The sequence below is a fragment of the Rhododendron vialii genome, chromosome 1a (genome assembly GCF_030253575.1).
Source record: "Rhododendron vialii isolate Sample 1 chromosome 1a, ASM3025357v1".
In the NCBI taxonomy this organism is placed as follows: domain Eukaryota; kingdom Viridiplantae; phylum Streptophyta; class Magnoliopsida; order Ericales; family Ericaceae; genus Rhododendron; species Rhododendron vialii.
This window is the reverse complement of record NC_080557.1, coordinates 7,484,248-7,556,336: the sequence shown is the minus strand read 5'-3', so window position 1 is coordinate 7,556,336 and position 72,089 is coordinate 7,484,248. Positions and strand designations below refer to the sequence as shown.

Sequence of the window (72,089 nt, the reverse complement as noted above, 5' to 3'; positions counted from 1 at the left end):
CCAAGTTTTGAAGCTAGAGGCCATTTCTGCAGTTAACAAGGCGGTATCCATACAACCGTTTTGGTTGTATCCATACAGCTCTTCTATGGAGCATTTCCAAAACGGTTGTATGGATACAGTTGGCTTTCCGACAGATTTTTCTGCTTTTTGAACTTTCCATTTATGGAATAGTTGCTACTTTTGGGAAGTGCTAGGATATTTGTTATGAGAGAAGGGTTGGATTGTATAAATATCACACACACTCTCTCTCATTTAGTAGCTAGATACATTTTACTTTAAGTCTTTTTTTTCCCATAATTTCCTCCATTGTTGTTCCAAGCTTTTCTTGTCATTTCCTTCAAGAACTCTTCAAGGTATTGGTTGTATGTTTAATTCTCAAGTATTAATGTTGTAGCTACGGACTAGATTCTTCTTTAAATCAAGTTTATTTCCATTTTTATCGGTTAAACATGTTTTCCAATTCTAGCATGCTTTCTAGTCTTTTTCTTATGTGTGAGTAGTCGATAAGGCTTGGCCATGGGGTGAATAACACCTTGTGACTTTGGTTAATCTTGCCTTTCTCAACTTAAGACTTGAGGTTTGGTTTGTAAATGTGCGTGGTTCGCCTTTTATGTAACAAAACTTGTCGATGTTAACCTCCGGTGATCATATGCTTGCACATATGGTTCCATGAGCTATGTCTCGACTCGTGTTTGCCAGAAGAACCAAAGAACTTGCTCGCTTTCCAAACCATGCTTCTAGTTCTTGACCTTGATATTTAGTTTGAATGCAAGTTTTGGAGTTGTTAATCTCCGGTGATCATGTGCTCGCTCACATGGTTTCGAGAGCGATGTCACGCCTTGTGTTAAGCTTGTTGTTCAAACTCTATATCAAGTCTAACCATTTTCATAGCTAAATCTTCCGGTTGATAACCTATGCCGTGCGATTCAACCGTGTTTTCGTTGAGAATTGTTAGATGGCTTAAGTTACGGGCGTTAGTAACTCCATTGCCTTGCCATTTTTAATTCTTAGTTCAAACTCTTTTTCTAGTCATTTTCATAAGGGCAATTCTCACCTTTCAAAGGAAAATTAAAAGTTGGCCGTCTAAACGCCGGAAACCCTTACATCTAATCCGAACAAGCTATATTCGAGCTCCCTGTGGATCGACTCAGACTTTCTCGCTATACTATGCAAATCTTTAGTTGTAGTCCGGTTAATAAATAATTGAATTTGACGGCCGTTTGGTAAACTTCAACGACTACCGAATAGGCGCGATCAAATTTTGCCGCCGTTGCCGGGGAATTCTTAATATAGCTTATTTGGAGGTTCGACAAACCACTGTAAGTACTCCGTTTATTTTTTCTTTGTGTAATTTGAACTCGACTTAGTGGATACCTCTAACCGAGCCACCAATTCGACTTGAGGTGTAACGAAGCTAGATTGAGCATCAATTGCCTTTTCTTTTATTGTCCATATAACGTGGCGGTGGCTTAACCCCACGGAACTGTTTTGAGAGAGGTGGCGGCATAGCCCCTCTAGCCTGTTTACTTTTTGTCTTATCTATCTAATAGAATGGCTGCGGGGGAGAAATGCCTCACCGCTAAGGTTGTCTCTTCCGACCTCCTGTATCTTGATCCTTCCTTGGAGGACTTACTCCTTGCTCATGAGATGCACATGCTTAACACATCTAGCGTCTACTATGAAGATCCGTTGGCAAAACCTCTCACCGCTAAGGAAATGGATGCCGAAGTGAGTTACTTGTATTCTTTGTTGGCTAAACATGATGCATATGAACTAATCTTTGAAGAGTTGGAGCCCATGAAAGTTGCAATTGTCCCTTCGAATTCTCCGTGCCATGATCTTCTCATCGCTAAGGAAATGGTTGGCGAGGTAGATTTCTTACACTCTTTGTTAGAAAAACAAGATGCATGTGAGCCTAATCGTGAGAAGTTACCAATCATAGAACTAATTGATTTTCTTGGTGTTGAGGATGTTGATTTGGTTTACAATCCTCTTATAGTGGAATTTCTCAACAATTTGAAAATTAATTTATTCTGGAATATGCACTTGGTGGAACTCAAGTTTATGAAACGAATTCGACAATTGCTCTACTCTAAGTATCTTATCTTGTGGCATGGTCGAATTCAATTCTTGACAAAGAGTTTAGAGTTAGGTGGTATGTTCATTGTGATAACTTTTGATGATGTGATAAATGTTCGAAGCCCACGTGTGGCTGAACACTCTTTCTTTCTCTCCCTCTCTCTATCTCTTTTCTTTTGCTCTTTTGATGGTCCGGTATAGCCACCCGTTTTGAACTTGAAGTTGTTGCATGACTTGCTCTACGATGCTTTGAGTGAGAAATGGGGAGAAAAGTAGTACCCGTTCAATCACGTGACGATTTGGTGGATTTCATTTTACTTGTCTATTTCTGTGTCGGGCTAACACAAGCCGGGCGGTACTAATGTCATTTGCTTCTTAGTAGGTAGTTCGAGCTTAAGTCTTTTGCAGGGTGTACGTGCTACCATACCAGCCTTGGTGGATTGGGTCTAAAATCAGAGTGAGTGAGGCATTCAGGAGCCCTAAGCAAGGGTGCGGCTACGTGTCGCGGTTGTTAGTCCAATAAAGCTTTGACCATGACCCTGTGTGACTAGTTGTGGTTCCGTTGGAGGAGCTGAAGGAGTCAACCTTGGAAGCCGTTTGAATGACGAAAGGAGACAGTGACATAAAAGCCTCCAACTTGGTCGAGGTATACGGGGGTTGACATTCCCCCGAAGGTACAATCTTTTGTTCTTTCCCTCTCAATACTTTTGTTCTCTATGCTATGAGGACATAGCATCGTTTAAGTTGGGGGGAGGGATATATATATGCTATATATATTTTGATGAGACTTGTCTCATTTTTCTGCTTTTGGTAAAATTTTCAAATTTTTTGTGCAATCCTCTCTTGTTAGTAGTGATTTTGCTTGTTAGATACTTTAAATGTGCTCAATTATGTCAATATGGCAAGAGTCTTGTATCCCGTCAAATTTGGTTATATGTTTGAATTCATGTCATATGCATATACATGAACATTGATGAACAAATTGAGCCTAAAAGTCAAGTCAAGCGTTGTGCATCGCTAGAGTAGAGATTCATTTTGAAGCATCCCTTGCTTTTTGCTTTCATTTTCCGCATTTGCGTAAATAACACATTTTGTGCATGCTTAAGTAGTGTTTATATCTTTCATGCATCTTATGGGAGTTGCTAGCGTACTTAGGAAATGATTTAAGGCATTTTTGTTTGATTAAACCACATAAGAGTCTCATTGTCCTTGTTTTGAACCACAGTCCGAGTCTCTTCCATTGTTCAAACCTAGGCAACCAAATGTTCGAAGGGTTGTGTGTCTATAATTTTCAATGTTTCAAGAAGGTTTGGGGGTGGTGTGAATGTGATAGAAGTGGTTGAGATGCAAAGGCAAAGAGTTGATATATGATTCCTTATCTCTCCTCTCCCACTACAAAAGGTAAAACCCCAAAGTTTCATCTCCCTCTCCAAAGCCCTCAAAATTGGCTCCTCAATCTCTCTCACTACAAATCTCACCTCAAATGACCCTATTCCTCAAAGAAAAATCAAAGAAATGCTATAAAAGAGTAAAATCATATTCGAAAGAGGGTTGAATACTGTGATGAGAGGATTGGCTACACCTTCGGGCTAGCATACATTCCGGATGAGAAAGAGTCCGATGGAAAGGGGGAGCTCGAGGCTCAATACCATGTGGAGCCGGATGAGGATGACGACTATGTGTGGCAGAGTCGGTGGTAGTAATTTTAGTAGGACTTATCTAGTAGTTTTTCTTTCTTGTTCGAATCTTTGTTTGGTGTTTGGTCGTTATGTGGCCATGCCTTGGGTAGTTTAGGGTTGGTAGTGGCCAAGGGTAGATGAACCATGCAAGTATATGGCCACTATATTTTTGTAGTCCCTTTCCCTTTGTATCCAAGGTCGTTATAAGCTAATAAAGTCCTCCATTGATCCTTTGTACGCTAATTAACTCCGTTTGATGCATGGTCGATATCTATTATTACTTAAGTTGTGATATTCCTAGTCTTTCCATACTTGTCAATAATTAGCTTTCCTTTCGTTCTTAGCGCTCTTTTGATAGCATGCATAGCTTTTTATCTCTGGCTATTGCATTTACTCGCTAGCGCTTGTCATGGATGTATCTTGTGTCTCACTGTGTGAAAAGTTTAATAAGAGCGTATCCTAGTGAGTTTTGGAGTTAAAACTCGTTGTGGTGCATGCATGCTTGACTATTCTAATATGGCAAAGTTTGTTCATCCTAGTTCATGGCATGTCTGTGCCTGAATTGCATATACTCGGATTTGAAGGGGTGTTTTTGGACTCTTGCCAAGTTGTAGTTATTGAGCATAGCTTTTGTATCTTTGTTTTGGGAGGATTGTTTAGCTTAGTTAAGTATGTTTTGGTTTAGTTTGCTAGGGACTAGCAAAGTTCAAGTTGGGGGGCGTGATGAGCACCCAATATTGAAGATTTTTGGTGCGACTAGTCCTATTTTATGTTGTTTTAACTTGTGTTTATTTAGCTATTATAATGATTTTGCACGTAAGGTTCGTTTGAGGGTGTTTCAGGTTTTACGCCCTAACAAGGGTGATTTTGATGCCTTGGACATGCCTCGAGGGAGTCCGAGCTTCCAAGACCGAGTGGCGAAGTGCCACCATTCTCTAATGAGTAAGATACGAAGCATCGGGTGAAGTTCGGAAGCGTCGGGTGCCAAGTTTTGAAGCTAGAGGCCATTTCTGCAGTTAACAAGGCGGTATCCATACAACCGTTTTGGTTGTATCCATACGGTGGCCTTATCTTTTGGACAGATTCCTGCGTATCCATACGCCGTTTTGGTTGTATCCATACAGCTCTTCTACGGAGCATTTCCAAAACGGTTGTATGGATACAAATGGCTTTCCGACAGATTTTTCTGCTTTTTGAACTTTCCATTTATGGAATAGTTGCTACTTTTGGGAAGTGCTAGGATATTTGTTATGAGAGAAGGGTTGGATTGTATAAATATCACACACTCTCTCTCTCATTTAGTAGCTAGATACATTTTACTTTAAGTCTTTTTTTTTCCATAATTTCCTCCATTGTTGTTCCAAGCTTTTCTTGTCATTTCCTTCAAGAACTCTTCAAGGTATTGGTTGTATGTTTAATTCTCAAGTATTAATGTTGTAGCTACGGACTAGATTCTTCTTTAAATCAAGTTTATTTCCATTTTTATCGGTTAAACATGTTTTCCAATTCTAGCATGCTTTCTAGTCTTTTTCTTATGTGTGAGTAGTCAATAAGGCTTGGCCATGGGGTGAATAACACCTTGTGACTTTGGTTAATCTTGCCTTTCTCAACTTAAGACTTGAGGTTTGGCTTGTAAATGTGCGTGGTTCGCCTTTTATGTAACAAAACTTGTCGATGTTAACCTCCGGTGATCATATGCTTGCACATATGGTTCCGTGAGCTATGTCTCGACTCGTGTTTGCCAGAAGAACCAAAGAACTTGCTCGCTTTCCAAACCATGCTTCTAGTTCTTGACCTTGATATTTAGTTTGAATGCAAGTTTTGGAGTTGTTAATCTCCGGTGATCATGTGCTCGCTCACATGGTTTCGAGAGCGATGTCACGCCTTGTGTTAAGCTTGTTGTTCAAACTCTATATCAAGTCTAACCATTTTCATAGCTAAATCTTCCGGTTGATAACCTATGCCGTGCGATTCAACCATGTTTTCATTGAGAATTGTTAGATGACTTAAGTTACGGGCGTTAGTAACTCCATTGCCTTGCCATTTTTAATTCTTAGTTCAAACTCTTTTTCTAGTCATTTTCATAAGGGCAATTCTCACCTTTCAAAGGAAAATTAAAAGTTGGCCGTCTAAACGCCGGAAACCCTTACATCTAATCCGAACAAGCTATATTCGAGCTCCCTGTGGATCGACTCAGACTTTCTCGCTATACTATGCAAATCTTTAGTTGTAGTCCGGTTAATAAATAATTGAATTTGACGGCCGTTTGGTAAACTTCAACGACTACTGAATTGGCTTCGATCAGGGATTACGAAGGCTGAATTGCAATTGTTCTAATTAATTTCTAACTTAATTCAAAAAGAGATTTGATTGTTGATTTCTAAAATATTTAAAGCTGAATAAAAATAAGCAATAAAAAGTGAGAATTTATGAGAGAAAAGATCTAGAATTTCGAATCCACTCGACCCGTTGTAACAATATCTATACGATGATAAAGGTCTATTATTTGAATCAATCCAGATATCGTTAGGGTTCGCGGGCCCTCACGGTATCGCCAAAAGATTTCTATGAATCACCGAATAGCATGGGGTATCGCCGCCTAGCACGAACCGTCTTACTAGTACGATCCGTCTCTATGGCACGGATCGTCTAATAGCACGACGCGTCTTACGGAGCATAACCCATCTTACCCAGCTATCACAGAACAATTAAAAACTGTTGCATGAACGTGCATAAAAATCTAGAAAATTATACACAAAATTTGATAGAGAAAATTAATACCGCAAATAAATCCTTATATCATACAACCACGATTCGAATAATAAAATACTAAATCAAAATATAAACATTATTACTCAGAGATCGAGTTTCATCTATACCCTAGAAGAGAGTTTAGCCGGACATCGATAGAGAAAGCATTGAGGTTCGGCTGGCAGTAGACATGATGCTCGAAGCGGCAGCCTTTCTTTTTTCTCCACTGACGATGCGTAGGTCTCCTTTTTCTCTGTAATGCCTCCTAAAGTCTGAAACCCCTGTTTTTCTCTTTTTCTGGCCGAAGTCTTCTTTTCTTTTCTTTTTGCCGAAGTCTGCAGTTTCACTTATATAGGGCATTAGTCCATTAATCACACCAAGGTCCTTTTGACTTGATGTAATGATAAACTAATGATTCAACTTTGAAGCATTCTGCACTTTGACCCCAAACATCATTAAACTCTTCTTTTTATTCAATATTTTGGACAACGAGTTCAAACAACCTATCAACAAACAAAAAGCAAAATAAATATCAAGTATCAAATATAAATGACTAACAAGTGTAGTTTTTGAGAGCCAAAATATTAATATTTCGGCTCTTATCACGCCCCCCAACTTACACTTTGCTAGTCCCTAGTAAACCAAAACAAATGCAACTAAAGAAAACAAATTAAGACAGGTAGTTCTTTTAAACCTCCAGGCGGCCCCGGTAGGACGAGTGAAGTCTCGTGAGGGTTTTCAGCAGTGATTACCCACAAAACACAGGAAACCCTTTCACATGGAATCCAAAATTTGTCATACAACTTATTGGTTCATCAAGCAAAGAATATGCAACTACCAGAATGATATAAGAAGGCGCAAATAGTTCCAAACGCTATTAAGTCAAGGAATAAACCATGGCACCTAGGCTTAGCGTGTGTGTGATATGGGCTTCAACCACAAGTATGTAATGACTAACCGCTCTCTCCGAACCGAGTCTCGACTTCAATTCTTACCAAATCATGCACTCACAAAGAAAAACACTCGAAACAAGGTGCATAGTATGAACTCTCAAGTGTGCGGATAGAAGTAATACAAATGAAAGCAAAGCACTTGCACACTATGACACGAAAAGAACGCTTTATATGGTGGACACAAGGTCTCATGAATGGAACACCAAGCATTGGAACTCTCTCTCTCATCCATCAATCCACTTTCCATCACCCCTAGGATCAAATAGGACTTTAATTTCGGTTGTAATGCAGGGAAAGGAAAAATAGTTCAAGGTTAGGGTAAAATATCACATGTCCGAGAATAGGCAAACAACTTAGGGCTAATTTAACAATGTGAGCCCAATTTTTTTTACTTTTTCAACTCTACCTTATCTTTCTTTCTAACCTTTCAACATTTTCCAACCATAAAGCATGATTCCTCCTTTTCAAACATATTGGTGCCCCTTTCATTCTTTTTTTTCTTTTTTTCGTTATGTTGTGTGTTTCTTTTTTTTTTTAAAGGGGTATCACCAATTCAAGCACAAAATTTCTCAATCTATCCAAAAATTATACCTTTTGCCTTTCTCCAAACACAATATGGAAAGTGGAGCTAACCAAGAAAATGCTAAGTATACAAGGCTCAAAGTGGCTCGCAAGGGATAAATGTGAACACAAAGGAACGAACTGGCTCAAGCATCAAGAAAATGCCTATAATCTTCTCCCAGGGGTGTAACATCCACATGACTAACCAAAATTGAGAGATAGTATTTTGCGTTCAAATTCCAACACTCAGCAATCAAGAATAATAAGACCTCAATAAGTTGACTCTTTCCATGACAAACTAAGAGTTTACTTGACACCACTCCAACAAAAAGATAAGGCACGAAAGCTCACTAGGGCATAAGTCTCCACTAATCTAGCCATCAAGAACAGTCAATTCACAACTCACTAGTGATCAAAGCCCACGTATACGTGAAGTGCAAAGAGTGCCAAACATAAGTGCCATAATCAACTTCTTAAGACAAGCTAGCAAGTAGAACTACCATGCCAAAAACAGATATCATTACAGTAGGCAACACACCTCAACTCAGTTTTCCAACAAATAATCACAACTGGTTCAAACCGCATGCAAATGGGTCCCACTATTTTTTAATTTTTTAAAATTTTTAATTTTTTGGATTTTTAAAATACGAAGTAGTCCCTCCCCCCAACTTGAACCATTCGATGCCCTCATTGAAAGTATAAAAATAAAAGAGAGGAAAGGTATCACCTCGAAAAGGAGAAACATAGCAGACTATTATAGCAAGAGGGAGACCCCCCAACTTGGATCGAACAACCTGCAAAATGTTAGCCTCCAAAACAAAATATATACAAGAAAAACAACTAAAGAACATAAATAAAGACAAGAAGTACAAATAAAATAAAAATCATCCACTTTCTTCACGCGAAAGACACGGGTACTACTTTTCTCCCTTGCCAATGACTGTGGTTCCTTACTTGTTGGAAGAGCAATATGCGTAGGACTCAACGATATCTTGAGAAGTGGTGCCATCATCTAATAGGCTGTCACTCCCTCTGGGATTGCCAGATTCCTTACCCACTTCTCGGCTTATGAAGCAACCTCCGCCAAGTTGGACACTAAAGTCGGATGGTTCAGACAGATTTCTCGCTGCTAACTACACGCTTGCCGCCAGACCCAACCTCTTAAGTACTACATACGTAGCTTTGACAAGGTGGCTATACCAGACCGTTGGAAACCGTTCGAGCACGGCAAACACTGGAGATATCACAAACTCCATGGATTTTAAGTCTCCTAGACTTCCAATGAAAGCACTAATCTATATAAATTGGGTCCATCAAAGTAATGGACTCCACCGTGGCACCATCCACCACGCCATCACCAATTCCTTCCACGTAAGGTTTAAGCAATTGGCCATTGATCTTGAAAACATTACCAACACGTGGATCCTTAATCTCTACAGCTCCGTGGGGGAAAACACGAATGACAACATATGGACCATCCCACCGTGACCTCAACTTACCCGGGAAAAGTTTAAGTCTAGAATTAAAGAGCCACACTTTTTGACCAACTTTAAAGGACTTTCTAACAATGTGTTTATCATGAAATGCCTTAGTCCTATCCTTATATATACGTGCACTCTCATACACTTCATTGCGCAACTCTTCCAATTCTGCAAGTTGGAGCTTACGATGTAACCCTGCAGTGGCCATATCGAAGTTAAACTTCTTAATAGCCCACATAGCTCTATGCTCCAACTCAACGGGCAAATGACATGCCTTACCAAAAACTAACCGGTAAGGAGACATGCCAATAGGGGTCTTATAAGCTGTACGGTAGGCCCATAAAGCATCATCGAGCCTTAAAGACCAATCTTTTCGATCGGGCCTAATCGTCTTTTCAAGTATGCGTTTAATCTCTCTATTTGACACTTCAACCTGCCCACTAGTCTGAGGGTGATAAGGTGTTGCCACCTTATGAGTGATAGAATACTTTCGCACTAGGGCGGCGAAATGTTTATTGAGAAAATGGGTGCCCTCATCACTAATAATCGCCCGCGGATAGCCAAAACGAGTAAAAATATTACTTTGAAGAAACTTGACCACAACTTTGTGGTCATTGGTCTTGGTGGCTACCGCTTCCACCCACTTGGACACGTAGTCCACTGCCACAAGAATATATGTGTTTCCATGTGAACACGGAAACGGGCAAATAAAGTCTATCCCCCAAACATCAAACATCTCCACAACAAGGATGGAGGACAATGGCATCATATCACGATGAGAAATATTGCCGGTTTTCTGGCACTTAAGGCATGCCTTGCAAAACACATATGCATCCTTAAAGAGAGTGGGCCAATAAAAACCGCTTTGTAAGACCTTCGCCGCCGTCTTTTTCCCACTAAAATGCCCTCTGCACTCCAGTGAATGACAGAAGGTGAGAATGCCATAGTACTCAGTCTCAGGAACGCACCTCCTAATCATTTGGTCCGAACATAACTTAAAGAGTTTTGGATCCTCCCAAAAATAGTGCCTAACCTGCGCAAAGAAACGGTCCTTGTCACTCTTGGACCAATGAGGGGGAAGCGCGCCTGTGGCTAGGTAGTTGACTATGTGTGCATACCATGGGGGTCGCACTTGTGACACCTCAAAGAGTTGCTCATCAGGGAATGAGTCCTTAAGGGGCAAGGTGTCACCAGAGGCATCCACTAGGATCCTCGACAAGTGGTCTGCTACAGAATTTTCAGATCCTTTCTTATCTCGAATCTCCACATCAAACTCTTGGAGGAGCAGAATCCACCTAATCAACCTAGGTTTGGTCTCCTTCTTTGAAAGTAAATGCCGCAAAGCGGCATGATCAATGTATACTATGACTTTCGAACCTAAGAGGTAGGATCAGAACTTGTCAAGGGAAAAGACCACAGCGAGTAATTCCTTCTCCGTAGTGGTATAGTTCAACTGCGCACCGGAGATGGTCTTACTCGCATAAGAAATGGCGTGAGGGACCTTGTCAACCCGCTGGCCCAAAACAGTACCGACTGCGTAGTCGGATGCATCACACATTATTTCAAAGGGCAGAGACCAGTTGGGAGACTGCATGATAGGTGCTGTGGACAACGCTTCACGGAGCTTCTCAAAAGCTCTCATACAAGCCTCATCAAAAACGAAAGGGGCATCCTTAGCCAAAAGATCACACAAAGGCTTGGCGATTTTAGAAAAATCCTTAATAAAACGCCTATAGAACCCAGCGTGTCCCAAGAAAGAGCGAATTTGCTTGACTGATGAGGGGGAAGGAAGTCGAGAAATTAAGTCAACTTTTGCCTTATCAACTTCAATCCCCATCTTGGACACTACGTGGCCCAAAACAATTCCCTCCTGAACCATAAAGTGGCTATTTTCCCAACTTAGGACCAGGTTAGTCTCCTCGCACCGTTTAAGCACCTTTGCAAGATTTTGGAGACATGAATCAAAAGAGGCCCCAAAGACCAAGAAGTCATCCATGAATACTTCTAGAAATTCCTCCACCATGTCATAGAAGATAGCCATCATACACCTTTGAAAGGTCGCAGGTGCATTGCACAAGCCAAAAGGCATGCGCCGATAAGCGTAACTACCATAGGGACAGGTGAAGGTAGTCTTCTCTTGATCCACTGGGTCAATGGCCACTTGGTTATATCCGGAATAGCCATCCAGAAAACAATAATGGCTCTGGCCCGCCAACCTCTCTAGGATTTGATCAATAAATGGAAGTGGAAAATGATCCTTCCTAGTCATGGAATTGAGCTTTCGATAATGAATACACACACGCCAACCAGTCGTCATGCGTGTGGGCACAAGCTCACCCTTATCATTCTCAACGACAGTAATGCCTGACTTCTTGGGCACTACTTGAGTGGGACTCACCCACTTGCTATCAGAGATGGGGTATATGATACCCGCATCCAGCAATTTGACCACCTCCTTCATAACGACCTCCTTCATGTTAGGGTTCAACCTCCTTTGCATCTCTCTTGATGGTTTTGCATTTTCCTCGCAATGAATGCGATGCATGCAAACGGAGGGATCAATACCCTTGAGGTCGGCCACTGACCACCCTATCGCACCCCTGTGCTTTTTAAGCACCTTAAGTAATTGACCATCTTGCTCGGAAGAAAGGTCAGAGGCAATGATCACGGGCAAGGTGTCATCGTGGCCAAGAAAAACATACTTCAGAGAAACCGGGAGAGGCTTCAACTCAAGCTTCGGTAGGGCTTCTATGGAGGGAAGAGCTGGAGTGCTAGACAAAACAGGTAAAGGCTCGAAAAGAGTTCGCCAGGTAGGTTTGGCCATACAAGGTGCGAGGTCTAACAAAGAATTGACCTCAGCAATAGATTGGTCAGTATCGAACTCCTCATAGCCAAAATGGGCAAGACATGCCTCAAGAGGATCCTCAACCAAAATGTACGGCAACGCCTCTTCTACTAACTCATGAATGACATCGACTGCAAAGCAATCTTCCTCCTCATGAGGCTGTCGAGTGGCCGAATACATATTTAGACTCAGTTTCATATTGCCGAATGATACCTCCATCACTCCACTCCTCACAGAAATTTATGCATTGGCCGTGGCTAGAAAAGGACGACCCAAGATGACAAGTGTTTGAGATTTAAGGGCTGTGGGGTGGACTGGCTCTGTGTCAAGGACAATGAAATCAACAGGAAAGTAGAAATTATTCACCTTGACGAGGACATCCTCTAACATGCCCCGTGGGGCTTTCACAGAACGATCGGCCAACTGTAGAGTAACCGATGTAGGCTTCAACTCACCAAGCCCCAACTCTTCGTACACAGAGTACGGTAAAAGATTGACACTTGCCCCTAAATCTAAGAGTGCCCTACTAATAAAGTGATTGCCTATGACACAAGAGATTGTGGGCACACTAGGATCAACAAGCTTGGGGGCAGTGTTAGATTGAAGAACAGAGCTAACTTGGTGAGGAATAGGAATGGGCTCTAAAAACCTGGCTCGAGCCTTCCGCTTGTGAGTGCACAAGTCCTTGAGGAACTTGGCATAAGATGGGATTTGCTCAATGGCATCGAGCAATGGGATGTTCATCTTAACTTGCTTGAACACCTCCATGATATTATCAGTGGATACTCCCTTCTTGCGAAAGGGTGAAGGTGCATTTAGGCAAATTGGGAAAGGTGCCTTAGGAATATACGATGGAGTCTCAGATGACCTTGGAACAACTGTGGACACTGGATCGGTCTCCTTCTCGTTAGACCTCTTATCAACCTTAGACCTCTCAGCGACAGGTGGAGACACTTTCTCCTTCGCTTTGACCTTCTCCGGTCGTGTCTCTACATCTCTCCCATTTCTGAGGGTGACAACTAATTTTGCTTGTTCGTGACCTTGCGAATTGTCAATATGGTGCATCCCTCGTGGGTTAGCCACTGGCTGACTCGGTAATTTACCCTCATCCCGATGGTTAAGAGCATTAGCTAGTTGACCCACTTGGGTTTCCATCTTGGCAATGGATTGAGAGTGAGAGTAAAGCAATTGGGAGTCAGCTTTCATTTGTTGGCAATCGGCTCTCATTTCAGCCATGGCTTTCAACATTTGCTCCTCAAAAGCTGGTGTCCTTTGGGAGGACGCTGGAGGAGCAGGAGGTTGTTGGTACTGGGGTAGTATAGGTGGTGGACCTCGAATACATCTCTCTCCCCTCGAGTCCAACGACACACCCTACTCACCTAGAATGATCATTTTGGGCCATGAAGATTGTCCAAACTAGGCTTCGAAACAAGATGGAAAGATGATTCTTTCTTGGACACTTCGCTTTTTTAGGTTAAAAGGGAAAGTGCTTTGAAATTTGGTTGATAATCAATCTTAGACGATTTTCTGGGACTCGAATGAATGTTTACATCCATTTTGATAGGTCGTTTTAAGGTTTTTTTTTTTTTTGGTTGTATTTTTATTAGATTTCTTGGAAGGTTCCAACTTAAAATCAAACCAAGAGCTCTAATCCCATGTTAAATTTCTTGGAGGGTTCCAACCTAAATCCAATTGACCATAGGTGAAGTAACTTTTAGAATAAATTAACTAAGTTTGGATGACTTAAATAAGCGATGTGAGACAAGTCTAACAATTTTAATGAAGGATTAACCTTAAAATATGTGCCTTTTTTTTTATGAGTTTCATGGATGATATTTAAACTTAGAATTTATGTACCTTTTCGAGAAGCAAGAAGGGATACATTAAGAATGGTCATGTCTTTTGGATACACTAGTTAAGATGGATATGTCTTTTAAAGACAACTAACTTAAAAGGATCATACCTCTTCCTAGGCATTCTTAATTTTATGAAAACAATTAATTAAGAAGGGTCATGCCTCTTGAAGGCAACCCCATGTTTCATATTCGTTCCTAACCCATACATACATCTCTTCCAAATAAACATATCCCAATTTATGGGTGTTATGACTATTCACATAAAGTCATAACTCATGTGAAAAGATGTTGTAACCTTTCACATAAACCTCTCTCAATATCTTTTAAGAAAATCTACAAACCAAAATCCATGCATTATTTTGAAAATCTCCAACAGCCATTGGGTGCAAAAATGAGACATCTCTCTCTCTCTCTCTCTCTCTCTCTCTCTCTCTCTCTCTCTCTCTCTCTCTCTCATTGTTTTTACCTTAACTACTTCAGGGATGAGTGTCCCAGTGTGACGACCCGAGTTTTTATATTGCTTCCAAATAAATACATCTCCAATAATTAAAAGTCCTCAAAAACAAATATATATGGTGGGCCTAAAACTTCCAAAACGATATAGATTTCTAAACAATCTCTAAAATTAACTCTTTCAATACTCCAACTCGGGTCCCCACTAACTTTCTATGCACCTGAAAAATATAAAATGCCCAGGTAGTATATGCGATACGAGGAGAAAAAACATGGCTAGCGTTAAGAATATGCTCAATAGATGAGGATAGCAATCAAGTAGGATCATTCTGACTGTTTGTCATTTGTAGCCTCCTACTCGGCTCATCTCGGTAACATGTCAAGCACCACCCAGGTCAACATTTGTATAGCCACTTGGGGCCCATAAGCAATCTCAACTCCCAGTAGGATAGTCAATCGTATATCTTTCATAACTTTGTGACCTAGTGAGCTTGTACATGTACCAATTTGTTCCATGACTTTCAGCCAAATACTTTTCGGGTCACGATACAAGAAGTGACAATAATTGAATCGAGAAACTTGGTCATCAAATGAATACAAATATGAGAGAATAAAAGAACACTCTTTGCAAAGAGATTTAACTAGAAATATATTGCATACTACCCAGTACCTTAAAATAATGATAGTTGTCGTTCTGATCCAATATGATCGTGATCAAATACGACCGATTGATTCTCATGCTCGATCACTATCAATATTGTCATGCATTTTTCAAAGCCGAAAGGCTGTCCTTGAAGACTAAAGTGTTTTCTCATTTTCTTTATATTGAAACTCACCTATTTCTTCTTCTAATACATCACGAGACCTCCCTTTATAAATAGAACTTAATTTGTTTTGTTTTTGCTTTCTTTTCTCATATTGATACAGATGGCAGAAGCGCATGCTCTTTAATACATATGGGTACACCTCACTTTCCCTTATAAAAGCCATATTTTGCCACCTATACACACCCATACATAATGCCCGGAGCTAGCTATCAAAACGGGTGAGTTGCACCCATATTTTCGTTTCTAGAAAAACCTTTTCGTGTATCAAATATAGAAATTTTGTTATTAGCGGTTGATTTCTTCTAGTAATTAATTCCACCACTTCCAAATTCAAATCTTCACTCTCGCTCTGCTTCACAAGACAACATCTCAAGTTGGGCTTTTGTTGAGTTTTAGTAGGCGAGTGTTGGACGCGTCAATAGGAAAAAGACAGATAACTAATCAAAAATTTAGCTAATTAATTAGGATGCGTAAGTGCTGGAAAATCCGGTCTTCTTAAGTTGTAAGATGGCATCGTTTCTCAAGATAACTTTGAGGTGCTTTAGTGAGTCGATTTCCTAAAGATAGTATTTGCTTCCACCAGATGGTGTGTATCAGGTTAGAACAAATCTGCTTTCAAGAAACAATGAAGCCCGAACTCGAGATTATTTTTATCTGCATTTGAACAAACAACGACAGACAAAGTATATATCCACTAATCAAAATGTAGCACTAATATTCTATTTCTAGAATAATAGAATATAAGTAAGCCTAAGATACAAAGAAGAGAGTGTGCGGAGCGATCGAGGGAGAAAGCAATTCAATGAACTAGGAGATGGTGTTGTGCAAGGGTGCACATCCGATCCGTTGACCTCGACAATGAATGGTCCGAATTGCTAAACACTTGGACGGTTAAGATTAAGCACAACACCAAGCAATTTAGATCATTGATTGTCAAGATCAACGTTCCGGATGTGCACAGTACCATGCCGCACAAACCTCCCTGGGTTCCTTTCTCATGAAATTTTAATTGTAAATCGAATGACTTTACAAGGGGTACGTTTATAGACTTATATAGGCATGTCTTTAGTAAACACCCGTTAGGAATGGTCATGTTTGTTCAAGACACTAATTAGTAAGGGTCATGTATTGTGAAGACAAGTAATTAAGAAACATCATGCCTTTTTGTATGCATCCTTCTTTGAAGACTCGTGTCTCTAGTAGATATTAATTTAATTGGGAAGGGTCATGCCTCCTATAGAAACCCTTATATTTCAGATCTCTTCCTAAAAATCACATCTCTTCTAAATAAATGTATCCCAATTTAATGTGTATTATAATTATTCACATAAAGCAACAACTCATGTGAAAAATGTTGATACTTTTCAAAAAAAATCAATATCCTTTCAAAAAAACCTGAACCGAAATTCATTTATTATTTTGAAAATTTTCGACAATAAATGCATAAATAGACCGATAACCGGACTTTAACAAAAACTTGATACATGATCATCTTAGTGTACTCTAAGCTACTCGAAGCAATGCATAAATGTATTTTGTTAAAAAAAATTCAGATAACTTTGTTCCAATCTTTCACACCTTTTAAGTTTGAGGAATTAAATACAATTCATTCAACCATCTATGTTTGCATTTTCCTACGTTTGATCCCTGAACGGGGGTGTGCAGAGTACGGTGCTGATATATTAGCAGTCGTGGATCATGAATTGGTATTAAATTTGGGATGGGTACAGTTGATGATAGCTGCACACTGCTCCACTCGCGTCGGTGATCGATCCGATACCCCGATGTGGACTTTTGGAGTCAACATCCCTGCATTTGGATAGCCAACCACCCAATTCCAAGTGGTTGCATGGAATCATCCTCTTTTACAAGACTAGACTTCAGTCTTGTTTGTTGTATCGGCAATTGGGTAAGCACGCCATGCCTATTATATTTTCTTTTATTGAGACGAAAAACTTAAATATTGGTCCTAAACCATAAACATAATTAAGCCATCCTTCTAGTTGGTTTGAATGATTAAGTTCTCATCCTTATTTTCAAATAATTCCTTAACCAACCTCCCATTCATTACCTACCATTTACTATGCCACATTTATAATTACCTTACCAACCAATTCCCGAAAGTAATAAATTTATTGAATATGATAAATTTAATGTATTTCTTAATTAATAGTATGACAATTTTGACAAATATGATAAATTCGGGATCCTCACATGATAAATTTGTGAAAATACTAATGACATTTTTGATTAACATGATAAATTTCATATAGTGAACATTTCGGCAAATTAATAAGGTAAATTTTTTACCCACGAACATTTGTAAGCACAATAAATTTTAAAACTATAGAATATCCCGAACATAACAAATAGGTTAGAAACATGATAAATAGCTTACAATTTCATACATTATCATGAAATATTTCTGCAATTTTTTCATGAAAACTAAGGCTCAAAAATCACAAACCCATCAGATTACATCATCCACACCATGAGCTAATGAAAAAAGACATCTGAGCTTTCCATTTTTAGATGAACAAGCACTCTTGAACTGATCCACTACTCTTCTTCACTGTCATCAAAACGTAAGAATCCCAACAGCACAATACCATGTCGGAGTTATGCCGCAAAGACGGACCACAGTCACGGCCCGACTCTACTAGAATCCAACACACAAATGCGATTGAGTATAATCACAATATAACATGAACTAGAGATGTCACGCCCTCGATTTTTAACATATTTAAGTAATACATTTTAAATAAAAAACCTCGCATATTATACATATTACCCAAAAGAATTCCCATTTGTCTTAAATTACAATTTAAATCCCCACGATCAAAGATTTACAACTGTGGCACTTCAGCCCCAAATATACATAAATGCAAGTACGATCCTGTTTAGAATGTTACAAATGTTTAGTTAAAAGGATTGAGATAATAAGTTACATCTCTGTTAAAATAAAGTTAATACAAAGATGCTAAGTAACTACTTGAGGTTAACTTTCAAAAAAAGGGTCTTTCATTCCCAAGCACACATAGCATGCGAGCTATTGTCCAGCATTTTGTCCTGAAAAGAAAAATTAGGTTGAGCTACACTAGCCCAGTAGAAAAACATTTACTAGTTCTATATGTAAACATGATGAAATGTGCAAGTGAAACGAAGGCAAGACGTACAGCTCAAACGATGGAAAACAAGTGATTTAAGGGTATTCCCAACGTTCATCGTGATCATTCTATCACCTGCCTACAGCTTAAGATGTCACCAAGTTCACTCAATGTCAAACAACTCAAATAACCTCGATACAACCCACTATCGCCAATCACCTCCATCGGTATTTCCACCCCTTGCGTTACCGTATAACACCATGAGGATTACCGTGTTACCACCCCTTGCGTCACAGTGATCCCTAACAACTCGGGTCACCGTATTACCACCCCTTGCATTACGGGACTGCCTAAGTCTTCGTATTACCACCCCTTGCGTTACGAGACTTCCTAAATCAACTCTCGACATCAACAACTATTTCCTTACTCGATATACAAGCTATAACCTTTCCGAGACCACAATCATACAAGAAATGTGTTACAAGATGCCGACTATATCACATATATACCACAAACGTTCATAATTAATCAATCAATCACAAATTGCATCTTATTGACATTTAATCAAGTAAACTATTATTTAATCGTTACCAACGGAGGGCCAACGGTTCAAGAATAACATCCACTAATCATAGAAAGTCAAGTAGATAAGCAAAAATGAGCTAGAAGGTATCCAAAAGGGGTTTAGAAGCGATTGGGGGGGTTGAAACGATCGAAGGAACACAAAACAGCATCAAAGCTGTCCAGAACAACAAGGGGTACTGATACCCCCGAATCAGGTATCAATACCTGGCAGGCTGGAAGTCCAGAGACGGATGGGGTATTGATACCCCATTTTTGGGTATCAATACCGCGCTGTTTCAAGGCGATTTTCTGCAGTTTGACAGACATTCAAAGCACCAAAGGGGGACGATCCAAGCACGATTTCTACATCATTTCAACATATATACACATAAAAGAGGTAAAGAAATCCCTACCTCAAGACGATAACAAAGATCTCCGAGATTCGAACGAGCCCTAGTTTTCTTGGACTTCAAATCTTCGATTCGGGCTTGACCAAAGGATTTCCAAGCTCTAGGCACGATCGAAAGTTCGGAGGGAGGTTTATTCTTGAAGGTTTTGCAAGATTGAGTGAGGTTTTTGAGTGAGAAGAGGAGAGAGATAGATGAGCCGGTGGAGAGAGAGAGAAAGGGACGGTAGAGAGAGAGGGGGAATGGAGAAAAAATGCTCTCCTACATACATACACCCCTATTTATACTCACATATCCTTAAATCACACACTTAATCCCTCAACACTCTATATTTTCACTTCAATCCCCAAATCAATTAATCACCCATTAAACCACTTTTTCTAATTATTCCCAATTTTTGACATTTATATGATCTTTAAATATTTTCTAAAAAAAAATACGGGTCTCTACAGGAGACCAATTAAAGGAAAAATACTCCTTCGGGCTACTAAAAACAATTAAAGGAAAAATATTCCGAAGAACAAAAACTACAGTAGTCACTGAATTGAAGACCTATCGAAGTCATGGGTTCCATGGACTTAAATGCTAAGTCATGGTCGTCATTGGATGGTTCTGCCACTTTTTCTTGGACGTCAATGCATGATAAGCCCTTCATATTCAAATGACTAGGGCATGCGATACTCTGATCCTAAATAGTATCTCCGAATAATGCTTTCTTGCTAGTTTTTTCTTGCCTTCTCTTTTTTGTCCTTCTAGCACAACGCAAGTGTAAAAGATCACTTTGCCCGTCTATTTTTTACCCCATTTATTTGTTGTTTTTTCGCCCAACATGTACCAGGTAATTTCGTCTGCTAGAACGATATCTAGCCTTTGTGTACTTACGTTGCATATATATTGTTTGAATCCATTTATTTTGAAACTAGAGAGCAGTTCAGTTGTAGATTGAAAGGCCGAAAGGGCATAAAAATGATTCATTTATTTCATAAGTAGGAAAATTTGTTAAGAAAGCAAGTAGTTATGCACTGAATCACACCCTAAGAGTGAAGTTATTCCCATCTCCCATATATTAGATCTACCTCCTACAACCAAAGTTTCTCCTCATATCTGAGACTGACGAGAGCTTCATGCCTCCTCCACAATATCTGCAAAAATCGATCTCTTTTAAAAGAAAAATTTGAAACAAAAGCAAGCAGATATAAGAACTCATCGTTTTAAATCGCAGTTGCGGTCAGTGTAACGCGGGTAACGAGTATCGGGAGTATCGGTCAATGTGTAACGGAATCGGAGACCGCAAGCGTGAATTTTTTTATAGCATTAGCAAATGATTAAAGAAAACCATTGATACACATGTTCTAACCTTATTTTTGAGAAAATTGGATGTTTTTAGCTATATCTTACAAATATTTGAATTTTAGAAGTAGTTTTGTAAGTATGATTGGATCAAAAGTCAAAATTTGAGACAATAAATACTGATAAGTTCTGATCCAAGACCGTTATTCGTAGCCGTAACTGTCCGGCCTGTCAAAATCCCGTTATGTTACGTAACGGCCGTTTTTTAAAACCATCAAACTACTTCGGGGATAAGTGTCCCAGTCAACTATATATGCTCATGGGGCTCACGTCAACTCCAACTTATAGTTCAGTGCTTTGCAATAAACAGTAGAGAAATAATACGTACTAATTTGCAACGGAATTTTCGTATCGTAACCTACGAATCCTAGGTATTAGGAACCTAAAGACAGGCCAAATTACAACCAAAAGCATTGTTTTTTTTTTTTTTAGGCACAAGATATGAAAGAGATTTGGACACTTACCATACAATAACACCATTTGCATTTTGCTAATTTCTTCTGCCTCCACGTCTTCGAGCATTGCTTTTCCGCCTCTTTCCGCTTCCGTTTCCTACACCTTCAACCATCTCCACAAGCCAGTGAGGTTTACCGAACGAGAACATAAGATATCCCATGACAAGTCCAACTACCAGCCCAAATCCATACCCTGGCAATACGACTTCCCAACCAAATCCACTCACAGGATCTGAATCTTCTTCTTCAAATCTCGACGGTGGTGGTTGTGTTGCCTTAGGATCGCCACACGTATTCGACAATGGAGGCCCGCATAACGCCGAGTTGTTGATGTAAGAACCATTCGAAAATGTATCGAATTGTTTGCCTCCTGGTATAGGCCCCGTTAGGCGATTCTGCGAAAGGTTGAGTGTTCCGAGAAAGGTTAAATTCGTGAGTTGTCGAGGGATCTCCCCAGTGAACTTATTCGATGAGAGGTCTAACCATTCCAGCTTCGTCAAATTACCAAGCGACTTTGGTATATGACCTATGAGGCTATTGTGCGATAAGTTCAGTCCTCGAATCGAATTTAGCCCACCGATGATCCCTGGAATCTCACCATGAAACTTGTTCCTTGATAAATCAATGGCTACAAAAACTCTAAGGATTTTCTTCATTTCAATGGTCGATCCTTTGATTACTATAGTCAGAGAATCATAATAAGTATAACCACCAGGTCGCATGTACTCCAAATCAAAATGCTCATCCACATTCATCATTGCTTTGAAACTTTTGAAGTACTTTATGGGCAATGGACCAGTGAAATTATTGTTCGCCATATCAAGAACTCGCAACATGGGGAAGGGAAATTTGGTCGTGGAAGTCACAATCGATCCATGAAATTTGTTGGATTGCAAGATTAGGACATGCAAGTACGGTAAATTTCCCAACCAATGCGGAAATTCATCAAAGAACTTGTTTCTTCCGAGATCTAGCACTTCCAAGTATCTACAGTTAATCAGAGACTTCGGTATTGGCCCTTCAAATCCATTGCCATAAAGATTGATAGTTGTCAAGTTATTCATCTTTAAAGCGAGTACACTGAGATTTTCACTGAATCTATTTGATCTAGGAATGGTGCCAGAAAAGCTATTTGAAGAAAGAATAAGATGGTTAAGGTTTCGGAGTTCAAAGGTTGAATTTGGAACAGTACCATTTAGGTCGTTATTGCTCAAATCAATAAACTTCAACGAAGAGGATTGAAACTCAAGTGTATGACCAATCAGTTTGTTATAACTGAGATCTAAGTACATGAGTGCGGGTAATTCGAAGACCCAAGATGGGATTGTACTGTTGATCAAGTTTCGGCCTATGATCAAATAGCTTAGATTTGGAGGTACAACTGCTTGTGAAGGAAGAGGACCAGTGAGACTATTGTTTGACACATCCAAGACTTGAAGTTCTGGCAAGTTTACATCCCATGAAAAGAAGCGACCTGTGAAATTATTATCCGAAAGTCTTAAGGTCCTTAGATTTCCAAGGTTTGAAATTGAAGATGGGAGGGAACCACTGAAATTGTTGGATGAGAGGCCCAAATAAGTGATTTGTGTAAGGTTTGAAATTGAAGATGGGAGGGAACCACCGAAATTGTTGGATGAGAGGTCCAAATAAGTGATTTGTGTAAGGTTTGAAATTGAAGACGGGAGGATACCACTGAAATTGTTGGATGAGAGGTCCAAAGAAGTGATTTGTGGAAGGTTCCAGAGAGAAGTAGGAATGGATCCGTGGAATTCGGAATGATAGATGACCAATTGCTTCAAGGACTTCAGATTAGCAATTGAGTCCGGCAATATTCCAGAAATTCCCTGGGCTACGAGAATTAAGTTCTGGAGCGGATAGGTTGAATTGATGAAATCGGGTATATGAAGAAGACATGTTTACGCCTATAAGAGAGAGATCTCTTAACTTGGATAAGTTTTGAATGAGTAACTCGAACCCGTCTTCTTCCAATCTCAAATTAAAATTGTAAGAGAGATCAAGCGACACCAGTTTGTTTAGGTAGGAGACTCTAGGCCGGACTTCTCCATGTAAACCAGATTCTCTTAGACTGAGGGTTCTTAAAGAAGTCAAATTGAGCAAGGAATTGGGAAACACCGAAGAAATGTTTACCTCGCTAAGATCAAGATCTCCTAACTTGGATAAGTTTTGAATGAGTAACTCGAACCCGCCTTCTTCCAATCTCAAATCAAAATTATAAGAGAGATCAAGCGACGCCAGTTTGTTTAGGAAGGAGACTCCAGGTGGGACTTTGCCCGAAAAACCACACCTAGAGAGATTGAGGTGTATCAATTTGGTGAGCCGAGTGAATTCAGGTGAGATGCGAGACATGGAAAAGTTATTGTCAGCGAGGTTGAGCTTTTGAAGGTGGGGAAAGGAGAGGAAGAGACTGCTATTAGGATGGATGGCGCCTTGAAGCCAGCTGCAGCTGAGGTCGAGTCCAATTACTTGACCCGTCTCTCTGTCACACTCGACCCCATCCCAGGAACAACAATCAGAACCCTTTTTCCAAGACTCCATCTTTGGAAAAGAAGTGATTCCAAATTCATCATCACATTCTTGAGAAGATTTATTGAAGGAAAAATTTCGTTTAAACTACAGCAGCGCAGAGGTCTGTTCATGAGTGCAGAGTTGGGCATGCAAACAAGAGAGTTGGCAAAGGAAGAGAAAGAAGAAGAAGAAGAGGTTAAATAGTTGATTGCAGGAAAGCCATACTTGTTGAAGGCCCATCTTTCCTCTTGAACACAAAAAAACGTGCGACGGGTTTTCCAATTGAGGAGAAGTACTCGAAATGTTTTATAGGCATCTGCTGCAAACTAAATCAAATAAGATGGCTTCTTTTTTTCAGGCTTAATGATTACGTGGATAGTATTCCATCGGTTACTAGATAATACTTTTTTCGTATTTTCAGCATAAAACAATGGTCTCAACTGCTAACATTGAGCCTCAATGATTGAGGCATGCCTAGTTTGGCATAATAAGCCAAATAGATAATTAGAGGCTAGTCCTCCTTTTTAGCCTTGGTATGATCCCAACCCTGAAATAATTTCCCGAAGCTGGATGGCTCGGGTATGTTGGATGATGGACCTTTTTGCCCACAAAGACCCACTCCATGTTAAAAACAAAAACAGAACCCCCTTCGATCCCCTCTGTTTCTCCACTGTCTCCCAACACCTCCCCCCCTCTCTCTCTCTTTACACCGATGGAGCAGCGTCGACTCTGAAAACGTCGCTGTCGCGTCGCCATCACCGCCTCTTTCTCCATCGCCTCCTTGACCTGATCCATTTTCTCCTCCTTCTCGACATTCCTCTTCTCGTTGATCTGCAGAATCCTATTGTTCTCACCCTCCCCTCATCATCGCTCCCGCCGCCGCCGCTCCTCAGCCGGCACAAGTACATCCTCTTGATGTCACCGCTCCCGATCCGCCGCACCAACCTGAAGTCCCTAAGCCCCAGCGCAGCCGCCGCTGTTTGGATCGCCAGCCACGAGGAGTCTGACGACCGGCGGGGTTCAGAGATGGATTGTTCTTTGGAGATGACTCCAATCTGATTAGGCTCAGGTTTTCAAAGGACAATCTGTTGAAACTCATGCAACTGTTGACGCTACTGTAGCGTTATTCAATTTATATTAAAACGGTGAAGTTGATTCTTTGGATTAAAGAATAAATTAGATTGATTTTGTCGGTCATCTTGTAATTGTAACCAACTTTCTTTGTGCAGTGATGGTTGTTGTTCCCAAACTGTGTGTGTATTTTTCCATGAGAACTGTGTAATTTTTTTATGGGAATTGTCTATGAGAATTGTGTATTTTTTGTGAGAACTCCATATGAAAACGGTGTATTTTATATAAGAACTGTATATTTTCTATAAGAACTGTTTTATGGGAACTGTCTATGAGAATTGTGTATTTTTTGTGAGAACTCCATATGAAAACGGAGTATTTTATATAAGAACTGTATATTTTCTATAAGAACTGTCTATGAGAACTATGTTTTTTTATATGAGAACTGTTATTGTTCATGATGATTGTCTATGAGAACTGTGTATTTTTCTATGAGAACTATGTATTTTCTATAAAAACTGTGTATTTTAGTGTGTGGTGAGGCTATTTGAACGATGTATTTTTCAGTTCACATAGCCAATTCATATGAGAACTGTATTTTTCAGTTCACATAGCCATTTCACATGAGAACGGTCTATGAGAACTGTGTTTTTTCTATGAACACTGTATTTTTCTCTATAAGAATTGTTATTGTCTATGATGATATTTCTCCGATCTAATTCCAAAACATTTTTGTTTTGCGATTCAGATTTCAGAACATAAATTTTTTGAGATCCAGAGACCAATTGGTGTTCAAATTTGTGGCCAGATTCAAAACATCGCGGGTCGTCGTTGGTTTTCTTGTATGAAATACAAAAAATTGGGTGAACTTTTGTGCAAATGGGGACAAAAAAAGCAGAGGGCTATTTGGTTGCTCATTTCAATACTTCATTTGGTTAGTCTTTTGTTTAAGGAATTTTCAATTGACTAATGACTTTCTTCTTAATTGATTGAGGAATTTAGAACCATTTTTTATGCAAACTATACAAGTAAAATGTATATGGGATTATGTGAGCGGTGTGTTGGGGTTATATGAACTTTTTATTTATTTATGAGAATTGTGTATTTTTCTATGAGAATTGTGTATTTTCTTATGAGAACTGTGTATTGTTCATGAGAACTGTGTATTTTTCTATGAGAAATGTTTATAAGAACTGTGTATTTTCTATGAGAACTGTGTATTGTCCATGAGAACGGTGTATTTTTCTATGAGAATTGTTTATGAGAACTGTGTATTGAACTATTTCACTTTGTTTTTTCTATGAGAATTGTGTATTTCTCTATGAGAACAATCTCTTCTCATAGCCAATTCACATAGAACTGACTATGAGAACTGTCAAGTCTCATAGTCAGTTCTCTATGAGAAGTGATTGTTCTCATAGAACTGACTGATTGATGAGCTGAGTGATGTCGGAGTGAAGTTTTTGCCCACCGCCAATTCCCTTCACCATTTCTCTCTCTCTCGAGAATTTTGCAAAAAAATATAAAGTTAATAAGAAAAAGAAGAAGACGATGACGGCATAGGGAAAGAAAGAGTAATGATGTTTGGGTCCAAAGAAAACAATCAAAGAAAAAAAATAATAGTTCACATAGGAAATAAATTGATTTAGAATTGAATTTTTAACTACCAAGTCTCAGTTAATTCTATGAGAACTGCTCAATTCTCATAGAGAACTGGCTATGTGAACTGCCAATTTTCATAGTCAGTTCTAAGTTTTCATAGTCAATTATATGAAAATTGACTATGAGAACTGGACTATGTGAACTAACTATGTGAAATAGTTCTCATAGACAATTCTCATAGAAAATACATAATTCTCATAGAAAAAATCATAGTTCTGGTAGAAAATATATAGTTCTAGTAGAAAAAATAGAAAATATACAGTTCTTATAGTAAAAAATACACAAAAATATAGTCAGTTCACATAACTCCAATACACACTATTCACATATGCCACCACACAATTCACATGGCCCAACACAGACTAAAAATGCATAGTTCACCTAAATTCACATAACTCCAATACTAAAATTGTGTATTTTTCTATGAGAACTGTATGTTATTCATGAGAACTGTCTATGAGAATTGAGTATTTTTTTATGAGAACTGTGTATTATCTATGAGAACTGTCTATTAGAACCATATATTTTCTATGAGAACTATATATATTTTATGAAAACTGTGTATTTTAGTGTGTGGTAAGACTATGTGAACTGTGTATTTTCAGTTCACATAGCCAGTTCACATAGTCCAATTCTCATAACCAGTTCATAAAGCTAGTTCTCTATGAGAACAGTCACTTTTCATAGCCAATTCTCATAGAAGTGACTATGAAAACTGTCAGTTCTCATAGAACTGATTATGAGAATTGACAGTTCTCATAGCCAGTTCATATAACTAATGGTATTTTTGTTCGAAACAGTTTTCATAGAGACAGGTCTCATAGAAATAGTTCTCATAGACAATTCTCATAGAAACAGTTCTCATAGAATTTTCTCATAGCAAATGGTATTTTTTTAATCTTTCATAATTTCATATTCAATATGGATCTTGTTTAGTAGATATCGTCGAGTAGGTTCTAAAAATATAATTTTTTTAAAAAATGAATATCTACAACAAAAGATATGACTTTTTGAAATTTAAACAATGTTTTAATGGTGCACCAGTGCTCATGGAGCATTGGATAATTTTTCTATACTAGATGCTCTGTAGTTCTGTGCGCTGATGCGCGTGAAGGGACAAGGTTGGAATAAAAAATACAAATAATTGTACAGGACTAAATGAAGACCGAGCCTAAGTTTTTGGGCCGGCCTAAAAATTCCCCTAAGCCAAATGACTTTTTTTTTTTTTGTCCTTATTCAATTTTTTTTCATATGTGCTAGTTTTTCGTTGAATTTTTTAGGATTGTTGCTTTGTCATGATGAGAGAAATCTAAAAAGTAAAAAATTACCTCTGAAATCCAATTTTTTTTGAATAAAAACAAAAATAAGTCAATAAATTAATTAATTTTTCTTTATTCAAAAAAATTAGATTTCAATCATATTTTTTTACATTTTAAATTCCTCTAGTCATGACGATGCAAGAATTCTCAAAAAATCGATGAAAAACTAACAAATGCAAAACAATTCGAATAAGGACAAAAAAATAAGTAATTTGACTTATAATGTCAAACTAGACCGCAAAACACGGCTCTGTAGGGTCTTGGGAAGGATTGTGTTTATGAATCTTTACCCTCATGAACGGAGAGGCTATTTCTACGACTCAAACATGTGACCTCCAAATCACATTGGAACAACCTTAGTACTTTACCGTTGGAGCTAGACCACCCTCCAAGATACTGCTCACATATGGCACTACAGATATGGGTGTGTGTGTGTGGCCATTATATAGAAAAGAGACACACATGTGGTATTTACGGAAAAGTGTATAAAATACTTTACTATCGTGCGTTCATCACTATCCAAAAAACTCACTAACAACAACTAACGTACTAGTAACTTTTGCTGAGGAAAAAGAAAAGCACGCAATCATCAAGTCAAAACAAAGCCAATAATATATATCAACTACATGTGAAAAAATAAAATAGGATAAGAGGGTGAAAACAACTTTACTCTTAAAATGCTGATGGACTGTTAAAAGAAAAACACTTTCGTTTCAAAGCAAACATTTTCAGAGGGACTCTACAGGAGATCCATTAACAAATGTTTTATAAGGATATATATGTCCGCTTCATTCTCTTTTTTTTTTGACGATCAAGGGTGTTTGGTCAATTTATGCACACCTCAACTAATAGCTTCCTACTTTGGTCAAAGGTGGACCATCCACGCCGAAACTAGAGAATTCATGAGAAATTATTTTTTTGCGGCTTTACTCCAAGAAATGAACCCGGTTAAAAATCGAACCCTTTCAAGTAGAGGCTTGAAGCAGGTTTATTAACCTTCTAAGCCCAAAAGAACAGATAAAAAAAGAAGCAGCAAAATATGGCGATTGGCTCTAAGCATGACCAAAATAAAAGAAAAAAACACTGTCATTTGCTCAATTTCAAGGCTAGATGCAGACAAACCACACCAACCTTTACGTCCCTCCCCGACTAATAGCAATGAAGTACCTGAAGTATGTTTCCCCATTCCTTTTTTAGCCGTAGAAGGGTGGCACGGGCACAGCCTCACTACACGGTATGGGCTTGTGCGGTACAGTATGAAATCTTAAGTGGCTAAGTGGTCAAGTCATTTTTAGGTACACAATACAAGCATGGTAAAACACGAGCACGGCATGTCACACGCACAACGTGATCATTTCTGTTTATGCATAAATCGATCATATTGATTCATTAAATCTGATTACACAAAAATGAAAATTAATTGTTCTTTCTACAGTCAACTAAGTAACTTGGATCGCTTTGAATGATCGATTCATGAAAAGCATGAAAAGCGTGGTTATGCATCCTGGTATTGTCCCGATTCAAAAGTTACAAGGCTAGAAAAGCATGGTATGCTTCCTGGTATTGTCCTGTCAACGGCTCAACTAATCCCTACCAGCAATGATCAAAGGCAGATCATCCACAATTTTTGGTTGTCTTTATTTCAATTTTTTTCGCGTTTGTTAGTTTTGCGCTAAACTTTTACGTATTATTGGTTCATCTCGATGAGAGGAATTATAAAAGTAAAAAATTATGACTTTACACAAGTGTTTTTGCAAAAATCCAAGAAAAAGATTCAAAAATTGACTTTTTGAACTTTATCTTGGATATTTTTCAAAATATTTGTGTGAAAGTCATAATTTTTTTTCCCTTTTTCAATTCCACTCGTGGAGACAAACTAATATTACATAAAGGCTTGGTATAAAACTCGAAAAAAATAATGACAAAACTGAAAAGTTGTTCACAACTTGTTGGTTAATAGAAACACCCAAATACCTCGACGTGGACTTTCCAGAATTAACATCCCTGTATTTGCACGTACAGCCAACCACCCAATTCCTAGGGTACTTCAATAACCCTAGCTAGTGAGCATAGCATCAGTCCAAGGAGGCGTCTTAATCGGGTGCACACTGGACTACCCTTTTGATAATTAATTTCGCTTAATGTCCAAATTAAATCCTACAAATTTTATGGCTCACGTACAGTGGAACAAAAGATGGAAGACAACCAAGTCAAGTGCAGTCTAAGTCCAAAGTCTTGTTGATATTATTTACTAGCATTATCATCCACCTTTCCAAATTTTTGCACCAAATAATTAACCGGAAACACAATAACGTAAGGGGTGTTTGGGGGCCAATTTTTTAAAATTAAATATGCATTTTCCTATTATGGGTGTTCGGGAGCCAATTACAAAACATTCTTTTCAAAATGTATTTGGTGAAATGAACTGGAGAATGAAGAACTTAAAAATCACATTTGGAGGAGCTACTAGGATTTTTATTCAACGCAAATCATTTAACACTTTTACAAGAAATTTGGAACCACCGAAGAAGAAGATACATTTACGGGGCCAAGATCAATATCTCTTATCGGATCTTGTGTCTTGGATAAATTTAACATCATGCACCTTCTCAGTTGTTGAATACAAAACGAAAATTGGAGGATTACGGAGCCACGGATTCAAATGGGAATAGTAAGCCCATTTGAATAATTATTGGGAATGGTATTCCATCTTTTGGTACAAATATTTTTGCAACCAAAACAATGCGCAGGTAAGCCCCCAGAAATGGATAAATTTGTAACATCCAAAAAATGGGGTAACCAACAAGAAAAATACGTAACTATTTTGAGGTTTATCGTACACCCTTACTCGTATCTTCGCCAAGAAATGCTTTGGGTCCTTAGGGAGTTGTTTAGGGGGGACATAATGCTTGAGCATCGTCTATTAAGCAATGAATTCAATTTTGTTAGTCTTACAAGCAATTCGGTAGCAATTTACCACACCAATTATAAAAAATATGTGCCCATTTCATTTTGGATATTGATGTATGTGACACCTAACCTTCTAATGGCCTTCCCGTTAGCTGATATTTCTTCGAGCTACTAAAACACCGCGTTTGATGTCAAAAGAAAAGGAAAGGGAAAAAAAAAATCCAAAAACAAAACTATAGTACTAGTTGAGTTGAAGACCTATCGGAGTCATGGGTTCCACGGAGTTAAATGCTAAGTCTTGGTCATTGGATGGTTGTGCCAATTTGTCTTGGTCGATGTCGATGATAAGCCCTTCATTTGAGCCCTTCATATTCAAATTTCATATTCAAATGAAGGGCATGCTAAGTCTTGGTCATTGGATGGTTGTGCCAATTTTTCTGCCATTTTTCTTTTTTGTCATCCTAGCTAGCACGCCTAATGTAAGTGTACGAGATCACTTAGCCTGTCTATTCTTTTTGTCCCCAATTATTTTTGGGCCTAAACCTATTATTGGATGGTTCTGCCAAATTGTTTTGGTCAATGATAAGCTCTTCATATTCAAATGACTTGGAGCATGCAAGACTTTGATCTAAAATATGTCCAAATGATACTTTCTTGTTAGTCTTTCCTTGCATTTTCTTTGAAAAAATCAGTTCAGTTGAATATGCATAACATAAGTATACGAGATCACTTTGCCTGTCCATTTTTGTCCCCAGTTATTTGTTGTTTTTTATCCCACATATACAAACTAATGGCGGGGCCTAAAACATTAAGCATCGTTTTCAAAATGTATTTATAGTCTTTGGGACTGATTACAAACCAAAAATACACTTAATTATAAGTGTATATCTACTTTATAATTAACCTCTTAATTTAGTTATTCATTGGATTAATAAATGAAAAGTATCTTACACATGCATTTAATTGTTTGACCCGAGCAAACAAAATTCCTAAGGGCGAAAAAACCTATTCAATCAAATTAATTCAAGAGTCTCTATCTTTTTTCCTTGTGGAATTCAAGGGCAACTCATGGATTAGAGTAATTATCTCATCTGCAAGAACAATATCTGGCCTTTGTATACTTTCCGCTATATTAGATCTCCCTTGTGAGCTTGTTTGATGACAGGTCTAATGGTTCGAGTTGTGTCAAATTCCCTAGTAGCCTTGGTATATGACCTGTACGAACCGAATACCCAAGAAGAAATTGGACCATTGATGAAGTTATGGACTATGTCTGACATACTAGAAGATTTGATAAATGTGGGACTATTATTTGATAAATCTTACATAAGAAGATTTGTTATTAATTAGCTCAAAGGATAAATTAAACCAATCAGAATTTTCAGTTTTGACAATGATGATGGGAGCGTACCATTAAAATTATTGTCTGAGAGTGAGGCATCAGGCCTGGAATATTAATCATTAATCCCTCCGCTTTATGCATGATTTCATAAATTTTTATATAAGTCATAAAATGAGATGGCCGGAGGCCCGGAGCTATCAAAACGGGTGAGTTACACTTGCCACCTCAAATTTCTTTTCTTTTTTAGAAAAAACCATTTTAGAGCCGGCTCACATATGAGAGAACCATCATTTTTGAGCTATAAAGATTGTCATAACTAGGCTTCAGAACAAGATGGAAGATGATGTACTCTTGAACACTTCGCTTTTTGTACATTATAAGGGGAATTTCTTTTAAATTTTGATTAAAAGTCGATTAATCATGTAGTTTAGATCCATTTTGATATGTGTTTTTTCGATCTTCAATGTTAACGGGTAATTAACCTTAAAACATATGCATTCTTTATGGGTAATATGGATGATTAACCTTATAACATATGTATGTTTTTTTGCATCAAATATAGAAATTTTGTTATCAGTGGTTGATTTCTTCTGATTTTGCCACATCACAATTCAAATCCTGGCTTCGTCTCTACTACACAAGTCTCCTTTGGGCATTTGTTGAGTTTTCGTAGCCAAGTGTTAGACACGACAAAGGAAGAATAAATGCACACATAAACAGATAACCACACGTGAACCCGAGCGACACTTGTTAAAACTTGAAATGTTGTCATCTTAGTGAACTCTAGCTACTCGAAGCAAAGCATAAATGTATTTTATAAAAAAAAAATTCAGATAGCTTTGTTCCAGTCTTTCTGAATATTTAAGTTTGAGGAAAATATGATTCGATAGTTCAACCATCTATGTTCGCATATTTCTCTGTTCGATTCCTATAGCATACCCAGGCCGGCTCTAGCCATAGGCCTGCCAGCGCCTTGGGGCCCTATTTTTCCCTCCGGAAAAGGGACTCCATTTGAATCTGAGTTGCATATATTGTTTGAATCCTACCGGGGATCCATTAACAAATGTTTTATAAGGATATGTCCACTTCATTCTTCTTTTTTTGACGGTCAGGAGTGTCTGGTCAGCTTATGCACACCTCAACTAATAGCTCCCTACTCTGGTCAAAGACGGACCATCCATGCCGGAACTAGAAAATTCACAAGAAATTATTTTTTTGCGGCTTTACTCCAAGGAATGAACCCGGTTAAAAATCGAACCCTTTCAGGTAGAGGCTTGAAGCAGATTTATTAACCTTCTAAGCCCAAAAGAACAGATAAAAAAAAGAAGCAGCAAAATATGGTGATTGAGTGTAAGCACGACCAAATTAAAAGAAATAAACTGTGTCATTTGCTCAATTTCAAGGCTAGGTGCAGACAAACCACACCAACCTTTACGTCCCTCCCCGACTAATAGCAATGAAGTACCTGAAGTATGTTTCCCCATTCCTTTTTTAGCCGTAGAAGGGTGGCACGGGCACAGCCTCACTACACGGTATGGGCTTGTGCGGTACAGTATGAAATCTTAAGTGGCTAAGTGGTCAAGTCATTTTTAGGTACACAATACAAGCATGGTAAAACACGAGCACGGCATGTCACACGCACAACGTGATCATTTCTGTTTATGCATAAATCGATCATATTGATTCATTAAATCTGATTACACAAAAATGAAAATTAATTGTTCTTTCTACAGTCAACTAAGTAACTTGGATCGCTTTGAATGATCGATTCTAGAAAAGCATGAAAAGCGTGGTTATGCATCCTGGTATTGTCCCGATTCAAAAGTTACAAGGCTAGAAAAGCATGGTATGCTTCCTGGTATTGTCCTGTCAACGGCTCAACTAATCCCTACCAGCAATGATCAAAGGCAGATCATCCACAATTTTTGGTTGTCTTTATTTCAATTTTTTTCGCGTTTGTTAGTTTTGCGCTAAACTTTTACGTATTATTGGTTCATCTCGATGAGAGGAATTATAAAAGTAAAAAATTATGACTTTACACAAGTGTTTTTGCAAAAATCCAAGAAAAAGATTCAAAAATTGACTTTTTGAACTTTATCTTGGATATTTTTCAAAATATTTGTGTGAAAGTCATAATTTTTTTTCCCTTTTTCAATTCCACTCGTGGAGACAAACTAATATTACATAAAGGCTTGGTATAAAACTCGAAAAAAATAATGACAAAACTGAAAAGTTGTTCACAACTTGTTGGTTAATAGAAACACCCAAATACCTCGACGTGGACTTTCCAGAATTAACATCCCTGTATTTGCACGTACAGCCAACCACCCAATTCCTAGGGTACTTCAATAACCCTAGCTAGTGAGCATAGCATCAGTCCAAGGAGGCGTCTTAATCGGGTGCACACTGGACTACCCTTTTGATAATTAATTTCGCTTAATGTCCAAATTAAATCCTACAAATTTTATGGCTCACGTACAGTGGAACAAAAGATGGAAGACAACCAAGTCAAGTGCAGTCTAAGTCCAAAGTCTTGTTGATATTATTTACTAGCATTATCATCCACCTTTCCAAATTTTTGCACCAAATAATTAACCGGAAACACAATAACGTAAGGGGTGTTTGGGGGCCAATTTTTTAAAATTAAATATGCATTTTCCTATTATGGGTGTTCGGGAGCCAATTACAAAACATTCTTTTCAAAATGTATTTGGTGAAATGAACTGGAGAATGAAGAACTTAAAAATCACATTTGGAGGAGCTACTAGGATTTTTATTCAACGCAAATCATTTAACACTTTTACAAGAAATTTGGAACCACCGAAGAAGAAGATACATTTACGGGGCCAAGATCAATATCTCTTATCGGATCTTGTGTCTTGGATAAATTTAACATCATGCACCTTCTCAGTTGTTGAATACAAAACGAAAATTGGAGGATTACGGAGCCACGGATTCAAATGGGAATAGTAAGCCCATTTGAATAATTATTGGGAATGGTATTCCATCTTTTGGTACAAATATTTTTGCAACCAAAACAATGCGCAGGTAAGCCCCCAGAAATGGATAAATTTGTAACATCCAAAAAATGGGGTAACCAACAAGAAAAATACGTAACTATTTTGAGGTTTATCGTACACCCTTACTCGTATCTTCGCCAAGAAATGCTTTGGGTCCTTAGGGAGTTGTTTAGGGGGGACATAATGCTTGAGCATCGTCTATTAAGCAATGAATTCAATTTTGTTAGTCTTACAAGCAATTCGGTAGCAATTTACCACACCAATTATAAAAAATATGTGCCCATTTCATTTTGGATATTGATGTATGTGACACCTAACCTTCTAATGGCCTTCCCGTTAGCTGATATTTCTTCGAGCTACTAAAACACCGCGTTTGATGTCAAAAGAAAAGGAAAGGGAAAAAAAAAATCCAAAAACAAAACTATAGTACTAGTTGAGTTGAAGACCTATCGGAGTCATGGGTTCCACGGAGTTAAATGCTAAGTCTTGGTCATTGGATGGTTGTGCCAATTTGTCTTGGTCGATGTCGATGATAAGCCCTTCATTTGAGCCCTTCATATTCAAATTTCATATTCAAATGAAGGGCATGCTAAGTCTTGGTCATTGGATGGTTGTGCCAATTTTTCTGCCATTTTTCTTTTTTGTCATCCTAGCTAGCACGCCTAATGTAAGTGTACGAGATCACTTAGCCTGTCTATTCTTTTTGTCCCCAATTATTTTTGGGCCTAAACCTATTATTGGATGGTTCTGCCAAATTGTTTTGGTCAATGATAAGCTCTTCATATTCAAATGACTTGGAGCATGCAAGACTTTGATCTAAAATATGTCCAAATGATACTTTCTTGTTAGTCTTTCCTTGCATTTTCTTTGAAAAAATCAGTTCAGTTGAATATGCATAACATAAGTATACGAGATCACTTTGCCTGTCCATTTTTGTCCCCAGTTATTTGTTGTTTTTTATCCCACATATACAAACTAATGGCGGGGCCTAAAACATTAAGCATCGTTTTCAAAATGTATTTATAGTCTTTGGGACTGATTACAAACCAAAAATACACTTAATTATAAGTGTATATCTACTTTATAATTAACCTCTTAATTTAGTTATTCATTGGATTAATAAATGAAAAGTATCTTACACATGCATTTAATTGTTTGACCCGAGCAAACAAAATTCCTAAGGGCGAAAAAACCTATTCAATCAAATTAATTCAAGAGTCTCTATCTTTTTTCCTTGTGGAATTCAAGGGCAACTCATGGATTAGAGTAATTATCTCATCTGCAAGAACAATATCTGGCCTTTGTATACTTTCCGCTATATTAGATCTCCCTTGTGAGCTTGTTTGATGACAGGTCTAATGGTTCGAGTTGTGTCAAATTCCCTAGTAGCCTTGGTATATGACCTGTACGAACCGAATACCCAAGAAGAAATTGGACCATTGATGAAGTTATGGACTATGTCTGACATACTAGAAGATTTGATAAATGTGGGACTATTATTTGATAAATCTTACATAAGAAGATTTGTTATTAATTAGCTCAAAGGATAAATTAAACCAATCAGAATTTTCAGTTTTGACAATGATGATGGGAGCGTACCATTAAAATTATTGTCTGAGAGTGAGGCATCAGGCCTGGAATATTAATCATTAATCCCTCCGCTTTATGCATGATTTCATAAATTTTTATATAAGTCATAAAATGAGATGGCCGGAGGCCCGGAGCTATCAAAACGGGTGAGTTACACTTGCCACCTCAAATTTCTTTTCTTTTTTAGAAAAAACCATTTTAGAGCCGGCTCACATATGAGAGAACCATCATTTTTGAGCTATAAAGATTGTCATAACTAGGCTTCAGAACAAGATGGAAGATGATGTACTCTTGAACACTTCGCTTTTTGTACATTATAAGGGGAATTTCTTTTAAATTTTGATTAAAAGTCGATTAATCATGTAGTTTAGATCCATTTTGATATGTGTTTTTTCGATCTTCAATGTTAACGGGTAATTAACCTTAAAACATATGCATTCTTTATGGGTAATATGGATGATTAACCTTATAACATATGTATGTTTTTTTGCATCAAATATAGAAATTTTGTTATCAGTGGTTGATTTCTTCTGATTTTGCCACATCACAATTCAAATCCTGGCTTCGTCTCTACTACACAAGTCTCCTTTGGGCATTTGTTGAGTTTTCGTAGCCAAGTGTTAGACACGACAAAGGAAGAATAAATGCACACATAAACAGATAACCACACGTGAACCCGAGCGACACTTGTTAAAACTTGAAATGTTGTCATCTTAGTGAACTCTAGCTACTCGAAGCAAAGCATAAATGTATTTTATAAAAAAAAAATTCAGATAGCTTTGTTCCAGTCTTTCTGAATATTTAAGTTTGAGGAAAATATGATTCGATAGTTCAACCATCTATGTTCGCATATTTCTCTGTTCGATTCCTATAGCATACCCAGGCCGGCTCTAGCCATAGGCCTGCCAGCGCCTTGGGGCCCTATTTTTCCCTCCGGAAAAGGGACTCCATTTGAATCTGAGTTGCATATATTGTTTGAATCCTACCGGGGATCCATTAACAAATGTTTTATAAGGATATGTCCACTTCATTCTTCTTTTTTTGACGGTCAGGAGTGTCTGGTCAGCTTATGCACACCTCAACTAATAGCTCCCTACTCTGGTCAAAGACGGACCATCCATGCCGGAACTAGAAAATTCACAAGAAATTATTTTTTTGCGGCTTTACTCCAAGGAATGAACCCGGTTAAAAATCGAACCCTTTCAGGTAGAGGCTTGAAGCAGATTTATTAACCTTCTAAGCCCAAAAGAACAGATAAAAAAAAGAAGCAGCAAAATATGGTGATTGAGTGTAAGCACGACCAAATTAAAAGAAATAAACTCTGTCATTTGCTCAATTTCAAGGCTAGGTGCAGACAAACCACACCAACCTTTACGTCCCTCCCGACTAATAGCAAGGAAGTACCTGAAATATGTTTCCCCATTCCTTTTTCAGTCCTATACGGGTGGCACGGGCACAGTCTCACTACACGGCATGGGCTTGCGCGGTATAGTATGAAAGCTTAAGTGGCCAAGTAGTCAAGTCATTTTTAGGTACACAATACGGGCATGTTAAAAAATGAGCACAGCACATGCACAACGTGCGCATTGATAGATACATCATTTCTGTTTATGCATAAATCGTATTGGTTCATTAAATTTGATTACACAAAAATGAAAATTGTTCTTTCTACAGTCAACTAACTAACTTGGATAGCTTTGAATGATCGATTCTTTTACTTCTTTATCGTCACAAACAGGGGCGGACACTAGGAGGTATCGGAGGTCGCCTGGCCCTTGCACAAGTCCAAATACTCTCACTAATTATACTAATTTTTTAGGTTAATTTGGAAAAGTTGTATAGGATTCATAAATGGCAGTTGCGTATATACAAGGAATTGTACGCACATGGTTTGACCCGTATCCTATATTAACCTCTATCTGATTTTTCTGTATTCCGTCTTTGTGGTGGAAAATATAAAAATTGCTTGTTCTAATTTGCTTTTAGTAGGTCTATCAAGAACCAAAACAACATGAAGTGGACAATCATTTAAGTTTGCCTTGTGTTTCATGTGTCGATGAGGAATTTTGGCAACCATATTTCATACTCATGAATGAATGTGGAAAGGATGACCGCAACCAGCAATTTCGAAATTGCCTTGAAGGATTCAAAAATTAAAACACCGCACATATGTGAAACGCACTTGCTGCAGTCAAGCAAGTACATTCTGCACTTTCTTTTCATGTGAAACACATTTGCAGCAGCCAAGCAAGAAAGATTAGGGGGGAGAAAGGGTAGTTTAGAATTTATTTGAATTTGAGGATGGAAAGATAAGTTTTCAAACAAAGTAGGATGATCGAAAACTTAAGTATTTATATAGGGAAGGACACCTATACAAAATAAACAATTTACGGAAAGGAGTACATAAGTAGAAAATTCTGTAAAGAAAGCCAAGTAGTAGTTATGGACTGAATCACCCTAAGGGCTAAGAGTAAAAGCTTCTCACGTTGCTGTGCTCCATCATTTATGGCTGGCATTTCCCATGAACGCCTAATGATTATTGGCCGGGTATGGTATTTTATCGGAAAAAAATTAGGTTACAAAAATTTTGGAAACCAAAATGCATAGTTATCGCTAAAAAATGCATAATTAGCAAAAAAATATCGTAAGTATTTTAAATGCTAAGTCTTGGTCATTGGATGATTCTGTCAATTGCCTTGGTCATTGGATGGTTGTGCCAATTGTCTTGGTTGATGTCAATGATAAGCCCTTCATACATATTCCAATGACTTCAGATTTGGGGCATGCAAGACTTTGATCAATTCCAAAGACTCCAGACATACTTTATTTTGGAATAGTCTTTTCTGCCTTTTTCTTTTCTGTCCTCCTAGCCTAATGAAAGTGTACGAGATCACTTTGTCCATCTATATATTTTTATCCTCATTTATTTGTTGTTTTTGAAAGTGTATGAGATCACATTGACCGTCTATTTTTATCCCCATTTATTTGCTGTTTTTGAAAGTGTACGAGATCACTTTGCCCGTCTATTTTTATCCCCATTTATTTGTTGTTTTTGAAAGTGTACTAGATCACTTTGTCTCTCGCTGGCAGTGTCGTTATTAGGAAAACTTGTTGATAAACCTAGTGAGATCGACCCAACGATATTTCATGAAATTAAGAATTCTACCCAATTCTCACCTCGGGAAATGTTGAAAAGCCCAACCTACCGTGGACACTTGTTAAACCCCATTTTGTAGACTGGTCTTGTGAACAACCCCGATAGGTAGTGGACCTAGTGACAATTAATAGTTGGTACTGAGAAACGTTTTTTTTAACTTAAATGAGAACTCCTTTTATTCGGCCCAAAGTATGGGATATTTTAAACTTTTAATTATGTAAATCTAACTTCTTCATACAGTCTTGACTCTAAATTGCTGATGGGCTGCCAAAAAAAAAAAACAGTTTAGCCTCAAAGCAAACACTTTCCAAGACAGAGTACAAGGGATCCATTAAGTGAGAAATGACAGGGTCATCGGTGTGCCCAAAATGTTTTGATAAGGTTGTTTCCACCGCATTCAGAATAGAGGCTTAAAGCAAAGCTTGTTATTAACCTTCCAAGCCCAAAAATGTACAAATAAAAAAAATATTACAAAAGAAGAAGAAACTCTGCCAATGCCATGTGCTCAATCTTAAGGCCATCAATGTGCAACCAAACCAGACCAACTCTTGTATCTCGCCCGATCAATTGAGATGAGGTACCTGAAATATGTTTCCCCATTCTTTTTCCAGCCCTAGAAGTGTAAATTGAGCTAGGCTGGAACGAGCACAACGCGTGCATGACACGTTAAGAAGTAGGCACAATAAGGTATAGGCTATCACGGTACGATGTGGAAACTTCAATAGCCATGTTGGGCTGTCAGCAAAGCTTGTTATTAACCTTCCAAGCCCAAAAATGTACAAATAAAAAAATATTACAAAAGAAGAAGAAACTCTGCCAATGCCATGTGCTCAATCTTAAGGCCATCAATGTGCAACCATACCAGACCAACTCTTGTATCTCGCCCGATCAATTGAGATGAGGTACCTGAAATATGTTTCCCCATTCTTTTTCCAGCCCTAGAAGTGTAAATTGAGCTAGGCTGGAACGAGCGCAACGCGTGCATGACACGTTAAGAAGTAGGCACAATAAGGTATAGGCTATCACTGTGACGTCCCACTTTTTTTCAGTAAAATAATAATAATAATAATAATATTTTTGACCCAAATTATTAAATCTTTCATTTTTATTTTTCAAACTTCGTCCTAATAAAAAAATAATAATGTTGGTTGTCATTTACTACACTTATTTTGAAAATTTATCTAAACTCGAATAGCTTATATTGAAATTCTAAGTTGGGTTATAATTGGGTATTTTTCCCTGACGAGTGATTATTGAATATGGAAAAGAAATTTCGGGCTGAACGTGTAATAAACTAGAAAGGTTAGGTTTGTACGTGGTCAGTTATATAAGGAAGGCATGTGGTAGGGTTTGTTTTTTTTGTATACATCACGTTAGAGAGAGAGAGAGAGAGAGAGAGAGAGAGAGAGAGAGAGAGTGAGCGGTGGAGTTCGGAGCAGTGGATTGTCGAGAAGATTGCCGAGAAGTCCCTACGTAATAATCTTCCCCTTGTTTTTTTTTTCTCTTCTTTGTATTGGATACTAGGTGCATTCCAACGTGCAAAGCACGTTATTCATGCCCGTTGTGTAGAGTGGTTTTGATTTTTTTTGAAATTATGGATCTTGTTGATCATAGAAATGGTTATATGAATAAGTTTGGTTAAGTGTATAAGCAGAAATAGCTAGCTGTAGTAGTTCTAATTTAGATAAGTTTTTGTGTTCAACAAAAGGGTTGAAGTTTTTTGGTTACTTGGATCACTTTGGCTACAGGTTTTTTTGTACATTTGACAAAGGGTTATACAAAGCAAAAGTTTAGACAAAGGGTTGTATAGTCTGATAAAGCAAAAGTTCTTGGTCTGCCAGTTTTTTGTGCCAAAAGATTGTGAAGTGCTGGAGCATTGGAAGGTGATCATTTGCTGTTGCTGGGGCTGTCTGGAGTTTGGCCAGTTGCTTCTGAGTCTTTTGCTGGGTTGGTGTCTGTTGAGGTGCTTGAGTTGGGGTCTTCTTTTTTGCTTCTCTTATTTGGAGTGTTTGGTGGTAGGGTAAGGAGTGCTTCTGAACGATTTTCTGTTTCTGTGTTGCTGCGAAGAGAGATGGCATGGACATTGAATTTCAATTGACTAATTCCGGCATAGTTGTGCATGTAGGCTTTCAAGGTGAGGATGCATTTCTTTGGTTCAGCTAGCATGTGAAGCACTGGGAGAGCAAGTTGGCCCTGTATTAAGTTGGTAGTTAGATAATTTAGTAATGTAAAGTGGCTGAGTTTGTTTTTAATGAATGAAGTATGTTGTGCTTACATCAATTGCATCTGTTGCTATAATGTTATAGAATTCTGCTGCAACCTCTGAAAAGACTGCTGCTTGTATTGTTCCAGTTGGGTCTGTGATCTGGACGTTGAACTTGATCCTGTAAATAATGGAAATTTAATTTAGTTTTGTTGTTGTAAATGAGAAATGACATGAAAGTGGAGGGAAGGTTTTGTACTTTGTGAGTGGTGACACTTTTTGGTTACAGTAGTTGCACCAGAAGTCTCCGTTTCCATATGCATCTGTTGCCTTTTTGCAGATTGAGCAGGCTAGGTAATAAAAGGTTTGTCCAAAATCAGTAACTCTTGCCACAGCTTGCACATTCAGGTATTGTGTCTGCATAAGAGAAAATGACATTGCAATAGGCTTTGTTATTGAATGGGTTAGTATGCATAATGTCAGGTAAAACAAATGAGAAATTGTAGTGTAACAAATTTAGAGCATGAAAATGTTCATTGGAACAAGAGGGTAGTAGTTTCACTGATAAATGCCTAAGATTAAGTTTTCAGCAACAAAATGAAGAATGTGAATCAAGTAGGGTAATAAGCAATAAATGGTTGCTAGGGCCAGGTCTTGCTTGTAGGAGCCAAGGTGTAATTAGTAGAGGACATGCTAGGTAAGGGGAGAGTTGTGAGCCAAGTTGCTAGGTATGTGGTATACCTCTAGGGAATATGCAACTGTTAGAAAAGTATTAAGCGATGGCATACACCCTAGGATACTGTTTAACCCTTTTTTTTGTGGGATATAGTATTTTTCAGATGTGTAAACCTGATGGCTAAGTTCTAACCAAATGCAGGATATGTAGCTTATTGCCTTGTTAGTGAATAATCCAGACAAATAAAGGGGGTGTTAAAAAATTGTGTGAACATACGTGTTGAAGGTCTTGCTGGATAACAAAACACAGCTTGGTTATGAAAAATTTGGAGAAGAATTTAAAAAGGGGAATTCCATGGGCTTAATTGGATTCATGGTCATGTTCAGTGACAAGCCAAGTAACTCCAAATTTTTTGCTTTGCCGCTAAAGTTTTGCTTTGTTTTTCGACAAAAGCATAAGAGTTCATAACTGCTTCAGCGGCAAGTTAATCTCTAAATGTATATAGATATAGTGATATAGATGAACACACACAGAAATATAAACATATGCCCTGTTGTGTGAATGGCATACCGAAATATAAGTAAATATAGTTACACATATGGCCCACTTCACACATCTTCTATTGATAGTAGCCTGGCGATATATGAAGAGTTTAATATAGTGGTAGGAGGCAATAGAGACGATTTTTTCCAATTGGAAGTACTTCTAATGCAATGGAGTATTTCAAAGGATAACTAATAGTCCTGTATATTAGCTTCCAGCTCATACTTTTCTTTAATTTGTTCTATGGTTTGGTTTGGGCAGTTTTCATAAGTGGAAATCTATCATGAGAAATGTTAAAGATAAAGCAGAGTACATAAACATTTGTCATTTGTAGTTTTGAATTTTAGTATTTATAGTACCTTCTCTACTGATATGGGTAGGTTGGCAATTTTGATGGTATCATCTTCTAGATTTTCTTCTGCTTTTGGTATCACAATCTGTGCCGGTTCTGTTGCTGCTACCTCTCTGAGTTTTTTGGTGTTCGCTATAGCCCTGCAATAGTTCGAAGTAAGTTAGTTGAATATATAGTTGGTATTCTTTGAACTGAGATAATAATGTTGGGGTAGGCTTTCTATTATTTAGGTATTATGGTAGTTACCATGATTGTAGCGTAGCTGCTTCTGGTATTACTGTGTCAAAGATGAAACTTGATGTGTTCCGTGTTGCAAGTGTTTGACCTGTATTTGGATAATTGTGTGAGAGGAAGAGGAACGCGTCGAATGAAGTCAGAAAGAGGAGAGGCTTAAAGTACTGAAAGAACGATAGATAAGACGAGAATTCTAACGGGAAGGGTACTTACGAAGTCATAAATGGAATAATTTATTGAGAAAATACAAGACCAGGCACAAAGCCACTCAATTACAACTTGAGAATATCAAAAGAAATGCCTCAGTTTTCACAGAAACTCCTAGACATTGTCTTTGATTCCCCTAAAACTCAGAGCTTTACACCTAACATCATAAACGATCCTTTCTACAATAGATAAAGAGCTGTTAAATACATTCTCATACATCTTACTCTTCCTTTCTCTCCAAATGTGGTAAATAGTAGTAGCCCAAGCAAGCTTCTTTAAAGAAATGAAAAAAAGAGTTCCCTTTCAAGGAGATAGACCATATAAACTCATAGCTCCAAAGACGAGGGAACCTTCTCAGACTACAAAAAACCAAGAACCTTTCTCTAAATGGTAGCTTTGAATGTTGTAAGTAAAGATGACAGTACCGTAGTATTTTGAGGTTTTCAATCGCAGACCATTTGCCACTGGGAACGTGCCTGGTAAATTTGCCATTGCAAGTGCTTCATATTCTGAGAATTGGTCCCAGAGTGATAGAATTGAAGGTTGAAGGCTAGCAAGATTCCATAGCATTGTGATTAGCAGCATTAGTTATATGAGTAGGAGCTAGTATTAGTGTTTTTATGTACCATTTACCTTTGATTAATGATTCGAACATCCACGACATATGAATGGTTTATGAATTTGCGTGGTCCAACATTCAGAATTGCAAATAGCACATCTGCAATATGATGCATATATGAATCATTTATTATTTATTTGAATTTCTGAGTATAGAGGCTTACCTAGTTTTGGATCGGGTTGTCTGATTTGTTAGAGAGCAGCTATTGGAGTGAAGTTGTATTTTATTGTCCTCATTGTGAGTCCATCAATCTGCATTTCTTCAACTGGTGTGCGTGCGTTGATTGCCAATTGATTCTTATTTTCCAGAACGCGGAAGATTTCTGGAGTAGCAGTAACACCAGCATTTGTTATGAAATATGTATGGTACAACTTGAGTGAACTTTCCAGAATTCTGATGTTGTAGCCAAAGATTGTTGCTTGAATTTTGTTTTCCTGTTCAATGCAGGAGATTTTTTTGCTGTAAATTCATATAGTATTTATATTTGTGTGTATGTAAGAAATGATTATTGCACTACTATGAGTATTACCTCTTTGTCTTGCAACATGATCCTTTGATATAGGGAAGAGCTTGTTCTTGACATTCTTGGAATGTTTTTTTCAATCACCATGGCCTGAATTGTGTAGTTTTTGCTTGTGAGAGTGACATCTTTGAGTGGTATGATATTTGGAGCCATCGAAACCTGTCAAACTAAAATGGATTGAAGCACGTAGAGTAAATAGTTAGATTAGAAATGAATGGCATTAGAATTGAGCAGAATAGTATGATGAGTCAATTGTAAAAGCATAGCATGACAGAAAGTAAGAGGTGAGTAGTATGCAATCAGATAGATAAATGAATGAATGATATGGAATATACCTTTATGTTTGTTTAGTATTTATCTACATATGCTTTTTATCGTAGCTTATTTGCTATAATTATATGCAATTAGCTTCTTGTAGCAGCTCTTTGTAGACAATATTCTTAGTGCGATAGTGGGGAAATGCCTCATTTTCTGAGTGGTTCACATGGACTCGTATTTTGGCTGCTGTTGTTGCTCGAGATAAGGCAACATAGAGCTGCCCATGAGCAAATATTGGCTCATACAAGTATATACCGACTGTACTTAATGTTTGACGTTGGGCTTTATTTATGGTCATGGCGAAACACGTTCTCACAGGGAATTGTCGACGTGTGAACTGGACTGGGTAATGTTGAGGATCATTTGGCTGTAAAGGGATCCTTGGTATGAAAATCGTAGTGCCTTTTCGCTCACCTACTGCTATCTGAGCAACAATCAAATGAGTCTTGAATTCTTTGCATATTAATCTTGTGCCATTACATAATCCTTGGGAAGGATTTATGTTTCTAAGCAGCAAAATAGGGCTATTCTTTTTCAATCTCAGATGATGAGTTGGCATTCCTTGAGGTGTTACGGAATTTAGAAAGTCAATGTAGAGCCCTTGTTGCGTAGGATCAGATGCTTCGTCGAAACTTAGGTATGTCTGCTCTTTCCCTGGGAATTTGGCAATGATTGCCTCATTAATTTCATCAACTGCTAGGTTTTTGGGTGTGAGGATGGCAGAGTTGGTTAAAGAAAGTGGATCCAATGTGTGTAGATCAAAGGAGGGGAAAACAAATTGGATTAGCTGGTCTAAAGGTTGCATTCTTGTGGTTGGTTGTAGGATTAGGGTTGGTGGTAAGTTGATTTCTCCTGCGTCATTCTCTTTTTCCTGACCATTTCCAACTCGAAGAATGTATGCACTGAATGCTGGATCAGCCTTTGCTCGGATATTTTCCTTTAATTTGAATTTGGCGAGTTCTGGCCATATGTATGATCTGACTAAGCTTGCATTAATGCAATCAATCCATGTTCCTTTAGGTATAACAGGTAATACTTGCCTGAAATCACCTCCTAAAACAACAACTTTTCCACCAAATAATGTATCATTTTCTGTCAGATCACGTAAGAGGTAATCCAAGGCTTCGATTGACTGCTTTTTTGCCATTGATGCTTCATCCCAAATGATAAGGACAGCTTGTTTAATAAGAGTAGCCAGACCAGATTGCTTTGAAATGCTACAGCAGAGTTTGCCATCACCATTTATTGGGATTTTGAAGCGGGAATGAGCTGTTCTTCCATTTGGTAAAATTGAAGTTGCAACTCCAGAGCTGGCTGTTGCTAGTGCAATTAAATGTTGTGAACGAACTTTTGCAAGTAACGCTCGGTAAAGGAATGTTTTGCCAGTACCTTCAGGACCATTGATAAAGAAGCTTTTGGGAGCTCGATTGAGAACAACAGAGAGAATTTCATTGTAAGCTGTAGCTTGTTCTACATTGAATAAACTTGGGGCTTGTAGATCATCTTCTGATATCTGGACATTCATTTCATCCTGTACTTCTCTTGGTACTATTTTCTTTGTTGAATCAGATGTAACAAGATGAGATAATTGGAAATCATGTAGCTTTTTGCCCATAGATTCGAGCTCTGCATTTAGTGCTTCGAGTAAAACCTGTCGTGCAGCATCTTTGGTCAGCTTTTGTATGGAGACATAGTCTTCTATCATGTCATCTTCAAATTTGAAGAATAATTCCAATGGATTCACTGGAGCACAATAAACGAGAATAGTACAGAATAGTTGTCGTAGTGATAATGGCATTTGATATAAGCATGCTTCCTCCATACACTTTTCATTGCTGTTATCGTCCTGTAATAAACCATGACTAATAGCTGCTTCCCTATATGAATTGAAGGTGATTCCATTGACTGTTCTGAGATGTGCATAGGAAGTAGGTGCCGGGATGTACATGAGCAGGAGTCGGAGATAATATCTTTCGCCTTCAGTTGGATTTGCTGTAACAATTCGCCCAATGACTTGTTGCTGTTTTCGCTCTGTCCACGTTCTGGATGAAGCAGTCCATACAAAGTGCTGTGGAAAGTCTTTGTATAATAGCTTCAATGACTTGGCTTTATTATTGTGCGCATTCATCCAGAAAAACTGTGTGAGCATTGTTCTTGACATGAATTCATTATCTACTATGTTATGTAGATTTGTATCCTTCTTTAATGGTATCAATTGGCAACCTTCTAAGTGTAGCTGCAAACTGATGACAGTTGGTCGGATTTCGTGGAGAGCAAATCGATATATTCGCCATATTGCCTCTGGTGGTGATATCCATCTTGCAGCTTGGAATTGCTGGATTTCGTCAATGTCTTGAGGGAATTTTGATGTTGCCAAGCGATAGATAATCTTGTCGTGGCCCTTATATATATATTTGTAGAGATATTTAACTGCCTTGATAGTAGAGCATACTTCGACATTAATATGGCAGTCAAATGTTGCTAGTAAATAAGGATTGTATGGGACAACCCATCTGTTGTCGAGGATTTGGCCACGAATCTCCACTTCTTCACCAGTTGGACGTCTTCTATATATTGGATAACCATCAGAATCAATAGTTGTTTCTGCGCAGTGACTTCTTGGATAACGATTCTTACACTTTCCATTTTCCATGCGTGTTCTTCTCATATCCAATTCTCCACAGGGTCCATGCATCATGTGTTTTAAGACCATTGCATATAGATGAGGGTACTTCTTCTTATCTGGTATTTCAGCTGAAATGAATGCATCGATCTTATCAATTGTGTCAAGTTTGAAGAGCTTTTTAAGAATTATCAACATATGCACATGAGGGAGACCTCTCTTTTGAAATTCAACGACAAATGTATATGCCTGAACTGGACCAAATAGCTGATTCTTCACTATTTCTTTTTGCAAATGCTCAACTTTACTTCTGAACACTCTAGATAGCAAATCTGGTCTGTTTTGCGCCTCTTCATGTGCTCTCATTTCATCCTTTATCTCTGGCCAATTTGGATTACATGTCATTGTTAGGAAGAGATCAGGTTTTCCATACCTCTCTACCAAAGTCATGGCATTTAAGTATCGCTTTCGCATATCCCTTGGTCCTCCTATAAAAGTACCCGGGAGAACAATGCGTTTCCCAATCTTCGCAGGGTCAGATTCACCATGTTCAATGCTATCGACAATGCCTTGGTATAAATCTGCTCGGATCTCTTCTTGCCTGTTTCTGAAGTAGTCTAACCTGGAAGTTTCAATCTTGACGTACATATCTACTGTAAACTGCTGCAGGAGACGTGCGGATTCTAATAGTATTGAGTTGGTATTTCTTCTGATTTGCAATCTGAATGCGTAAAATTCTCGAGCTGAAACCATATTCCCTTTATGTTCATTTTCCTGTCGGACTAAAGGAATGAAATGAGTTCAGTCTTGGCATTAGTTGAAGATATTTGCTAGTTTGATAAGATAATGAAATGAATCTGAAAAGTAATGAGATTTACCTGCTGTTTCATTTGCAATTAGTTCCTCTGCTGTTGATGAGTGTTGTGGCAAGACTTTCCCTTGGCCCAAACAAGATTGTGAGATAGTTGATGGCTTAATCTTTTTGATTCCCTGATGCCATCCTGGTTCGCCTAATGGGAACAACAATGGATATTGAAGAGAATCGTAACAACCATAATAATAACTAATTTTTTGAGTATGGCCATCATGTTTATGAACAATTATATCACGCTCTTGCAATTCTGGAGTGTCTTCATTCTCTAGCCAGATCGCAGCAACTTGCGGTACAGTTGGTGGTAAAGCAGTGTAGTCTTGTACTTGAGGATCAGCTCTCAATATGATTTGGCATTCATCAATGTTTGGTAGATCAGTAAGACTACGAAAAAACTGAGAATATGGATTTGCTTGTAAGAGATCAATCAAGGTTGAAATAATACGCGGCTGCAATTTATCTTTCTCACCTCTCCTGAGTTCAGCTTCTCTTTGTGTGTCGTAAAAATATAGCTGTAGATATGAGGGCATTTCTCTAGAAGGATAGAGACTATCGATAAAATGGTAGATCTGTCCTTGTGCCCGGAAAGTATAAATTCCATTAACTCGCTTTGCATATACCGGATCTAGATGGACTCCTATTGATGTAAATGCCAAAATTTCATTGTATGGCTTTATGTATTGAAGGAAATGAGCTGAGTCTGGCCCTAAACCTGAGTATAACTGTTGGAGCTGAGGAGGAATGGCAATTGGATAAAGGGAAACTTCTCCACCAGATCAACAAAATCTGGATGTTTCGTAAGGAAATCTTTTGGCACCACAATGCCGACAATCTTGCACATTTGGTAATTTGTATGCTTTAGTTGGTATAGATCGCTGTGGTGTTGTTTGTGTAGGCATCCAAGGGTCTACTGTTATACCTATATTTGAATTTATTGAATTACCAATTGCATTGTCTAAATGAATATAACAAAGGTTTGTGATCATACCTATGGAGATGTCATATAGCATACCTATACAAAGTTGAAAGGTCAAGTATTAAATCTATATCAGTAAATAGAATTTTTCCATTGAACAAACTATATAGAGAGTTAGTAAGTATCATACTTTCGGCAGGATTTGTTGAACTTGATGGCAGTGCAATACAATCCATAGCAGCAGGATTATACGTATGTAGAATGTCCTCATCGTTTGAAGTATTCTCTGGTACATAGCTATGGCCTAAGCTTGATTCAATGTTTTCTTCTGTACTAACTTGTCCTTGTATTTCAACTGGAATGAGTGTATTTTCTTTTCTGGATCTTCGTTCTGCATACAAAGCTCTCCTCCGTGCATTTAATCTGTCCTTTTCTTCTTGTGGTAATTCACAATATGGTCTTCTCACACGCTTGTTTTGAGACATTTGTGTTTAATTGCTATCAAAATATGATTAGTTTAGTTACATTAATATCTTATGGTAATTCAGTCCTAATTGATTGTTCTTATATGTATATACATATCCCATAGTAACAGCTATGAACATGCATATGTGCTCTGAACATAATAAAATTTACAGTAGGTTAAATACAGATGCATGCTGTAAAAGGATATGAAATAGGCAAAATTTCATTGTTTGGTAAGAGAAACAAAAGAGAAGACGAATACATGTACCAGAAAAGTCGAAGGAATGAGTAACAGATATGAACATGCATATGTGCTCTGAACATAATAAAATTTACAGTAGGTTAAATACAGATGCACGCTGTAAAAGGATATGAAATAGGCAAAATTTCATTGTTTGGTAAGAGAAACAAAAGAGAAGAAGAATACATGTACCAGAAAAGTCGAAGGAATGAAGATTTGTGAGGAGAACTTCACTTATCCAACAGCTAGCTTAGTACCAAATGACAGTCGACATTTTGTTGCATGAGTTAGATGAAGAACTGAATATTTCACAGAGATTATTTTGTGCAAAGAGTGTGGGTTGTGTTGAGTTCTTTCTGAAGGTAAACAAGTGGACTTACAAAGTGCAAGAGTAAGCAACCAAAGTAAAACGTGGCAAGAGTTAAGCATGTAAACAGAAAGTGGATGCCTAAGGTAGAGTATAAACTTGATATTCTTCAAGAGGGGGTAGCAGATAGTGGAGGTAGAGTATAAACTTGGTTTTGCTTAGGAGGAAGCAGATAGTGGAAACGTAAAGTACACGTGGTAGAATAGCAAAGTAATATTCTTAGGAGGAAGCAGATAGTGGAAACGTAAAGTACACGTGGTAGAATAGCAAAGTAATATTCCTCAAGGAAGCTACAAAGTGAGAGCCCAAGCTTCAATTGCTGCACGTGAAAAGAAAGCAAAAGTAGGCCTCTGTATACCAGTGCATTTTTTTTTTTGGGGGAATGTTCTGGCATTATATAAAGTAAATTTCACTTCTTTTCCTGTGATATATTGTTTGATAATCTAGCTTAAATTTTGATCTTTTCCATGAAAAATGAATGCCGAATTTCAAAATAACCCAAGGGCAATTCATAGCTTCAAGCTCTTAGCAAAGTTACACTTAGTTTTCTGCTGATCATGAGGACACTACATCAGCTGAAGAACAATGCTAAGAATCTTACTTTTTGTCTGCTTAATGGTTTTATTCGTGTCATACCATTTACCAATAGGCCTAACACTCGTGAGAAACATATGAAACCTGCTATCCAAAAAGAATGGATGCTAAGAATGTTAGTGTAATATTTTGTTTTGTCCTCCATTTAGAAGTTTCAAAGTTTACTGTATTTTGCTTTGTCCTCAATGTACAAGTTTGAAAGTTTCATGTTCTGTATTCTATATTCTTTTGGATCCTTTGTCATTTTCTTTTTCCATGCTTTAGGTGCTTTCCTTTTTCGTTTTTCTTTTGTCTATGATCTCAAGGAGTTCAGAACATGAGTCTTGTAGTGTCCATGCCAGGAGAATAGAATTAAGTAAATAAAATTAGCCAAGAGTAAATATAATCCAGAAAATGAAGATATATTAATACACTTGTACCCAAACACCATAGTTTAGCCAGATACATCTGCATAAGTTCTGATATTCTTTGATCATTACTTTCCAAAAGGTAACATAGTGTTTCAGAATTTGCCTAGAAGAATTCCTGATAGTACAAAATACAAGCCAGATAGGAACAGAAAAATAAAGGAGCACTGCTAGGCTTGCTAACAAAAACATAATCGCCCAAAGATTCTTCATTTCTTCTGTCATAACATCCCACTGTAAGATTCTTCATTCCTTCTGTCATAACATCCCAGCCCATGATTTTTCATTCGTTCTTTCATAGCATCGCAGGAGTAGCAGACATAAACTTCAAACTAAAACCAATCATAAATCCTTTCTCTATCATTTGGAGAGTCTAGAATCACAACTCTAACATCAAGGTTTGGGAATATAGCAATAAACACATAATCATAAAGCTGAAGCTGGAGAGCATCCAAGAATGCATTAAACATAGGAGCATTCAGGTGTGCATTATCAACAGATATGGACCAAGTTCTATTCCCCATTCGAACCGAAATAAGCTCCAAATTCAGATCTTCAAGCACAAGCTGAAGCCTATTTTGAAATTCCTGCATAATGCGTACGTTTTCTAAAATTATTAAGCCTGTAATATATCCAATTACAACGATACATAAAGACAGCTCATTGAACCATACCCGCAGATAATTTGTTTGTGGCATGCACCAATATCCAGACTTCATGAGTGGCAGATTATGTTGCATCATTGATGGTAGACAAGCAGTCATAAAATTGCCTAATGTTTTAAATAGCAGTATTAGCATAAACTTTACTAAACTTACAGAGGAGGAGGATCTATTGACCAAAATCAGAAAAATGGCAAGTGAAAAATTGACCAAAACTCCCTCTTCTTATAGAGGAGGAGGATATATTGCCAATTAATCATCATGAACTTTGAACTTAAGGATGTTTTTTCCAAACTACTAACCTTCAGAAGCATGGAATGTCCACCAATGGTTGTTCAGTAACATTGTCCAATCATATGAAACTTCGGCATCATTTTGATCAAGAATTATTGCATGAAAAATCCACTTCCGCTCGCACGCTAAAATTAGCTTGTAGTTAGTTGTAATAGCGTGAGTTGTACGGAACTCGCGCCAACCATTCTGCATTACACCATTCACAACTTGAATAGGCCAAGCCTTACATCCATGTTTTATCAAAATCCAAGTAGTCCTACCGATGCCTTCAAAAGAAGAGCGCAAACCTTGAGGTAATAACTACACAATACAAAGCATTATATTTATAAGAATTCATAGCATGGCAATAATTGCATATGAACTATGCAGGACTATCTTCAGTAATCATAAGAATAAACTGAGCAAGCAAACAGACCATGGTTGGAGCAAATACATGAAGCTGAGACATATGCTTAATATACCAACACCGTCCAACACCTACAAAATACAAAAAGCACAAAGAATATGAAAATTCTAAGCATTTGGAATTTACAAGAACACCATGACATTTTCATATGCTAAAGCTTCATGCATGCGTAAATTATAACCTATATATTATATCTTGAAGTAAGGAGATACCTGGAGTACTATAGCGCATGAAGGAATTGTGCACAAGAGCATCCAACCATTTGACTAAATCATCACGTGCAGCCCATTCCAAATTCTCATCCAAGCCCAATATATCCCTGTACTCGCATACAAAGAGACTACATGCTTTATACTCTAGGTATCCAGGACGTGGATACCTCGCGACAGCGGCAATCACCCTTCGGCCTTCAATAGGGAGAAGGCAATAGAAGCCTCCATGTGGAGTTTGACGATTCCGATGCTTGACATGCAACCACCGGCGAAATGGAAGACGCACAACCATGCTATTGAATCATAAAACGAAAGATTTAGAACTCATTGAATATACTTTGGAATGAAGGCATATATACAAATTCAATCCGTACAGCTAACCATATTAATAGTAACTCCATATTACTCCTAACTCGGCATCCACAAATGTTAAGTTCACAGGGAAAGGCAAATGAAAAGATTAAGTTGACGGGGGATTCCATGCAAGCCATGAATATACTTTGGAATGAAGGCATATGTCGAAATTACATCCATACAGCTAACTATATTCATAGTACCTCCATATTACTCCTAACTTGGCATCCACAAATATTAAGTTCACAGGGAAAGGCAAATCAAAAGATTAAGTTCACGGAGGACTCCATTCAAGCCATCAACATTCCAATCTTCATATCTAGCGAACAGAAAATCATACAAATAAGAAACAGAGAGCAAAATTGGGATATATGTATTTTCGTATAGGGGACTCCAAGCAAGTCATCAACACAGAGACTACAAAATCACAAATCACAAAACCTAAATAACACAAACCAACTGAAACCCAAGAACATTACCTGCTCGCAACGGCAACAACTACACCAGCATGAAAATCAAACAAACAGAGATGAAAACACCGACCAGATCAAACGGCAAACATCGTTCTACGGACATCCAATAACCAGCAGTTCAGAAATTTGCATGCAAGCTTCTCCCTCTGTTTATCAGAGCATCCAAGCTTCTCCCTCAGTTTCAAACGGCAAACATCGTTCTACGGACATCCAATAACCAGCAGTTCAGAAATTTGCATGCAAGCTTCTCCCTCTGTTTATCAGAGCATCCAAGCTTCTCCCTCTGTTTCTCCTCTGATATATATAAACCGCTCCAAACCACTCCACTCAAAGCCACCTGTCGAGTCCTTACCACCACGTAGCCCGCTACATGGCACAACGGAAATAACCAAGGCCACTACATGGCACAAGGAAAATGACTGATTGCCCCAACATCCCAAAAACACAATCATCCAAATCAAAGGCTAAATTTGTCCAAATTAGAAAAAATGGCAAGCGAAAAATTGACCAACACTCCCTCTTCTTATACAGGAGGAGGATATATTTCATTAGCTATATAATACTTCTAGTTTGGGTTTTGATTCGTTACAGTGGGGTACCAAGATTGGCATGTGGCAAGGCAAATTGATGTTCATAGTTGTAGAGTTAGTTATTAAATTACTACCGAAATAGATTTAAGCGCTAGAATGGAAGTAGGTATAGTTCTGGTCTTAATTTGTTTAGACGATGTGTAAATACTTATGGTGATGGCGTATATACTCTTTTGATTCAGATTAGCGGATATTGTTGCCCTTCACATTTGGTTGCACTATTTCGGACATCGAGGTGAGTGGTTAAGCATGTGATCCCTTTCTTGGAATCCTCTTGAGCCAATCGATTCTTTACAGTTCGTTATTTCTTGTGATCCGATGATAATTAATCTTATTCATTGCTCTCATAATTATTGACAATTGACGTACCCTTTGGCATACAAGGTTAATTGAGAATATTTTTAGTCATCGAGTGTCCTTACTTTTACTGTCGTTGATTCATTGACTCCATAATATTATTGTGACTCTGCAACGGTGCGGGGAATAATCCTGGTGCAGGTGCCTCCAGCTCGCCGTTGTTCTATTTGTGTTTGGGACCATAGACTGTGTTGATATTTATTAAAGTCCAAGGAAAAGACCCGTGAGATATCGTGGTGACTTTGGCCACTAGGGAAAAGACTTGTGAAATACCTTGTGACTCTAGTGCTCAACGGATAGGGTGTAGACACCCCAATCTGACTTCCCAATTGTTTTACTTTCTTCTTCGGTTTCTTGATTCCCCGATGATGAATCAGGTCGAAAACAGTCTCGAGAACTTGGAATGGCTTGAGTTTGGCATGTGAGGAACCCATCCTTAGCCTTTAAAACCTTTAATCAGAACCTGGACCTTGGTCTGAATGTCGCGCGATAATCTAGGACCCTCGCGCGATGGTCCGTTTGCCAGGTGGTGGTCAAAGTCAAAGCTTTGACCATTGACCATCGCGGGGTTGGCTGGACCCTCGCGCGATGCTCTTACTTCATCGCACGATGGTCAACACCTGTCATTTTCACCCAGATTGCGTGGTGGTCAGGGGGCTACAGGCCTATGTGACCCCGTTTTCCTGGCTGAACAGCGTTCTGGGGGGGCTCCCCTTGCACCACCTCACCCCCCATTCTCCTATCACCTTTGCCACCCACTCCTCCACCAAGCATTTGTAACCAGCATTGTTGGCTGGTTACAAGGCCTTGGTTAGCCATCCACTAACCCCCTTCTTTCTATAAATACCCCCCCATGCATCCTTGCAAAGGGTTACAAAAATCCTCTCTAAGAAAGAAGAAGCAAAGCTCAAGCACAAATACCCCATACCATACTCACTTCTACACCATCACCCCTTAAACACCACCACCTCATTCAAGCCATCCCCAAGACACTCAAAGCAAAGGTATAATATCTTTCTGCTCACTGTTCGAACCCCTGAGGGGGGCTGGCAGGGTCAAGGCTGGTAATCGATACCAGTTCTGGCCCTAAAGCCGGCAGAGTTTCAAGAACTGTTAGTTGGGAAACCCTCGCGCGATGGTCCCGTATGCTCGCGCGACAATTCTGTCTGCGTGAGATTGGACCACGTGGGGAAGGGATCCTGGTCTTTGAACTACTCGTTGTGTTTTTTATTCATTTTTCAAGTCTTTCAAAAAGTACCAGCTCACTGTTTTGCATGTTGAAAATCATTCTTTAGCTTAGTTTAAAGCTCCTTTAGGTTTGGAATGCTCTTGGGATGCCTCTGAACGTGTCTCAGAGCCCTAAGTATGCAAAGCAATTCCTGAAAGTCCAGTCTGAACAATCGCGCGGCTGTCTCACTCTGTCGCGCGATGGTTCTCTGTCTTTCAGGGACTGCCCTTGCATGAGCAGCCTGGCTTTGACCTCTGTTTAGACACCCCCACTGTTTAGGGGTTGCATTTTCATAATATTTTCATCCGTTGGCTGTAATATTGTTTACTTTCAAGTACCCATAAACTGCTTGGTTTGCACCTGGGTGAGCACTGGTCCTTCCAGAGCCCAGAAGGGGGTGAAATTCAAACTATTGGTAAAGCGTCAATACTCGCGCGAGTATATGGTTATGTCGCGCGATGGTTTGCTTGCATGCGGATGAACTCACGCATGCAAGCTGGCCGTTCGTTTGTGCCAAAATCATACACAGCGCTGTTTTGATATATGATCAATGTTTTGAACTTCATTCCATTTATTACTTGTCATCTCACTAACCCATGCCATATCTTATCACATCCTGCAAACATGTTACAGTTTTAATCCCCTTAAACTGTTCCCCCGCCCTAAATGGCTAAAAATTGATTAATGAAACAGAATCGCAAACAAACACTTTCGCAAATGCCTAAGTAGAGACCGATCTCCGGATTGGGCGAGAGGGGTGCCATAAAACCCTTCCCCTCTCGTAACCTGGCTCCCGAACCCAGATATGGTTATGACGGATCAGTTCCTTAACTTTTTCAAATCAAACAGCGCGGCAAGCGCTACGAAATACGGTTCCTTGGGTGTCGGACCTTCAAACCCGAGTGGCGACTCTGTATTTTGCGAGCGCTTGCTTCCCCGCTCGCGCTCCCTCGACCCGGGCCCCCTTGCCTCGCGTCTCGGAATCCGAAAATTCCGAAAATGGGCACGCATGCCCACAGTGGCGACTCTGCTGGGGATCGAACCAATATTGGTCTATGTTTAGATTTCAATACACTTGAAGAAAGATCCCACAAAAGTTTGTCAAAACGGTGAGCTTCGCGCTGCCGAAGGTTGGAATGGTGATTTAACGGGACCTCGTGTCCGGCCAATCCAATCTGGGACTTTTCCGATCATTCTCTCGTGTAGTTTCTTCTAAGCATTGACTAAATAAAGTGAGCCAAATTTGAAAAAGGCGTTTGCGAATTTGCGATTCTATTTTCATTAATCAACTTCTTTAGCATCTTCATTTGCATCGATGTGGGATAAGCCCCGTTGGATCATTTTGGCAATCCGGCACGGTTTACCGGAGCCCGGGGACCCCGAATGACCAACAACCTTCGACGATGATGAGTCATTCTACCGTTCGACTGTTGCTCTGCGATTACGCGGGCAGTGGGAGGTATATCTTGGCTCTAGTCCGAGGAACCCGTTACAAGCCAAAACCAGCCTTTGCATATACAAAGCACTAGAACTCTCCAAACTAGGACAGGTACCTGCAGGGTAAGATCTACTTGCATCTAACCCCCATATACTGTCTACGTGTTACTGCTTTCCCTATTGCATGCACTGTACATACATACCGTTTTGCGTAGGGGCATGTTTAGGGCGGCTTCTAGGTTGTCTCTCTTCCGAGTCTGTCTTATGTTTATTAGGACGCTGCTAGGTCCGATGAAGAGTCACGCATCTTCGCGGTGCATGTTGTTAGATTTTCAAAAGTCCTAGGATCAACAAGACTTTGGGAAATCAAAACTTTCTAAGTCCTTGGCCATATCCCGATTGAAGTCTCAAACAGAAAACAAGGAACGACGAAGAGAATGCCGTGATGCTCACACCACCCTGGTTATCGTGCGCAGCACGTACACCACTCAGGCTATGGCACTGTGTTGCCTACGCCGCCCCGGTTAAGGTATCACGTCATTCACCCCGAGTTATTCCAAGTTTAAAGTTGAAACTTCAAGAACGGAAAAGTCAAAGGCTTAGACTATTTTTGACATCTCTTAGTATTATTCGATTCAAACGAGGATACACTCTCGAAAAGAAATCCGAGGATTTTAGCAGCGTCCGAACATCATGAGACAGACTCGTCTGTAGTCTTAGAGTCTAAGGGCGACACTGACGACGATGGCTGCATTATCACTTTAAAGTCTTTTGCTTAGAGTAAGGTTGCTGCAGGGCCCTTATCGAACCTTTTCTTACAGCAGCAAAGCAAAGCAGGATTCTGAACCATTGCGCCGCCAAGGAAAGTATCGAGGCAGAAAGCCAAACCCACTTGGGAACGTCTGCATCTGAATTCCGTTCAAAGGCTAGTCAGGTTGCAAGCTCAGTCAGTCACAACGGAAGACTCTCCGTGTTCCCTTTTGGCCGCTTTACGATCAGGATCACCGTCAGTTCTCCAGGAAATTGAATCTCCGGCGTCACTAACCTCCCCATCCTCGTCAAGCTCATCCGGGACCCCGATTATGGCAAATCATCCGCAACCATTGAGTCTCGAAACCATGCTCATGAACATCCAGAACAGCATCACCACCATGCAGCAAAGGGGTGCTCAGACTGATGCAAATCTCACTAGGCTCAATGACCTTATCAACACTCGTCTTCCGCCAACTGCAGAAGTGGGAGGCGAGGTCGATGAGGACGACCATGCGGAACCGGTTTTTGTTGAAGACCCTAACCATGCGGGGCGGATCATAATTCAGCCCAACCCGAGAGAGGCTCACCCGGAGGCTGCGAATCTGAATCTCGCTGTGGCAAGACCCGTTCTGGATCCTAACATGACTGCTCTCATGGCAAAGATCGTCAAGCTGGAGGAATCTGTGTCCAAGTCTGAAAAGATCAGCGCCGGGGGAATTGATTTAGATCGCCTCTGCTTGTATCCTAATGCTAAGCTCCCCGACAAGTTCAAAATGCCTGATCTCGCCAAGTTTGATGGGAGTGGCGACCCGAAGACTCATCTCTATGGCTACCATGCCGCCATGAAACTCTTGGCTGTTGAACCCGAAGCCATGTCACAGCTATTCCCTCAGACTCTCTCAGGACCCGCTTTTCACTGGTTTTTGTCGCTCGACATCGCTAAAAGGAGGACGTGGGAGGATATCGGTGCTGCGTTTATTTCGCAGTATAGTTACAACTCCCAGCTCAAAATGACAACCCGAGAGCTTGAGTCCACGAAAATGGAAGCTAAGGAATCCTTTGCGGATTTTGTCAAAAGATGGAAGACGAAGGCTGCTCAGATGACCGATCGCCCGAGTGAGAGAGATCAGCTCCGAATCATCTCTCTCAATCTTCAGCCTGATTATGCTAGGCATTTGGTTCTTGTCCAAGCCTTCTCGAACTTTGATACTTTCTTCGAATCTGGTTTGGCCATCGAGGATGCGCTACAAAGCGGGATCCTGTCAAGAGGGGAGTCTTCTAACCCTTCGAAACCAAAGCCTCGGGTCTACTCAGGAAACACCAATGCGTTGTTTGGCAGTGGGACATCTTCCAACACAGCAACTAGCGGCGCTAATGCTTCCTCTTCCAATACAACCAATCGCGTCGCTGAGATTAACCAGGTGCAAACCCCACAAAATAACCGGCCCCGCGGTCAGTCCCGCAGTTTCTCCGCGTTTGAAGCTCCACTGTCATCTGTCATGGAAAAGTTAATCCAGTCAGGGCATCTGAAACCCCTTGACCCGACTCCTTTGCCTAAGAACCCTTCACCCAACTTCAAAGCTAACCTTTATTGTGCCTACCACCAAGGGGTTGGACATCTTACGGACTCCTGTTTCCGCCTCCGACATGCGATCCAGGATCTCATAGATGAAGGAACTCTCCATGCTCCACCTCCACCAACCCAAAAACCAAACATCCTTTCCAACTCCCTGCCAAAGCACAATGCTGCTCCCCGCATCAACCAAATATCCATCAGCTCCACTCATACCAACCCTAGCTCCACTATATTCAACCCCACTGACCATATAACCTCAACAAACTAACCCAGGCCGGTCGTGCCTATCCCTTCTCAGCCCGAAGCCGAGATTTCCTACATCCATCTTGAAGAAGGACAGTCGTCCAATCCCGATGTGCCTCTCGCACGCCTGCAAAATGGAACGTTCGTGTTCAATGCCTCCATCAGCGAACTGTTTCACCAGTCCATTCCTTCTGTGCAGCTCAACTCTGCTTCTTCCTTGGACAGCCCGTATTTCGATGTGACGGATCCAAACTCCTCTCCAAATTTGATAAGCCGCTTTAGGTCTGCTGTCCCTTTTCTACCGGAACGGCAGGTTGATATGCAAGCAGTAGGATGGGCTATCGCCGATAATGATGATTATGCAGCCCCTATAATCAATGAATGGACGGAGCTAGAGATGGACGGTTTCCCCCAGAACCCCGAATATGTCCCATTTAACCATGCTTGGTATGACGCCTGGATGGCTAATTATGAGGCAGGCATGCTGGACCCTTTGGATGGATTCTATTTGAACATGCTTTTTCAACAGCCTGAGCCTGTTCTGCATGAGGAGGAGTACTATTGGGATCCCGAGCCCGCGTGGCAGTTTTCGTTAGAGTTCGACCTTAATCCTCTTCAAGGATATGCTCTGCCCGATCACGAGATTCAATTCATAGAGGAGGGTCTCGTTCAGGAGGAAACTCGCATATTGGGAGAATGCTTTCTCCCTTCTACTCTTGACAGGCTGGTTGGCTCTGTAACTAGCACTGAGTACGACCCTACATTCTACATCATTAGCGAGGAACTCTCGCGCCCCGCACCGCCTTATCCGACCGAGGAGGATCACAGCATTATGGTTACGGACCTGGTTCCACCAGCAGACCTCTGGGATGTTGATGATGTGGTTAATATCCAAGTTGGGTCCGAGGTCTGGACTGTCAATCGCTCTCTTGCCGATGGGGGACTCTGGGACGTCCCGTTCATTGCTAACACGGAGCCCATTGGGGAGGCTGTAGCTGTTAAGGAGCCAGATTTCTGGGAATCGCTGCTGTGGAACGATTTAGCTCAAGACCTCGATCTAGGCATGGAAGCACCTGTAGCCCCACTGCCTTCTGACAAAGGAAAACGCAAATTGGGGGAGGTCCCTGCTGATCTTTGGGATGACCGTCAAGACCTTCAAGCGATACCCTCTTTAGAGAACGTTCACAATGTTACGAGGAGTGGACGAATTTTTCAGCCTTCCAATCTTCAGGCTGGGAGCTCGTCCAATTCTTCTAACAAAAGGAACGAACCTTCTGCATTCTCAAGGTCTGCACCGTTTGAGGCACCTCCTAGCTCCCCGAATGATGACATGATTCAGAGGCAGCTGGAGCGGATTCCTGCTGCTATATCACTCTGGGGACTAATCTGTTCCTCCCGCGAGCATCGTCAAAAGTTTTGCCATACTCTCTCTCGCCTTGAGATCCAACCCGATGTCACGCCTGAAGCCATGATATCCATAATTCTCCCGCCTACTTCGAAGCACACCGTGGTCTTCACTGACAAGGATCTACCAATTGAAGGGGTTGATCACAATCGCCCCTTGCACATCACTGTTAAGTGTAAGGGACTCTGGATTCCAACTGTTTTGATCGACAACGGATCGGCGATCAATGTTTGCCCATTGAGGGTGGCTTACCGCTTGGGACTAGCCAAGAAAGACTTTGCACCTTCCAATCTGGCTGTTAAGGCATACGACAGCACTCGTCGCGTGGTCGAAGGCACGCTCGTGCTCAAACTTGACGCTGAAGGATTTGAGATGGATGTTGAGTTCCATGTGGTCGACATCCCCGCCACCTTTAATCTTCTGCTGGGAAGGCCGTGGCTTCACCGATCTGACATCATGGCTGTACCGTCTACTCTTCACCAAAAGGTTATGTTGGGACTGCCTACTGGAACTTTGACTATTTGCGGGGACTCGGGCATTCGCCCGCTTAAGGAAGATGGCACACCTGTTTTGGGGATTGCGCATGGCGACGAAGATGTTGATCTCGGGGGTTTCTCTTTCGACACTTCTGGTTCGGTTTTGGCTATCAACGTGGATGGGGACTTCATCATAAGCTCTGTCGCCTTAGACATCATGAGGAGGATGTCCTATTTGCTTGGTCTTGGTCTTGGGTTTCACCAACAAGGGATCCCGGAGTTCCCTGCCTTTCCTTCCTGCGAGGGCCGCTTTGGTTTGGGGTACTCTTCCTCTACCAAGGATGCCAAAAGAAGGAAATGCACGGGAAAATCTCGATCTCTCTATGGTGAACCCGACAGCTACTTTGTGCGCAAAGTGGGGAATGACGTCTACACCGGACAGCCTGAGCCTTTTATCGATTCAGTCACTGGGGATTTGCTGCCTGGGTTTGAGATTTTCGCTGATGACACTTGGTCCTCTAGTGATGAAGAGCCAGCAAGGGCGGAGTTCAAAAGGAAGCTTAGCCAGCCTAAGCTGAAGACTGATTGGCTGATGTCTTTTGATCAAGGGAGCTTAGAGCAGCTGTTTTATGGGTTCTCCCAAGTGGGTTTGGCCAAGGAAGCTGAAGAGGCCGAGGTGTTCATGCTCGGTTCCGACGACCTCGAGGATCCTCTCTCCCTCATCACAGAAGCAAAGGGTAGCCTTAAAAATTGCATTTTCAAACCACGCCTTACTTGCATTGATGATGTATCAGAGTCTGACACTGAGTCTGTTGAGTCGTCTGAGTCTAAGTCTAGCTCTGAGTCAGAGTCTGTGCCTCTTGGCCCTCCACGTCATGGCTTTTACTTTGAGTTTGATTCCCTTGTACTTGGCGACCCTGCAGGGTCTTATGAAATGAAGGAATCCTCTTCTGGCTACTTGAATGATCTTTATATAAACTGTGTCGACCCCGACGATGAAGGGATAGATTTCGATGGGGACATTCCCAAGGAAATCCGTGCCCTCATCGAGAGGGAAGACGAAAGGCATGCTCAGCCGTTAAAAGAAGAAATAGTTTTAATAAACTTGAAAGACGAGAATGATCTCCGAATGGTTCAGGTGGGCTCCACTTTATCTCCAAAGGAACATCACGATTTCAAAGAGCTGCTCTCAGAATTCAGTGACATCTTCGCGTGGTCTCATCAAGACATGCCCGGCATCGACCCAGAAATAGTGGAGCATCGAATCCCCTTACTACCAAATGCCAAACCTGTGAAGCAGAAGTTGAGGCGGATGAGGCCAGATTGGGTGCAGAGGATCAAGGAAGAGGTCACTAAGCAGATCGACGCCGATTTTCTCATGGTTTCTCAATACCCTACGTGGGTTGCCAACATTGTTCCGGTTCCTAAAAAGAATGGGCAAATTCGAGTGTGCGTGGACTTCAGGGATTTGAACAAGGCAAGCCCCAAGGACGATTTTCCCCTGCCTCATATCGATGTACTGGTTGATAATACGGCGGGCCATGCCCTGCTTTCGTTCATGGATGGTTTCTCCGGATATAACCAGATTCTTATGGCGCCAGAAGACCGTGAGAAGACGACTTTCATCACTGAATGGGGGACTTATTGTTACTTGGTCATGCCGTTTGGTTTGAAAAATGCTGGTCCCACCTACCAGAGAGCCGCTACGACCATTCTGCACGACATGATGCACAAAGAAGTTGAGGTCTACGTGGACGACATGATTGCTAAGTCAAAAACTCGGGAAGGGCATGTTCCTGTATTGAGGAAGTTTTTCGAGAGGCTCCGAAAGTTCCGCATGCGTCTCAATCCACAGAAATGCACCTTTGGGGTCACAGCAGGTAAGATGCTCGGTTTCATGATCACTTCGCGTGGGATTGAGGTCGATCCATCCAAGATCAAAGCGGTGCTTGAAATGAAGCCACCAGAGACTGAAAAGGGAGTGCGAAGCTTTTTAGGGAAGGTTCAGTTCATCAGCAGATTCATCGCCAAGTTAAACTTAACTTGCGAGCCGATGTTTCGTCTACTTAAGAAGGACACCCCGTTCGTATGGTCGGACAAATGTCAGGCTGCCTTCATGTCCATTCAGAACTATCTGCAAAACCCGCCTGTCTTGATGCCGCCGGTGCCCGGAAAGCCCTTGATTCTATACTTATCTGTGAGTTCTACATCCATGGGATGCTTGCTAGCTCAAGAGGGTGACCAGGGAGTTGAGAAGGCCGTTTATTACTTGAGTAAGAAAATGGTTGGGTCTGAAGAGCGCTACACCGCCTTGGAAAAAACATGTTGGGCTTTGGTTTGGGCTTCTAAGAAGTTGAGACACTACATGCTGGCTTACCCAGTGAAATTGATTTCTCGAATGGATCCACTCAAGTATCTGTTTGAGAAACCGGCTCTCACTGGTAAGTTAGCACGCTGGTTGCTCCTTTTGGCAGAATTCGACCTCGAATACGTCACGAGGAAGTCGGTAAAGGGGCGAGCCATCGCTGAGTTTTTGGCTGATCACCCTGTGGATGGATCGGAAGATGCAGATTTCGTGTTCCCAGATGAGGAGGTGCTAACAGTTGTCGAGGATGTCTGGACTCTGTACTTCGATGGGGCGGCCAATCAGAAAGGGTTTGGGATCGGGGTCTTGCTAATCGCCCCCGATGGTTCTCATATTCCGCTTGCATTCAAACTTAACTTCGGTGTTACAAACAACCAAGCTGAATATGAGGCCTGTATCGTGGGTATGGAGGCTGCACTCACGCTCGGCGTTGAACGACTCGAAGTCATCGGGGACTCCAATCTCGTTGTATCTCAAGCCAATGGGGACTGGAAGGTGCGTGAAGAGGGGTTGAAGCCTTATCATCAAGATTTGGAGGGGCTAATTCCTCGCTTTAACAAAGTGACTTTCACCCACATCACCCGCTTGAAGAACCAGTTTGCTGATGCCCTCGCAACCTTGGCTTCCATGGTCGAACTACCCTTCGGAGTCAAACTCCGCCCAGTCTTAATCGAACAACGGGACCGCCCCGCTTATCAATATGTTAACGCCATCGATGATGTCGATGATGGCCTACCCTGGTACCATGACATATGGAACTTCGTCAAGAATGACACGTATCCGGCTGAGGCCTCCAAGAAGGATCAGACTGCATTGCGAAGGATAGCCGCCCAGTACATCATTTGTGGAGGAAAGTTATATAGGAGGTCTCATTGCGGAATGCACAAGCTCTGTGTCAACGGGGCCGAGGCCGTCAGAATCATGGAAGAGATCCACGAGGGGGTCTGTGGCCCTCACATGAGCGGCGTCATGCTGGCTAGGAAAATCTTGCGCCAGGGTTATTTCTGGTCTACCTTGGAATCTCAGTGTGTAGATTATGTGCGGCGATGTCACAAATGCCAAATTCATGCTAATCTAATGCATATTCCACCCTCTAACCTATTTGGCATGGCTTCGCCTTGGCCTTTCTCTGTGTGGGGTATCGACGTCATCGGCATGGTTAGACCGTCCGCATCAAATGGTCATAGGTTCATCCTCGTGGCCATAGATTATTTTACCAAATGGGTGGAGGCCGAATCTTATAAAAGCCTAACGGCAGTTCAAGTCGCTCACTTCATCAGGAAAAACATCATCTACCGATATGGGGTTCCGCAAGCGTTCGTATCAGACAATGGGAGTCATTTCAAAGGCAGGGTCCTGGAGCTCTTCGAAGAATTCAAGATCCAAGTCCATCACTCAACGGTCTATCGTCCCCAAACAAATGGTGCGGTTGAAGCGGCCAACAAAAATGTCGAGACAATCATCAAGAAGTCTGCAGAGTCCGCCAGGGACTGGCACGAGCAACTGCCTTTAGCTCTTTGGGGTTATCGAACATCGATTCGAACATCAACGGGGGCAACCCCCTATTCCTTGGTCTACGGGATGGAAGCAGTTCTCCCTATAGAGCTTGAGGTGCCATCTTTGAGGATCATGGTAGAATCGGAACTCTCGGAATCTGAATGGCTCAGTGGGAGATTCGTTGAACTCATGCTTTTTGATGAAAGGAGGCTTCGGGCCCTGTATCACGTTCAGGGGTATCAGCGGAGAATTGCCCGGGCGTTCAACAAAAAAGTGAAGTCTAGAGACTTGGTCGAAGGGGACATGGTTACGAAAGAGATCCGGGCACCAGTTTTTGACCCCCGTGGCAAGTTTCGGCCCAAACGTTCCGGACCTTACATCATCAAGACCATCCTTTCTGGGGGAGCAGCTCAGCTCATTGATCTTGACGGCAACGAATTCAGCTCTCTGGTTAACCTGGATCAACTCAAACGATACTATCCCTGAGAGAAGCTCGTTGGGCCGAAAACCACAAGGGTGGACGGTTCCAAGCAAAAGTTAGAGCAAGCCTGCTAGACCGAAAACCTGAGAAGGCGGTTTAGGCAAAAATAAATAGGCATCAATCAAAGCTCGCTAGGCTGAAAACCCGAAGTGGCAGCACTAGGCAAAATTTAGAGCGCAAAAGGAGAGTTAAAATACTCGAGTGAACCTTGGCCGGAACTACGTGCTGACCTGATTCCCTGAAAAGGGATACGTAGCAATCTCTCCGTGAGATTCGGTCACAATCCATCAACTTGATCCACGGTTTCCCATTACTAGGAGTTGACCCGATGCTTTGGTGACACGGCGGTTCAACACTTGGATCAAAAGGGGACAACTCTCGAACTTTCATCTTTATTCAAATTATAACTTCTATTACACAGGCTGAGCAGTCTTAAAAAGATTAAAACATAAAAACAGAATAAAGTGCTCGAGGCCTTAACAGGCTCACGGTTTATTCTAGATCATCAGGATTCGTCAGAAGTCAATTGTTGTTTTGCCTGCTTGCGATTTCCCTTCTTAGCCATGTTTGATATCGGTGCGTAAGTTCCGTGCTGAAGTCTGGGTCAGCTCCTCCGAGTTGCCGCAGGCCCCAGTCGTGCTCATACCCTTTCAGATTCTAGGCAGTGAAAGCAGGGACTTGGAAATCTTCAGTCCCAGCTCGGTGGAGTCCTTGGCTCATTCCTAGCTGACGAAGGATGCGTCCGGGGATGTAGAATGTGAAAGCGGTTAGCCCAGCTATCACTACTCTCTTGAATCCTGCAGAACTCAGGGCCATGTCTGGAATGTTTAAAGCTTCATGCCGCCATGTGATCTCGTTCGGCAGCATTTCTCTCATAAATGCGCACCATTGATTCACAAACATTTCCGGATAGATCATACCCCGCTGGTGCATTCGGCCGGGCAGATGAGGCCAATTTGCTTCCGGTGCTGTGAGCAATCCCAATTTGTCAGATAACCAGAGCTGCATGAGTGGAAAAACAAGTGAGAAGTCACATAAAGCTTGAGAGAAAAGACAAGTAAGGAGCTTCGATTTAGCCTTAGCTGAGAGATGAGGTAAAAACAGAACGTGTGAAAGCCGGAAAAAGGAGAGCTGAGTGAGAACTTAGCTAACCTGCAGTAGTAGTGGACTACCGCCGAACACGTCTGTTTGGCCTGAAGAAACCAAATCCAAACCTATGAGTGTCTCTGCCAGAATCAGTGGTACCACATTTCTCCGAGCACCCATTTGAGCGGCGACGCTCACCAACATGGGGTTGACTTGCCCATTTGGAGACACCAGTAAATAAGCAGCCAGCACGCCAATTGCCAGGGCAAATCGACGTCGAGCCTGCGCGGCTATGTTCTCTACGTCCCCTTCTGGCCCATACCACTCCATTAGGCGCATGATGTTGATTTGCCCTCCAGTTAGCAAACTTTCGGCAGCCCCTCTAGTAATATCAAGACTTGACTGTAACAGCTTTGACATGCTCTTCCTATAAGGCGGCACGACAATCACGCTCGAGGCAACTCCTTGGAGGTATGCTTGGAATTCCTCCACGGTTGGGCACAGCTCGTTAATCCCAAACCTGAATACGTGAACCTCTGGGTCCCAGAATTGTAGGGCTGCTCTCAGAAACTCTGGACGGACCCTCACATTGCGAAGGAAACGGAATGCGGCCAGCCCGTGAAACCGAAATGACAACCAATCTCCAGCAACAAAGGCCGTGAGCCAAGGGCTAATCAAGGCCGGAAGATTATTTGCCATTCTGCTTCCTTGTGGGACTTTCAAACTATGAGAGGAATGCCTTTCATTTGCAGAATATTGGCCTCTTTATAGGCAGAATGCATAGAGTGTCGTCTCTTCCCAGTACAAACGTCCATGCCATGTGGCGTTTTCTTCTCCAAAGTGAGGGCATCTCTGCACTGCCCCCCCTGAAGTACTCTGAGCAGTTAAAGGTTGATGACGAGGCTTGGACGTCCAAAAGTCTGAGATGGTCAAATAAAGGTGGCCTGGCACGGCCCAACCATCGCGCGATGGTCTCAGTCCATCGCGCGAGAGAGCACCATCCACACCATCGCGCGACATTCTCACTTCCTCGCGCGATGGTTCAGTCTGCATTTTGACAGATTTCACCAGCTACTGTCCAATTTTGGTCGCGTCCTATTCCAAGGGTACTTTTGCAACTTTTGTGGTTCCGGAAAGTCAATGTGAGCATATGCAACCATATCCAAGCATCGGGTCCGAGATATCACGTTTAACGAGGTTTTTGAACCCTCGGTGGCTCGTTTTAAGGCCAAATGTGTGCTTCGGAAGGTCGAAACTCGTTCCGGAGGGTCGTGTCCTTTTCTCTCAGGCCGTACAGGTCATGGTGATCTATTGTGACTGTACGGAGGTGTCGGTTTCAGTCCGGGACATAATAGAGTCTTGTTTTCCCATCTCGTGTCCCTTTTGTGTCCTTCGTAAGGATTTTGGGCAGTTTTGCATTTCGGGAGGTATTCCTCGAGTCCGTCGGCTCTCTTGAGTCATTTTGTGTATTCATGACCTCATGAAGGTGTTCTTTTATCCAAGTTAGAATATTCTAGGTTTTGGCTTTTGAATGTCCAATATTTCGTATCCTCGTATCCTAACCGTATCCTGGGGTACATTTTTGTTTTTCTCCGAGTCAATCATGTGTGTGCGTGTGTGTGCGTTTGTGAGCAGTCTCGGTACATTATCAATGCAAGCATGGTATTAGTGGCAAGCGTTTATTTATTCTAAGATCATTGCAAGAGTAAAATGAACTGAAAATGCAAATTTTATAGCTAATCCATGTCTATCCATGTCAAAACAAGGAATACTACTGTGCATGCGGCGCTTCGGCCGGTCAAAAGTCATCATGTCAGCTCGGGCACACTCGCCCATCAAATCAAAAAGGCACCCAGGCCCCAAAAACATGTATCATGTATCAACTAAGGCACTCCGGCCTTTCATCTATCTACGCGGGCACGCAGGCCCAAAAGCAAAAATCAAAGATGCGGAGAGACAAGTGAGGCTTCTTAGTAGCCCTCAGTCCTCCCCGAACCAGTCACCATCCCCGCCGTCGTCGTCGTAGTCGTCTCCCTCTCTAGGATCCTGTCTAAAACCAGGGTCATCGGCTGAGTCGTCTGAACCACTGCTGTCAGGCGCCACCTCGTCCTCCTCTTCCTCTTCTCCCTCCTCCTCCTCTTCTTCCTCGGAATCCTCGGGCAGGATCAGCCTCTTCTTGCGGACCGGCTCATCTTGCGAGGGCCTCTGGCGCATCTTCAACTGATACCTCTCCTCTGCGCGCGCCACGGCCTCTCGGGCCGCCTCCTCACTCGCGACGGGTGGCTGTACGCCCCGCGCCTGTGGTCTAGTAGTAGATGGAGGAGCGGGAGTCCTGCTTGCTAGCTTCTTCTGTGGAGGCTCTCTCGCGCTCTTCCTCCTAGGAGCCGCCTGTCCCTGTGTCTGCATTGTAAAAATTTTGCACATTTAGTATACATTCTATATGTTGTATGTTTGCAAGCAGGTACAATCTATTTCAAAGTTGACGGCAATTAAAGTACATTATGTATCGAGCAAAGCATGCATATGTCAAGTATCGAATGCAGGAATGTATCGTTTCTCTGAAGGGTATATACTTGAGATCTCTGAGCTGCCGGTGATGGATAGCGCAAGTCCAAAGGCAGGCCACTTGCCGCCCGCCTTATCACGTTCTCCAGTGCAAGCATACGCCGAACGGCCTCGTTCGCCCACTCATTGGGCACCTGCAAGAATAACTTGAACATACGTAATGGAGCAATATCTCAAGGCTTTATGGAAGTACAATAATGAAGGGTACAATGCCTTACCGACACAGTGACGGGCGCTGGCTCAACTCTGGCAGGAACTAGGTGTAGCTCGGCCGGATTGCCCTGAGAATCCACCACGGCTATACGCCATGTCAACTCTGGTGGCCCACCTCTCACAGGTCCACTTGGACCCCGCCTCGCGCGACTCTCGCCACTGCTCTGCCTCGCAGCGACGGCCTTCCTCTCCTCAGCAGCTCCCCGGGCCTGACTCCGGACCTCCCTGAACTCTCGTACTCTCAACGGCCCCGCCAAGCGCTCTCTCTGGTAAACTGCGTAGTCCATGCCGGGACGCAGATAGCGTGTCAAGTCAGTGTCGGGCCGTGTGAAGATCTCTAGCTCGGCCAACGTGTACTCCCCTGTGTGTGAGGCCCGTGGTGGAAGCGGTCCGGGCACCTGGAACCCTGCGTGGCCAAGCGACTGGCGTGTCACTCGGTCACCCAAGTACCACTGCCAGCCAAAAGCTGACTCCAGCAGCACTCTGCTCGCCGTCACGACCCTGCTCCTGGCCAAGTACTCAGGCTCTGACTCTGCCACTTTCCAAGGATCCCACTCTACCTGTGCGAGCAAGCGATGCAAACGTCGGTCAGCGACAGCATTAAAGCAATATAGGGGACGCATATTTATATTTGATGAAGTCGTGTCATACCTGTGAGGGTCGGAGCTCGTCTAGGTATACCCTGAAGCCGTTCAGGTCGCCTCGCCCTCTTTTCTCTCCCATATTCTTTTTGCTCCAGATATGAGCACGTGGGAGGATCCCCAGGTCCAGGCTCTTTGTCACTGGACGGCACATGTTCAAAACTTCATAAGCCCAGAGCTGCACAGTTATCAAGGTTCAAATCATTAGTACAATGCAGGAATATATTGAAGCAGTTTATGTATTTAAACAGATAAGTACATAATGGAAAATGTGCTTTACTCAATTTTGATCATACCTCCCAAATCCGCCAGTATCCAGCTGTGCTCATCTCGGTCCTCGACGAGTCCCCCATGAAGCCATAGGCCGCGCCAAGCGCAGCTCCTCCCCAGTCAAAACGTGAGGCCGTCCTCAGATCCCTCAGTGCAGGCAGGTACGATAGGTGGACCTTGCTTCGCCTGTTCGGATACAGGGTGGCACCAAAAAGGTACAGCAAGTAAGCCCGGGCCATCTGCTCCGCCTCTTGCTCCGTCGCCACCTCCTTTGCAAGGTACCGGGTAAACTGCCCATATCTCGCCATCCCCTCCTCAACCTTGGGCACCTCTCCCAAGAACCACTCCAGGGCCGCCTCGTCCTCCTGAACGCCCGAGTCA

At 40.7% G+C, this 72,089-nt stretch overlaps 4 protein-coding genes across 4 annotated transcripts; all 4 read right to left on the bottom strand.

The window, feature by feature from the left end:
- Window positions 1-12,589: 12,589 nt before the first annotated feature.
- On the bottom strand, window positions 12,590-13,585 carry LOC131327297 (uncharacterized). The gene has a single exon (XM_058360395.1). The coding sequence runs from the start codon at window positions 13,583-13,585 to the stop codon at window positions 12,590-12,592; it is 996 nt and encodes a 331-aa protein (XP_058216378.1).
- A 7,054-nt stretch (window positions 13,586-20,639) lies between these two features.
- Window positions 20,640-23,238, bottom strand: LOC131315715 (receptor-like protein 9DC3). The gene is made up of 2 exons (XM_058344923.1): window positions 21,378-23,238; window positions 20,640-20,705 (listed from the first exon to the last, which is right to left on the bottom strand). Exon 1 carries the CDS (start codon window positions 22,658-22,660, stop codon window positions 21,404-21,406), a length of 1,257 nt encoding a protein of 418 aa, XP_058200906.1. The 5' UTR covers window positions 22,661-23,238; the 3' UTR covers window positions 20,640-20,705; window positions 21,378-21,403.
- A 21,581-nt stretch (window positions 23,239-44,819) lies between these two features.
- LOC131315779 (replication protein A 70 kDa DNA-binding subunit D-like) lies at window positions 44,820-45,478 on the bottom strand. Its single transcript, XM_058344972.1, has 2 exons — window positions 45,329-45,478; window positions 44,820-45,233 (listed from the first exon to the last, which is right to left on the bottom strand). Exons 1-2 carry the CDS (start codon window positions 45,473-45,475, stop codon window positions 44,991-44,993), a joined length of 390 nt encoding a protein of 129 aa, XP_058200955.1. The 5' UTR covers window positions 45,476-45,478; the 3' UTR covers window positions 44,820-44,990.
- Window positions 45,479-45,716: 238 nt separating this feature from the next.
- On the bottom strand, window positions 45,717-50,535 carry LOC131327288 (uncharacterized). Its single transcript, XM_058360383.1, has 4 exons — window positions 50,241-50,535; window positions 50,054-50,146; window positions 49,142-49,897; window positions 45,717-49,045 (listed from the first exon to the last, which is right to left on the bottom strand). Exons 1-4 carry the CDS (start codon window positions 50,533-50,535, stop codon window positions 45,717-45,719), a joined length of 4,473 nt encoding a protein of 1,490 aa, XP_058216366.1.
- Between the last annotated feature and the right edge of the window lie 21,554 nt (window positions 50,536-72,089).

What these genes read in the sequence shown, in the direction of transcription:
- LOC131327297 (XM_058360395.1), bottom strand. Translation starts at nt 13,585, where the DNA reads ATGGCTGAAATGAGAGCCGATTGCCAACAAATGAAAGCTGACTCCCAA.
- LOC131315715 (XM_058344923.1), bottom strand. Translation starts at nt 22,660, where the DNA reads ATGTACTTAGATCTCAGTTATAACAAACTGATTGGTCATACACTTGAG.
- LOC131315779 (XM_058344972.1), bottom strand. Translation starts at nt 45,475, where the DNA reads ATGGCTCCAAATATCATACCACTCAAAGATGTCACTCTCACAAGCAAA. An exon ending in TCATGTTGCAAGACAAAGAG is followed by an intron (nt 45,234 to 45,328) that starts GTAATACTCATA and finishes TGCATTGAACAG; the next exon opens with GAAAACAAAATTCAAGCAAC.
- LOC131327288 (XM_058360383.1), bottom strand. Translation starts at nt 50,535, where the DNA reads ATGTCTCAAAACAAGCGTGTGAGAAGACCATATTGTGAATTACCACAA. An exon ending in TTCAACAAATCCTGCCGAAA is followed by an intron (nt 50,147 to 50,240) that starts GTATGATACTTA and finishes AACTTTGTATAG; the next exon opens with GTATGCTATATGACATCTCC. An exon ending in AATTGCAAATGAAACAGCAG is followed by an intron (nt 49,046 to 49,141) that starts GTAAATCTCATT and finishes TCATTCCTTTAG; the next exon opens with TCCGACAGGAAAATGAACAT.